This window comes from Microtus oregoni, unplaced genomic scaffold, assembly GCF_018167655.1.
Source record: "Microtus oregoni isolate MIOR12 unplaced genomic scaffold, Mior012 000013F_ref0000133, whole genome shotgun sequence".
Taxonomy (NCBI): domain Eukaryota; kingdom Metazoa; phylum Chordata; class Mammalia; order Rodentia; family Cricetidae; genus Microtus; species Microtus oregoni.
The window spans coordinates 8,166,044-8,238,132 of NW_024543072.1; positions in this window are offsets into that span (position 1 = coordinate 8,166,044).

Sequence of the window (72,089 nt, forward strand, 5' to 3'; positions counted from 1 at the left end):
CAAAAACCAAACAATAATAACAGTAATAACAGTAATTAATTAAAAGTTTAAAGACCAAGCTCAATTTATATTAGAAGCATGAATGTAATGAAAATTATGTTGGTGTAAAAGCCTGTCTTGGGATGTATGTGGCATAACTACGTGTTTATAATCTTTGTAAACTAACATTTAGCATTTATGAAGAAAGGTTCCAGAAACAGGAGGCAGACTAGTGGTTGTTTGACATGAGAGAAAGAGGTCAGAGGTTATTGGAGCAGTGGACCCATGGCTCACAGTGCGGTGAAGAACTGTGAACGTCAGTCGAAGCAGCTACACGCACACATGTGTGAGAAAATTACCTAGAGCTCGGCACATCGCAAGTGTGCACACACAGCAGAGAAATGGAAGTTATCCCTGGAGGCAATGATTTCAGCTTCTGGATTTTTATTCCATACCATGATGATTCTAGATCATCAGGAGAAGGCTGGGGGGCAGGGTGCAAGGAATCTCCTCATATGTTTCTTTTGAAACTCCCTGCAGTCATAAGATTATCTAAATTATTTTAATTAAAGAAAATAATAATAAGGGAATTGAGACCAAGAACAGATGGAATGGGTGAAGTACAAATAACAAGATGGTTGATTCAAATATAACATAATCATGCTACATACGGTCCTGCATTTGTGTCTATGCTGAAGCCCGCGGGTCTCATACACTCCAGGACAGCTGTAAATGTGGCTCAACAGAAAACATAAACATACTTATGAGGTTTGTTTTAGGTTTTTCTTATAACTCAGTTGTGCAATACTGGATAATGAACTTTGTAAATGACCCTGAAATGCTGCAAAGACAAAAAGGTCCTGAGGTCCTATACACACAGATATCATTATACTGACTGAGTAGATTGTATTAGTGTATTTAGAATTATATATGTGTATATATGTGATAACAATGAAAGGAAAACAAGCCATGAATTTGAGAAAGAGCAAAGGGGTGTGTGGGAAGGACTGCAGAGAGGAAAATGGAGGAAGAAATGATGTGATTATATTGTAATTTTTAAAAAACCTAAAAGAAAACATTATTATTTAACAACCAAAAAAAGCTCTTTGGACATGCCTCTCGACTCCAAGAGAGAAATGCATCGCCTGGCCACTCACTACTAACAAGAAACTGCAAATCTAAAGACACAACTATGTTAAAAGCAAAGAATTAAAAAAAAAAAAATACAGTACACAAACCCTAATTCCAGAACAAAAAAGAAAAGAAAGAAGGAGAATAAAATAAAATCACTTTATTGGTGTCAGACACGGCAGATTTCGGGCGAGGGGGATGCTACCAGAGTAAAGAAAGGTCCTGTAACAAAGACAATGACAGCGGTTTCTCAGAAGGACACGAGAATGGCACCAAGTTTGTATGCATGATACCAGAACTTCAGGACAATCAAAACATGACTGATGGATTGCAAAGAAAATAAAGGAACATATAGCAATAGTTAAAAACTTCAAACCTAGTTTAAAGTGGACACTTTCTGAACCAATGCAAGAGAGCCTAAATTTGTATTTTAAAAGATCTAAAGTATGTTCCCAGTATCAACACAACTAAGTAACAAGCAGTAAATAAGAAAAATCTTTGGACCAGAGAGATGGCTCAGTGGTCAAGAGCACTAAGTGCTCTTTCAGAGGGCCAGGGTGTGACTCCTACTCCCAGCACTGATACAGTGGCCTATAATGATCAGTAATTGTAGTTCCAGGAGATCCAGTGACCTCTTCTGCCCTTCACATGCACCAAGAATTCACATGGTGCACAGACAAACATACAGACCACACTCATATGCATAAAATAAATAATGTTTAAAGAATAATCTTAGAATTCCTTGACATACGGACATTAAATAAGGCACTATCAAACACATGATTGATTAAAAAAAGCAAAAGAAAAATTAGGAGGTATCTTCAGTGAAAAAAGAGTAAAAGGGAAGCATTATCACAATGTATAGAAGCTCCTAATACTGTACTTAGGGGAATCATGTGTTGCACAGAGGGCCCACACTAGAAAAGAGGAGCCCCAAGTCCTCAGTGAGTGCAGCTTTCAAACCAAGAAATCGGAAAAACAAGAACAAGTTCGAAAACAAAGTATAAGAGATAAATATGTAGAACAAATTAACAAAAGTAGGAGAGAAAGACAAAAAGCAACTAATTCAAAAGCCAGATCCTAAAGAAGATCAACACAGCAAACTTATCCAGACCGAAGAAGAGGAAGTGAGAACAGCTGCCCACAATGGACCCAGGGATATGACGTCACTACCCATTCAACAGATGTGGAAAGGGCTGTGTGTGGAACCTACTTATGCCAATAATTTTAACTACTCAGGTGATTTGGGCACAACCTTTAACAAACAAGTACCTCCAAACCCACTCAAGAGGAAATCAATATCCTGAATAGTCCTTTATTGATTTTCAAAGTTGTATCTGTGGTTTAAAACCTTCCCACAAGAAAAACTCTGACAGTGGCAGACACCAGAAGTAGACACTACTTCCTTCTGAGATCTGTATCCTCTTTGGTATAACCTATTTTTCTAGTTGGTTTTCTATTGCTTACATCTTGCCATCAGTCCATCAAAAAGGGAAGGCAGGGCAGGAACTCAAGACAGGAGCCTGGAGCAGAGACCCATGGATGAACACTACTTACTGGCTTGTTCCCCATAGCTTGCTCAGCCTGATGTCTTACACCACTGAGAACCACCTGCCCAAAGTGACAGTATCCCTAATTAGCTGGGTCCCCCATGCCAATCATTTGTCAAGAAAATGTCCAACAGACTTGCCTAACGGCAATCTGGTGCAGATATTTTCTCAACTAAGGTTCCTCTTCCCAGATAAGTTAGAAAGAAAGAAAGAAAGAAAGAAAGAAAGAAAGAAAGAAAGAAAGAAAGGAGAAGAGAAGAAGGGAGGAAAGAAATAAAGGAAAAAAGAACACAAAAATGAACCCATCAACTGGGCTGAGGAAATGGCTCAGTTGGCAAAAAGTGTGTGCCACATTCACCTGAAGACCCGAGTTCAGATCCCCAGAACCCAATTAAAAGTCACTTAGATCAATCGTCTGTAACCCCGGCACTCCTACAGAGAAATAAGGTTGAGCTGGGGAACCCTTAGAAGCTCACAGGCCATCTAGTGTGGCATACACAGCAGAAAAGCAACAACAACAATAAAACCTGTCTCAAACAAGGTGAAAGGTGAGGGCCAACACTAGCGATTGTCCTCTGACAGGCTCACAGATGAATGTGCATCATAAACACATTGTACACACACGTGCACACACAAACTTTGTAAAAAGAAGCCAGCAACTTCTTTGGATGCATTACATACCATTGCCATGGGAGTACTGTTGCCAGCTCCCTTTGCAGCAAGGTGGGGTGAACTGTGGCACTTCAGCTCACGGTGCTGGGAGTCGCTCACTTTCCTAGCCTGCTGACACCAGGCTTACTTTATGCCAGAAAAAAAAGAAATGCTAGGGGCTAGAGAGTTGATTCAGCTGTGCAGAGTGGTTGGTTGCTGCTCTTGTAGAGAACCCAAGTTCAGTTCCCAGAACCCATGTCAGGTGTGTCCCAGATGCCGTGACTACAGCTCCATGGGATCCGACCCCTTCTTCTGGCCTCCACAATCAGACACACACACACACACACACACACAGAGAGAGGAAGAGAGAGAGAGAGAGAGAAAAATATGGTGCTTGCCTTTAATCCCAGCACTCAGGAGGCAGAGGCAGACAAATCTCTGTGGGTTTGAGGCCAGCCTGGTCTACAGAGCAAGTTACAGGGCAGCCAGGGCTGTTGCACAGAGGACCCCTGTCTCAAAAACCCAAAACCAGTCTCCAGTTAAGCCAGATTCTGAGCAGCACAAAAGTCAATCAGTCAATGTGTCAAAAGAGCACACCTGGAATCTGCCTAGTATAACACAAGACCTGGGGTTCACACCTTTGCCCACAAATAAATAAAAGTGGATGACTTGGGTCTGCTGGCAAATCTGTGGGTGAAAGTACTATTTTTATGTGAGGTCCATTAAATTTCTCCCTATGACTTAAAACTGATGTCATGCCCTTCAGAATATAAGTCATAGGATTTAAACTACAAAGATAGTATGTAACTGAGATCAGGCAGTGAAAGGAAGACTGTGGGGCACTGTGAGAGCGCCGGTGTCCTCACTTCCCAGAACAGGAGCTTGGCCAGTACTGGGTAAACACAAAGCATACCCCTTTAAGGGCTGGAGAGCTGGCTCAGCAACTGAGAGCACTGACTGCTCTTCCAGAGGACTCAAGTTCGATTTCCAGTACCTATAGGGCAGCTCACAACCATGTGCAATCCAGTCCCAGCAGATCCAACACCCTCTCTGGTCTCTGTGGACACCAGGGGCCCACATGTGATGCGCAGACATACACGCAGGCAAAACATCCATACACATAAAATAGTAAAAATGTGGGGTTTTAAATTTAAATATATCCTTTAAAACTGGCTCCCACTTCCAATCTAATTCCTTAGAGGGAATCTCTTGTGCTGAAGAAGTTTCTAAACCTCTAAAGTCCTTTCTTCCCTTTTCCTTTGCTTTTTCTTTCCTCATTCAAACTTAACTGCATTTTAGTCTAGCCTTTCTTTATTAACATATGGCCTATGTCTCATGGCTCTGTATTTCTCTGTAGCCATCTCCCAAAAAACCTGTGTCTGCTGAAAATTCTTGAAATTATATTTTGTGGAGATTATCTTTTATTGGTTTTCTTAGTTTCCAGAATTCTTTGGGTGGGCAGCAGTCATTGCTTGGTATTGTTTGCTTGTTTGCTTCTGTTTTTATGAGCCAGGGTCTCATGCATCCCAGGCTGGTTTCAAACTCACTATGCAGCCGAGGTTAACCTTGACCCTCCGGATCCTCTTACTTCAGCCTCCCCAGTGCTAGGATTACAGGCAGGCGTCACCATGCACAACCAATTTCATGAGTTCTATGCATGAGCATAGCCGTCGTTGCTCCCCAGCATGTCCCTCTAGGTCACTGGATAGTATATGACAGCAGGAGAGAACATTTTAATCTACCTAAGTGTTTCCTCATATGTGAACATGGAGGAATCTAAAATGGCCTACATCACATCCCTGCATCATGGTTGTTTCATGTGTAACCTTGGTTTTCCCAATAGGGTTAAAATCACATGCACATATTAACCATTAGTAATTAAATGATTGTGTCCTAATTATACTTCAGTCTCCAGTAGCTGTTCTTCCCCACTCCAGTGATGAAGGCTGCCTACATTTTCAGATTTGGCCCAATTTGTTTTAAAAGCTGGTATTTTGTCATTTTAATTGATCTGGACTAGTCTTTCCCCCTAACTTACAGCCCAGTGTGGTTTCCCGTCCATTTATCTCTTCTAGTGTTTGTCGTTTTCTTATCAATCTGTTAAAAGCTTTATTTAGATAAGAGCTATCCATTTTTATGAATCTTTTTTCGCTGTCTATCCTGTGTCTTTCAGCTTTGTTTATGGTATTTATCTCCACACATAAGCGCTTAATTTTTATTGGGCAAATATCACTTTGACCCTAACACTGAGATAATTCAAGAGGAAGAAAGGGATAGGGAAAGGGTAGGAGACAGACCCAACGACGGACACAGAAGAGATGCACCTGCTCCGCTACATCAATCCAAACCAAGTCCGGGCTCTACAGTGCATCTGTGGAAGTGCTCTAAGGTGGCCTGCACACTGTTTCAGGAGGCTGCCCCCTCCTCCTCAGGCACTGCATCCTCTCCAGTGGAAACTTTTTACCATGTCCACGCTGTCTCCACATATCCAGTTACCTGTGATCACTGAGCCTTGCCACAACTGTACCCTGCTCTTGAATAAGCTCCAACTCTTTCTCTCAGTCACTTGGAGGACTCTTTGAGGGATCCTATGATGCTCTGAGCTGTGCTGATACCCTCCTGCCATGCTGTCTGTTCAGGGTCTGTCATTTATATATTTGGTTTGTTGTTGTTGTTGTTGCTGCTGCTGCTGCTGCTGCCACTGTCTGAGACAGGGCTTCACATAGCCCAAGCTATTCTCAAACAATCATATAGCTGAGGATGACCTTGAACTTCTTATCTTTCCGCTTCCACCTTCAGAGTGCTGGGATTACAGGTAGGAACTACCACCCATTACCCTCCCTTACCCTTCTCCAGCTCCCTCTGAACTGCCTTTTCCTCCCAAGAAAGTCTCCCTCCAATATTCCTGTGGGGTTTTATTTAAATGACTGAGTTTAATTAGGGTCACCTACATAACATGGGCATGGGGGTTATTAACAGAAACCAAAGCAACGCACTGCTCCCCCATCACCCTACTCTCCATCCTGCACAGGTAGTTAACATTTTTCAAAGCTACCCCTGGAGATCACCATGAGCAACAGGGGTCACAGAACCATTTTACAGAAGAAAAGACTATCCCTGGGAGAAGCGAATGGTGAACTTGTAATCAGAGTTCAGTCAGAGGCGAGCTCTCAGGAGGCAGGTCTCATGAAGGTGTCTATCCAAGCTAGGAGATTGCTATGGTATTGTCTCTCCAAGGACTACCCCAGAATAGCCCCTCATTTTCTGATTGGATATCTCAAGTGCCTTTGGGATCAAGGATGCCAGCAGTCAGAACGGCTTCACTCACCAACAACAAATCCTTCTCTCAGTGAACTTTTAGCAGTTTGGTAAATACTTCCTATTCTGACCACCTTACTCTAAAGGTGGTCACAATTGCTCTAAAATGTTATTTTATGAATATACAGTATCCAATAACAAATAGTGTCTTTTTTGTGAAATTAATTTCAATTTAGCTTTAACTAATACTCAATTGCGCTGGAATTACATATTACATACACATTACCACAGAAAGAAGTTCATCGTGATTAATGTTATTACAGCGAACACCAAAGGAATTAATAATGATCTGCAGTTATTATAAAGCGGGGCTGGTGTAGGAAAAAAGGTTAAGTCTAATTAAATTCTGGCAACCACTTTAGGGCTCTGCAGCAACCAGGATGCTGGGTTTCATGTTAATTAATTCTATATGGAAGGCTGCTGAAGTATTTTAGCATTGTTCAAAGATCCACGTTTTTACTACCAGTATATGTTTTGATTTTCTTTTCAGTGACCTACCAGCATACGTGAGGTGTTGAATTCATGGGGACCACCTGATGTTAAAAACTGTTTTCTTATTCTGTTATCAGAGTGAGGTCAGAGTCTCCCTGTTCCCTCCAGTTGAGGGACATCATGACTTCCCTTTGGAAATGAATCTCGGGTTTCTAGAATTTGCTTTCTGGATTGGACATGGCTCCACATTTATCCTTTCATGTGAGTGCTGTATGCAGCCTGGATATTCTGGCAGGACCTCATCTTGCCCCAGACAGAACCCAGGTAATAATGTACCCAAACATCCAATATTGCAAATAGAAGTCACTATGGCTGAGCACAGCATCTGGGGGACCTAGGATTTGGGTTCCCTCGTGTCCCTAATGTTTATTTCCTTCGTACCTTGGAAGAAATCATTTACCTTCTGAATCTGAATTTCCTCAGCCTTCACAGTATTGTTTTCAAAATTAAATCAGAAACTTTCTGGAGAGTTGGCTCAGCAGTGGAGAGCACTGGCTGTTCTTCCAGAAGACTGGCTGTTCAGTTCCCAGCACCCACAAGTCAGCCTACACCTGTCTGTAACCCCACCTCTAGGAGATTTGGCACCCTCACACAGACATACATGCAGGCACAACAACAATGCATATAAAAAATGAATACATCATTGAGGAATTTCATAAGAAAGAGAGGTGGGGGCACGGTAGGGACTGAACAAACAAGATCCTCCTCCTTTGTGGGCCTCCTGCTTGCTTGGCTCAAGTTCTACTCTGAACACATCTAGCTCACACTTCCCTGAGAAATTCAAGTTATATATTGGTCTTACTCCATGACACCCAAAAATATTCTACCTAGGATTAGACAGTGATGGTAAGCTGCCCCATAGAAAACTCTATGTAGATTTTTCAATGACTCATGTATCTGAGTATACAAGTTGGTATCTCTACCTACTTCAGTCTCTGCAAAGGAAGGTCATAGCTAAATGTCTGAAGTTGATGAAGGCTTATTTGACTGAAAATGAAGTCAGGGGTAGTATTTCACACCTGTAAGTCTGGTGTTTGAGGCACAAAAGAAATAGTTTCAGGAGTTCAAGGTCAGGCTCAGCTATAGCAGATTCTGTCTCAGAAAAAGAAAAGAAAGGAATGGATAGGATGCAGGATGCATGCATGGATGGGTGGTTGGATAGATGAATGATTTCGTGCATGGATGTGTGGACAGGCAGGTAAATGGGTGGGCAAATGGATGGGGGATTGATGAATTACATATATATAAATGGATGGATAGGCATTTGACCCAAATTAGACCTCTATAAGTAAATATTTGTGTAACATCTATAACCAATAGTAACGCAGTCAAGGTCAATTCTGCATTCCAACCCTGACCTTGGTGGTCATTCTAGGTTCTGATGTTGGCGGATACCAGATAAGATTTGAAAGATATGCCTTCATCGTGGCCCATCCTGCTCACTGCTTCTCACATCCACATTTGGCTGTCACCCCTACCAGTCCCCCAAAAGTCCATTCTCGTTCAATCAACTTGGAAAAGCTTTTTCCAGCCACATATCTCAGTTCACAATGGTCTCCCCAACCCTGGGCTCATAAAAGGAGATCCAATTCAGAGTATCTCAAAGGTAGGGGGCGTGAGAGTCACCTGGAGGGCCTGTTAAGACACGTATTGTTGCTTCCAGAGTATGGAAAGGGACTTAAGAATTGGAATATTAACACCTTCTTAGGTCAGCGCTTCTTAACCTTACTAATCCTGCAACCCTTTAAAACAATGACCCTCAACCACAAGATTATTTTCTTTGGTACTTCATAATTGTAATTTTGCTACTGTTATGAATTGTAATATAAATATCTGCGTTTTCCGATGGTTTCAGATGACCCCTATGAAAGGGTCATTCAACCCCCGAAAGAGATTGTGACCCACAGGTTGAGAATCTCTGTCCTAGATGCTGCTAGTGGTGTGGGAACCATAGATTAAGAACCTGGGGTCTGGGACTGGAGAGAGAGTTCTGGACTTAAAAACACTCTCTTCTCTTCTGGGGGACCTGGGTTTGATTCCAAGACCCACATGGTGTCTTACTGTAACTACTGTTCCATGGGATCCAATACCGTCTTTAGCGTCTGTGGGTACGAGACACACGCGTGAAGCACATGGACACATGCAAGCAAACATCCATACACATAATGAAGAAAAATGTTTTGTTTTGTTTTTAAGAACAAAGAGTCTAAGGTCTAGCCAATCAGACTGCAGACCAAGAGGACTCAGATACAGAAGTAACTTAGAGGAGGGCTTTTTTCCAGGAAGGAGTTTGTTAACGCCCCCCCCCCATTCTCTCTCAGTCTTCTCTCTCTTTCTCTGTCTTTCATTCTCTCTCTCTCTCTCTCTCTCTCTCTTCTCTCTCTCTCTTTTTCTGAAAAGCTTCTAAAAGGGGACCATTTGCCACCCAAGGTTTTCAGAAGAAGCAATGCTGAAAGGTGGGTAGCTCACTGGAAGCCACAGGAGGCCAGATCTCCCTCCCTGACCTGACCCTTGCCCTTCATCCCCAATAACCTGTGTTTGCAGCCTGGCTGAAAGATAACTCTCATACAGGAGGAAAATGATCAGCTGGGAACAGCAGCTGGGGTGGTGAAACCCAGCATCTGTGAATGAATGTCACAGGGTCTCAGAGAAGGGTGAGCAGTGGTAGGTGAACTGGTGTGCAGAAGATCGAGTGTAGCGAGGACTCAGAGAAAGATTCAACCAGCCTCTTGACCTTTGGGGAGTTTATTTAACCTCTCTGAACTTCTGAGGTCATCCGACCCAAACTCTCATGCTCACTGAGCAGGTGCATCTGGAGGACTGGGGCCTCCCACAGGCGGAGCATTTGAAAGCCCAGGGAAGCCAGCTTTATTGCCCTCCACACTATCCAATGCAACAGGGAGGCAGCACACAGCCACCTCTGGCTCTTTTCCATCCCTCAGCACCAGGGACATCTAATTGATCCTCTTGTGGCCTTTATAGGGTCAGAGAGGAAGTTACCAGAAGCCAGAAAAGCAGACAGCCAGTTCCTGATTAAAAGGAAACCTATTGTGTGGAAGTCATAAAAAAAAAAAAAAAAAAAAAAAAAAAGAGCCGCTGTAGGTTTTCCAGTGAACTCTCCATTGCTGGGCCCAAATCCATTCTGAGGCCATTAGCGGCCTGAGTGCTGGCGCAGAGGCACCCAGACTCATTGGAACCTCGAGAGTGAATCCCCAGAGAGCTGACTCAGCCCTTTGTCCTCAGTGAGAAAGAGAAATTAGACTCCAAGGCTCAGGGGATGGTGAGAGAATGTTCAAGGTCTAAGAGACAAAGGGGCAGGCAGACCAGAGAAGCCTAGCAGAGGGGAGCAAGCCAGAGAAGGCAGGGAGGGAGGGGGGCTGGATTTATTGCCCATGACTCCAAGGCGGGCACTGTGCAAATATCATTAATCCCAACAACAAGCTCTCAAGATAGACATTATTAGTTCCCCACTGGACAGTTGTCATTACCGTGGCTCAGACGGTGGAGTGACTTGCTACAGAGCTAGGACTTGTGTCTAAATTCACATTCAGATGTAGCTAACCTACAGATTAACCCGCTCCCTGCTGTTATATGCCATCCCTCGGTTGCTACCTTGGATGATTTATTAGGAGAGAAAGCAGGGTCAACCACTGTTACTTGGGCAGCCCTGTGACTGGAGATGGATCTTCCATACCCAGATAAAACTGGCCAGACCCAGAACCCAGGAGCATCTCGTCCCTGCAGAGAAGTAGAAGCCAGACACTGACGTGGGCTGCAGGTGTCTGTACGCAAAGTTCCAAGTCATATATTTGTTGTGGTCCTGCTGAAAAGAGATCTAAGTGACACCAAATGGTACATGGCCTGCTTGCACGCCTGTGAAGTTGGGAGGTGGTGTTTTGTGAATAAAATGGCTCAGCCACCTTCCCCAACGATTGGCTAGAAGCCCAAGACACCATCTTTGGACTTGATGCCACGCCTCCTCCTCTCCTGGCACAGGTCTGGAGGATGGGAGCAGTGGTCCCAGAAACTGTTTCTCATCTGCAAGCCCTCTGCACAAAACGGAGCGGTCTGCATCCCCTGAGGTCACCGTGGTTGAGCTCCACAAGGCCCAGTTTGCCAGGCCTCTGCCACTGCTATGCAGTTTACATAGCCCCACGCGTTTAATCCAGAGTGTCTCTGTAAATGAGTCTAATGCACACAAGCCAAAGCCAACGCAAGATCTTGCTGTTAGAAAGTCCTCCCTCGGGGTCTGAGTCTATGTCCTTGTCCTCTGCAGTCTCAGACCTCCGCTGGGCCATTATTACCTCCTTTTCTACTGTTCCTCTGCAGGTGGATAGTAAGCCCCTGCTCCCATTTGCTCCATCTCTTTGGGCTCTGCCACCATCTACCCTGGGCATCCAATCCAGAGCAGATTCTAGCCCTGCCCATTTGTCTGTGGTCTCCTCTCTCCTGTGGTAGTACAGAGCATTGCCCCGACATCATTCCTCATAGACTCTGTGCCTGGAGTTCCAGAGATCATCCTGTTGACATCTCCTCTCACGGGAGCTGTGACTGAATGGACCATTGCAAGCTGTAGCCTATGCTTAGAATCAGCTGGGATGGGAAGCCTGGTCTGGTGCTGGAGTCAAAGAAGACCTCCCTAGTGGGTGGGGACATGGTGGGGAAAGGCTATTCCAGGCAGGGAAGCAGAATGTGTAGAGGCCAGAAGCAGAAGACAACACAAATCTCCAAAGCTAAAGGCAGTCAGGATAGTTGAGGATGGTGGTTCCTGACTATCACCCCAATATACTGAAGCTGAGACAGGAGGATTGTCTCAACTATGAAGCTAGCTTGGGCTACAGAATGAGACTTTATCTTAAAATTTAAAATAATAATAATAATAATAATAATAATAATAATAATAATAATAATACATTGAAGGTAGCCAAGGTGCACAGAACTGTTTGGGATGAGAGAAAAGACGTAGGTGGGAACAAGTGTCTAGACTGCGGATTGGCGGTACACTGAAGCCTTCTAGCAGTGAGCTGTGGCCAGGACTGTGACTCCAAAGAATGTCTCTGGCTTTATGAATAGCAATCCAAAATGGTGTCTTTATCTGAACTCAGCAGTGGGGGGTTGTGCATTGGGGATCAGTCTAATCCTCAAACATGCACCGCCCCAGTGCAGACAGACGTCCTGATGCAGAGTGCCTGCTCAGCAGGATGATGTGCTGGCTCTCTCCAGCCACTAGGCTGGCTCAGAGGCTCACTTGCCAGGTAGCTGCAGGGGTGCCTGTCATCTGGCGCTTGCCCCCAGCTAGTCTCCCACTCAGCTGAGTACAAGCACTGTGAAGTGAGGCTCCCTCTCAGCTGAGTACGAGCACTGTGAAGTGAGGCTCCCTCTCAGCTGAGTACAAGCACTGTGAAGTGAGGCTCCCTCTCGGCTGAGTATGAGCACTGTGAAGTGAGGCTCCCTCTCAGCTGAGTATGAGCACTGTGAAGTGAGGCTTCCCTTCTCCTCACTTCTCCGTTCTGACAACCCCTCACTTCTATACTGATTAGCAACCCCGTCAAACCGTAAGGCACTAGCTGTCCAGGGGAACGTTGTACACTCTCCATTTAGCATCCCCAGCCAAGGACAGCTGTTAAGGTACCTTGCATATGACTAGTCAGCTGGGAAAGGGACTTTTCAGTTGGTTCATTTTGTCATCATGTTTGTTCAGAGTTCTAGGAATTGAACCTGGGTCCTTATCCATGCTGAGCGCAGGTTCTATCACTGAACTAAAACCCCAGCTATGAATTCACTTTGTATTTTTGAAACAAGGCCTCATGAGGTTTCCAAGAATGGCCTGGAACTCCCTCTGCAGCCTAAGAAGACCTCGAACTTGTTATCCTCCTGAGTAGCTGGGATTACAGGTCTGAGCCACCATATCTGGCTTAGTTTCATTTCAATTAATTTAAATTTAAATAATTACCAGACTAAATATTCCATAAATGGGAAAAAGGGGGGCAGGGAGGGAGGGAGGGAGGGAAGGAAGGAGGGAGGGACCAGGAGAGAAAGGAAAATTAGTTGATTAAATGACTCTTTATTTGTGATGAACCCACAAGAATCATACATTGTTTACAGGGTATCGTTTATTTTGACGCATTCTCAAATCAGGATAACCTTCATCATCTTAACTACTCATCCGTATTGTTGCCTCCCTTTACTCTGTTGTACATAAAACCTCAGAACTTCCTTCTCCTGTCTAAACATTCCATTGCCCACTTTGAGCAAAGTTCTGCCTATTCTTTGTCACGCTCCAGTTCCTGGTGGCAACCATTCTACAGTCACTTTCTAACCCATCAACCCTATTAGACTCCACTCAGGAGATAGCCCACACGGCGCTTGTCATTCGACCAGACAACTGCACGACAAGACTTCAAGCATGGCCTCCAAAGGATCAGAGCTGAAGACAGTGAGCACAGCAAGCCGTCTTGGTCCTCCAAGGCCTCAACACTCAGAACCAGTCCACGTACATCAAAAAGAGGCCAGCAATTAGCCACCCTCGCTGATCCACCAGGAGACACTAAGGCCAGACAAGGGAAGGGATGGCTCAGGAAAGCCACACGAGACATAGCCTCTGAGTGTTGAGTCTCTGAGCTCTGCCTTCATCATCTGCCTCTCCTCAGGCAAGCTGAAGAGGCATCTACGAAGCAGAGTGAGAGATGAGGAGTCCATGGTTTCAGATGCGGGTGTGGTGCCTTCCGTCCATCCTGCGCACCCCTTGTGCTCCTGTCCCCCACCTCCATCTCTGTATTAGCAATGCATCTCCAGGACACTCTGATGAAGTATGTCTTGAGTCCCCTTTTCACGGCTAATGAGGAGACAACAAGAACTTGACTAATACCACTACAATTACTGGAGCAGCGAAGCGAGGGCCTCTGATTAGATGTGATAATTTGCAAGGCTGGGCTCTTCGCATTAAGTTTGCAAACAGTTTAAAAATCACTTCCTCTATTTATCCAGCTAATCCCTGCTTAATGACTCCAGACCCAATGAAAGAAAGGGGAAATGTCTCTTTAAAAATTAATAAATAAAAAATTAAAACACTAACAACCTCGACCCTTATTTGCTGAAAACGGGAAAATGGCAGAAGTGTAAGAGACTGCCATCTCTTCAGAGAAATCCCACCAACAATGCACAGACCTGAAGGAACCTTACTGTCCCCAACAATGGGCATCTCGTCCACTGCAGCCTCTCACCTGTCTGGCTATTCTCTCCCTGCCAGGACTTCTTGTCTGGCATGAAAAGACTTGATCACTTCCTGCTGGTATATTTGATGGCCTAATTCAGAAACAACTGTAGGTGGTCACCTGCCTCCAAATGCTGCAGCTGGGAGCATATGAGCAGAAAGTTGTTGTCACCGAGGGTTCTTTATCACCTCACTATGCAAAGTGTGATCCCTGGACCAGCACCGACAAAAACAGGACCCCATTCCACCCAGACCTGCCCATTCAGAATCTGCCTTTTCCCAAGCACCGGAGACGCTGCAGCACCAGCGCTGTCACTGTGCCTGAACAGCGCAGCTTTATGGCAGATCATTTTCCTGTCCCCAAGGGTAACCCACAGACACACAGCTTTGTTGATTTCCATACCTACCGTTGATGCACCTGACCTGTGCTTGTCCTTGGGATTCTACAGAGCCTTGTAGAAGGGGTTACACCAAAGATGAGAGTGTGCGGGGGAACTCTGTGCCACACCAAGTCAGAGGCATCTACTTCCGGCAGGCTCTGTAGTCATAATAACACACATTTTGTGTCCACACGGAAAGGGCTGTCAGAGATGGTCCCCAGACTGACTTGACTGCCAGCAACTCAGGAAGCACCAGCTAGGAAAATGTGGGCACACAACAAGGAGTGCCCCGAGATGAATGCAGTTCTGCAGTCCTAGCCTGAGGAGTTCAACACCAGTCCATCCAGACCACCGAAATCCCTTCCACTACTTTACTACAGCGCGGCTGCCCACCCAAGCACCAAGTTCTCAGCCAACGTCATTAAACCAAACAAGGGGGAAAAGGAAAGAATGGGGAAGATGGGAAGACAGAAGGCTGGGGATAGCTGTGGCTTTCTCAGGGGAATTCCTGTGGCAGGTGATAGGACCAGACCGTTCCTCTTCTGGGCTAACACAAGAACCAGGAGCTGCTTCAGTGAGGCTTGTGTGGGAGAATTTAGGTAGAAGTCTCCACAACTGCCTGGAGGCAGGAACAATGGTGAATTGATTACACAGATGAGGAGCCACCAGTACAGCTGGATTTGAACCCAGGCAGGACAATCAAGCCCTGCTCTGCCCCTCAAGAGGTATAGGAGGTAATTAAAACCTAATTAACATATATAAGTACTGCATACTCAACTATATCACTCTAGTTTCCAAAATAAATTCAGATTTACACATGTATATAAATAGGCATGTCCATAGCCATAAACAGCCAGGTTTGATTTGTCTGAAAAGTTTAGAGTGCTCAGACCCGGAAATGGCACCCTCTGACCTTCAGGATGAGTTCATTTCAGCTCTCAGTGATCCAGGGAGTAAGCAACAGAGTCTTGTCCCCACTTCATAGGAGGGAATATTGAACTCACAGAGAGAAAGATTCCCAAGGTCTCCTGCTCACCAAAGGTGGCCCAGAGCAGATGGAGTGTGGGTCTCACAGTCCCCTGGAGCCTAGGGATGATTGGGCCACCTCAGGTCATTCCTCGACATTTTTCCTCAAGAGAATTGGCAGTCCAACAGGGCATGTGGAATTCTTGACATATAACCCTGAAATAACATGGGTGATATGCCACCAAGATCATGGTGCAAAGGCTTTACATGTTTGAGCTACATCTAACACACACACACACACACACACACACACACACACACACACACTGGAGGCTGACAGTAGCCATTGAACACTAAGAAAAGGAACCAGCCAATAAGCAAAGCTGAGAGAAGTTAAAGCAGACAGAGAAGCCTGCAGGTGCAAAGCAGCAAGTGATCTTGTGAGGAAATACCAGGTAAGGAGAGTGGGTGCTGAGTGGGGACATGTAAGTTCTGAGGCCTGGAACCCACCTTGATGTCACCCATGCCTTGAGTCATTGCTTGCTTTCTCTCCGCTGCCTCAACATACCCGTCTGTAAAATACATCTGTTCAATGGTTCAGTGGTGCTCTTCCGTGAGTATGTCTGACTCTGGAGGCTTGAAGCCCTCTTCCAGGGGTGCAGGGAATAAGAGAATCCCTCACACACAGGACAAGTGGGAAACTGATGCTGGACTTCAGGAAGCTGCTGCAGGGCAACTGTGAAATCTTCACCCACTTGTTGGCCCTCCCCAGGTTTAGAGGCCATAGCTCTAAAGTCTCCAGTAGCACAGCAGTGAGAGAGGGGGGGGAGGGAGGAAGGGAGGGAGGGAGAGAGACAGAGACAGAGAGACAGAGAGAGAGAGAGAGAGAGAGAGAGAGAGAGAGAGAGGGAGAGAGAGAGCGCTAAAACTCAGTGCACCTGGGCTGAAGTCCTGAAGTCCTAGACTTAGACACTTATACTTTTCCCTTGGGCATGTTTTCTGGTATCTTAATTCCTGGGGGTCTTCTCCTGTCCGTGTGGCTCCATGAGAAGGTAGGAGGAACAAGTTAGCGTGTGGAAGGACTGGCTCCTAAGAGACTCACTACACAAAGGGAGGAGCCTTGCACTTACAGATATCTTTCTCCAAAGAAAATACTGACAGTCCTGGCTGACGGATTCACATAGTGTTTGAAGATGGTGGATGGCAAGCCCCCACCCCTGCTGGAGTCCTGTGCAGATAGCCACGTAGTCCTGTGGAGAACAAAGCTCAAAGCATCCGCACATAGCGTGATTCCTCCTGGGTAGGAAGAGACGTGGAAAGGCAGAAGCATGGCCACTTCTGTTTGCAAACAAAACACTAGACAACAAGCAACAAAAATGGCTGAAGGGAGTTTACTCCAGGGGCCCAGAAGCCTGGGCAGGGGCAGTGGGGCTGGAAGTGAGCTACCTTTTCCTTTAGTAATTGCTTTTGAGTCATATTCAAAAATATTCAAAGATAAAACAAACCAAAAGCAAGGCTAAAGCTGCCCTGCAGTTGGGAACCCTTTGGGGAACCAACGTGAGCAAGCCAGCCCCTCTAATCCAGATGGACAGGCAGACAGACAGATAAACAGCTTAGAGGCCAAGGTCCCCTGAGGCCCTGAGAAATGGGCTGTCCCAGAGCTGCCTTGCTCCCAGCCCAGCCCAGCAGGCAGTGACTGCCCTCTCACCCAGACCCCTGCTGGCAAGCACAGTCCACTCCCTCATCTTCCCGGAATGGATGCTCTCCCCGGGCTCATTGCAAAACATCCTGGCTGGAGCTGCAGCTGGGAATCCAGAAGCAAAGCTCCCTCTGTAGAGAGGTACTGTTTCCTGAGGACATTCCGGCCTGGTGAGGGCCTGCAGCAGGAGAGGGCAGGAAAGGCCAAACAGTCATTTGCAGCCAAACTGGGGCCACGGCAGGGCCACATGCTCACTGGAGCTATCTCTGGCTGGAACCATAGCTCAGGTTCAGACACTATTGCTGTCTGGAACCTCTCCAGGCGACCCTCCACACTCTCTGCTGGAGACCCCCTCCCCCAACCAGACCCTCTGCAGACTGGGCTGGTTAAAGAAGAAGGAAGGGTCGTTGTGAGCAATCCCCATCCGCAGTCTGCCTCCCCAAGAGTAAGGGCCACAGCACAATACCTTCTCAGAGCACCAAACTGATTTCAGGCTGAGTCTGCTACCAACCACAATGGCTCACCTAGGCGGGTCTCTTATCCCCAGAGGACCTCAGTTCCTTCAGCTGTGTTAAGAGAGATTTTTGAGCACAGAGCCCTTTCTCCAAATGTCACCCTACCTAGAACCTGGAGAGGAATGAAAACAGAAGCCTGGCTGTGGCCTGCCCCAGCCCCTGGGAGCAGCCTGGGAATCTTGGAGTTCCTCAGAATCCTGGTTTCTGCCTCCCTCTGAGTGCCAGGACCCTAAATCTGGTTCATCTCCTCTGTCCCCTCTTCCTAAGATTTTCATACTCGAGGTATACGGATTCTCTACCTCAATGCCCCAGTATTCACTGTTCATGGGACAGCACCCAAATATCCTACCAGTTATAGTAACAACCAAAGCAGAGACTCTGGTCAAACCTGTACCTCACACCTCCCCTAATACAAATCGGCCCTGTCATCGAATACCATTATGTCAGTCCTCCTGCATCTTGTATATGCTATCCTGGTTAGGACTCACTACTACTACCATCACCACAACTATTACCATCACTACCACTACCTTCAGCAGCCACCACCAATACCACCACCACCATCACCATCATCACCATAATCATCGCCAATAAAAAAAAAAATCACTATCATCACTGTCACTACCAAGACCATAAACATCACCACTAACATCCAAACATTACTACCTTGACCCATTATCGTTATCACCACCAAAACCACTACCATCACCATAATCATCATCAACAGCATCGCCATCATCACCACCATCATCACCACGATCACACAGTCAACAAACAGCATTATTACCACCATCATTGTCATCATCCATTTTGTCATCATCCAGAGACTCTCACCATCTCTGTGCGCCCTTATGGGTCAGTCCCTACCTGGCAGAGACATTCTTTCTTTCTTTCTTTCTTTCTTTCTTTATTTATTTATTTATTTATTTAAGATTTCTGCTTCCTCCCCGCCACTGCCTCCCATTTCCCTCCCCCTCCCCCCCAATCAAGTCCTCCTCCCCCGATCAAGTCTCCCTCCCTCATCAGCCCAAAGAGCAATCAGGGTTCCCTGACCTGTGGGAAGTCCAAGGACCACCCAACTCTATCCAGGTCTAGGAAGGTGAGCATTCAAACTGCCTAGGCTCCCACAAAGCCAGTACATGCAGTAGGATCAAAAACCCATTGCCATTGTTCTTGAGTTCTCAGTAGTCCTCACTGTCCACTATGTTCAGCAAGTTCGGTTTTATCCCATGCCTTTTCAGACCCAGGCCAGCTGGCCTTGGTGAGTTCCTGATAGAACATCCCCATTGTCTCATTGTGTGGGTGTACCCCTCGCGGTCCTGAGTTCCTTGCTCATGCTCCCTCTCCTTCTGCTCCTGATTTGTACCTTGAGATTTCTGTCCGGTGCTCCAATGTGGGTCTCTGTCTCTGTCTCCTTTCATCGCCTGATGAAGGTTAATATTCAGGAGGATGCCTATATGTTTGTCTTTGGATTCACCTTCTTATTTAGCTTCTCTAGGATCGCGAATTATAAGCTCAATGTCCTTTATTTATGGCTAGAAACCAAATATGAGTGAGTACATCCCATGTTCCTCTTTTTGAGTCTGGCTTACCTCACTCAGGATAGTGTTTTCTATTTCTGTCCATTTGCATGCAAAATTCAAGAAGTCCTTGCTTTTTACTGCTGAGTAGTACTCTAATATGTATATATTCCATACTTTCTTCATCCATTCTTCCATTGAAGGGCATCTAGGTTGTTTCCAGGTTCTGGCTATTACAAACAATGCTGCTATGAACATAGTTGAGTATATACTTTTGTTGTATGATAAGGCCTCTCTTGGGTATATTCCCAAGAGTGGTATTGCTGGGTCCAGGGGTAGGTTGATTCCGAATTTCCTGAGAAACCGCCACACTGCTTTCCAAAGTGGTTGCACAAGTTTGCATTCCCACCAGCAATGGATGAGTGTACCCCTTTCTCCACAACCCCTGGCAGAGACATTCTTAAATTGCAGCTATAACCATGCTTTTAACTTCACACTACCCTCAGAACAAAATTCAAATGCCTTCTTTACATTTGACAGTTTGCAAATCTAGTCTATGTTTCAGGCCCACATCCCAAGCCCCAGCCTTCAGTGGAAAGGCACCTACTTCCACTACCCCATAGAGTCCCCGAGCCTTTCCATAATTCCTCCATCTAAGGGTCTAGATAGGTCCACAGATCCTGATGGTCCACAGGCCACAGTGAGCCCTGCAGTCGATAATGAGTTCTGGTGATCCAAGTCTACATTTGTCTCCTTGATACCAGTCTTGCCACCTTCCTACTCGGTGCTGACCTGGCTCAGAGCAGGAGCCTACGGAGATTGTGAGAGGATTTGGGGAAGTGAGTTCACAACAATGAAGGCAGGCAGAAGAACTGAAAAAGTATCTCCTCCTTCACTCTGTCGAGAAGAGCTCAACCCTTGGCCTCATCAACCACCCCCTAACAGCAGACTCCAGGAGGTAGATGCCCAGGCCTGAAGAGAGGCAGCACATCCATCTCCCTGGATCCTCCATAAGCTCTGTTCTGAACTGACCTTCAAATAGGAGAAGATGCTGCAAAGAACTCTCCATCCTGGGAATGCAAGCCATGGTGCTGGACTCACAGCCTGAGAGCCCTCCTTTGCTGCCATGTCCAGACTCAGTACAGAAGGTGAACCCATCCATGTCTCCACAGCATTCTCTGTAGTGCTAACCTCTGCAGCACTGAGTGCCTGTGCCTGCTCAGCTGCTCAGTCTCAGTGCTTTACCCAGAGGGAAATCTGGACATGCTTCAGTAAAGCTCAGGCGACTTCTGTTCGGGGAAAGGCATCCCTTCTTATTCTGACTCACAAAGGAGGCCTTTGTCCCCAACACTCACAAGTCACAGACCAACATTTCTGTCTTGGCTATAGAAGACACTGTCTTACTCCATGACCTGGGGGGTGGGGTGGAGGCCAATGACTACACTCTGCTAAGAAACGTAAGGCTGGACCTTCTTTTCCCCAGAACTCTCAGGAAGCAGGACTTCACCTCACAGCCAGAGGTGTTGCTGGTGCCACATCTGGAGGGGAAGGCTTTGCCACTTTCACCCATGGCCACTCTCCAGCCTTGGCGAGCATGCCAGTCACTGCATTGTGATGGAGCTCTTTGTTGGGCTAACCTTTACTTTAAAATGAAGGCAACCTCTGCCTAGAACTGCAGGGCCACAAAACAATGATTTAATCGTCCTAGGGACCAGAGTTCAGTTTCTTACATGGCACTGGTCCTCAGGGGTTACCAAAGGTGACAACACCCAGACAGAACGCTCTCAGCTTTAGCCCTGAACACCTCCTATCAGTTCCCCAAAAGCCTGACTCTACAGAGCAAGGACGGACTCACAATTGGGTGTGACCACAGGAACCACAACAGGCTGAGAGACTTGGACTCCACTGGACTCTATTGAAGGTACCCTGTAGTTGCTGGCTCCTTAGACAGAGCACAGCCAACCAGAGAGATCTCAGACCAGAGGTTGCTGCTGACTCCATTCCTCCATGGGCCAATCTCAGTGCCAATGCTGTCCTTTCCTCTCCCTGCCCCCCACTGTCTCATTCGCCCCATCTTGCCCACCCCACCTCTGCTCCTTTTCTCCCCACTTTTCCTCCCTTTTCACTGCCCCTACTTCTCCAGTTTGCCCTGCACCTCTTTCTGGCCGCAGACTCTGCTATGGGTCACAGTGGCACTCTGTCCATGTAAGTCCTCTGTGTAAGGCTCCTTTCTCAACCCTTCCCACTCCTCTCTCTGTGTACGGCTGTCTTCTTCCACCCACTCCCACCCTCAGTTCTTTCTCTCTCTTTCTCTCTCCCTCTCTCTCCATCCCTCCTCTTTTTCTCTCTCCCCCACCTCATCTTTCTCTCTTTCACAGGCTCTCTTTCCCCCTCTTCCTTTCTCCATGCAGCCAAGGGCTCTGTGAACAAGGCAGAGGAGAAAAGGGCAGGAAATGTACAGTTATGAGTTAGTCCCTGTCTGTGCCCAGGGAGGAAAAGCAGAGGCTGGGATGCTTAAGAGACCCTGTCTAGGTCACTCAGCTCCTTGGTCATCTTCCCCAGGAGTCTGACCAGGGCTTCTCCCTGCCATGTGCGCCTTCCTCAGCTGGTACCTGAGCAGCTTCACAATCTCTTGACTCACCTGCAGTGAGCAGCCCCAGCCATGAACTTCCCATGATTCCTTGAACCCATATTTTCCAAATCTGTCAGTCTCACCCCAGAGGGACAGCCCTACCATACCCAGATGTATCTGTAAGGCAAGACTCACATCTTTAGGAAATTGTGTCTGACCCTGTTAGCTAGCATGAGGTTGCAGGTCCCTATGAGGACAAAAGCCTCTTGACTGTTCTGAGCTATCCACTCCTCTACCCAAAGCCTCCTACTTCTGAGTGCCCTGGATCCTTTGTCTGGAACCTGGAACACAGCCAGCTTCAGAATGCTTTGGAAGGCTCTACACTCCAAGGACGCTGGGGAGGCAAAGTTGCTGAGCCTGAGCCACTTTATGCTGGGGGCTCTTGAGAGGGGTGTTCCGAAGAAACCTCTACACCCCTAACCTGACACTTGAGTAGAGCAGCTCTTCCTGCCCTCACCTCTGACCCATTCTCCCTCCTGGGCACTGTTTAGAGAATAAAGAACGTGGCCCTTGAATAAATAATCCTGTCAGCCCCCCTGTGGTATCCAGGCTCTTAGTCAAGTTTCAGGAGAGCTATCCCCTTGGGCTCCTCCCTGGGAGCTCATCTCCCACCTGGGTCTGTCAGCTTGCCTTCCACAAGGCTAATGCCTTCCATTCACCCTGCCCATCTATCTAGCATGAGAAGTAAGACAAACATGACGCTTGGATCCACCAATCAGGAAGACCTGGCCTGCGACTCTGGCTGATGGATGTGTAACTTGGTACAAACAACTTCCTTCCTGAGCATATTGGCATGGGTGAGAATCCTTTCTTGACTGCTCTCATGCCTGCTGATATACCCTCTATAATCTAACTTCTTCCTGGGACAGGGTCTCTGGAGTTGAGGAAGGTAGTTGCCCTTGTGAATATGTTATTTGTTGTTTCTATTAACCAAAATAAAGAAGGAAAAAGCTCTCAAACCAGAAATCTGAGAAGACCCACATGAGGCCAGGAGGAACGACAAACATGGACACAGAGAGAAGCTGTACCTGCCCAAACTGTCCTAGACTTCCAGAACACTTTTCTTTATCTGCTTGTTCTGATGCCTGAAGCCTGCAGGCCTACCCAGAAATGCTCTAAAATGAAGCCAGTGTGAAGAGAGTCTCCGAAATCCTTGGGTCCATCTAGGGGCACGGTACTGTTGGTAAACACTCATAGTCTCAGATTCTGGGGAAACTGAGACAGGAGAAGTATTTGAGTCCAGGAGTTCTGGGCTAAATGACTCTTGGGTATCCATACTAAGTTCAGCAACAATATGATGACCTCCTGGGATGGGGACCATGGTTGCCTAAGGAGGGGTGAATGGGCCCAGGTTAAAGTCCTTGGGACCAGAAGTGCGTCTGATTTTGGACTGTTTGTGTATACATAATGAAATAAATGCCTTGAAAATGTCATCCAAACCTAAACACAAAATTCATTTATTTTGTGTTATATCCCTGTAATATCTCATAGCTTGAAGGTAAGTGTGTATAACACTTCCTTGCAATTACATTCTGACTGTGACCTGATAAGCCAGATTGAGTGAGTTTTCTCCTTGAAGTACCATGCAGCCTTCAAGAAGTTTTGGATTTAAGAACATCTCAAAATCAGAATTTCCAAAGTGGGGATATTCAATCCATACTGTCTTAATAAACAGCTAATGCGTTCCCTGTCTCTGGGAGTATGCAAGAATAGCTCCTCAACGCACGGCAGAAATGTCAACCAAGGATTTTCCTTGAGCCTTCTGTCTTCCTTTCCATTACTGATAAGTTTATTCACTAACAAGGAGCTGAATGTTCCATTCATTTCTTTTTCATTGTGAAGGGTGAAGAGTGGGGTTTCACTATGTAGCTCAGACTAAATTCAAACTTATGGTCTTCCTTCCTTGGTTTCCGGGGTTACAAGCCTGTGCTACCAAACCTGACTAATTGACGTTAGTTTATCTGCCCCCTCCAGCCACACAGCCACGGTCTCCTCTTCTAGATGATGACAGTAGCTCCTCGCCTTCTTTTCTTCCCATACAGCATTTAGGAAAACTTCCAGAAGCAGGACTGAGCCCAGGGTAGACCAGACCCTGGAATAGAGCTACCGGAGGGCCCTTCTTCACTGTCTGTCTCTCCAGTGTCTTCACCACCCATACCTGCCCTGGATGACCAGTCAAGATAGAAGAAGCAACCACTGCCTGCCATTTCTCCTCTCTGTCCACCCACCTCTCTCCCTTCTCCTTCTTTGTTCCTCTCCTCTGGCTTGCAAATCTCTCTCCCTGCAATCACAGTCTCCATTTCCCTGCATGTGCGCTGACTCCCATCTATTCCTCAAGCTCAAGCTTCTGCCTCGCTGCCAGTGATACCCTCTCCCCATCCTGGGGGAGCCCGCACCTTCCTAACAGCCTGAAACCCTTTGTGTGAGACATAGCTCATATTCTCCTCCCAAGATCTAGAGGTCAGCGAGGGTACTAACATCATCACAGGGGCCCTACCCATGTCAGCAGTTCACAGTGTCTGGGGAAGCCCAGTTAAAGGCAGGGCAGCAGAGCAAGGGAGGCTCTGAGGGCCAGACACAGGCTGGGTGGAGGCTACTTAACCTCCCTTGAAGTTCAGGGGACAGTGAGAAGGTGAGAGAGAGCTTGCCACACAAGGCCAGGACCTCCCGAATAAAATCGATACTGTCCCTTGGCCCCAGGTACAGCATTTACGTGTTCCGGGGCCAGGAGTAACAGGAACAAGAACCAGAAGACTGTTCCTGCTTTCTGGGCATTTTCTCCTGGCTGGAGTAACAGGCATATGTGTCTCCACTGTCTCCAAACCCCAAAACCTCTGTGCCCCATTTGGAATTAATCCCAGCCAGAACTTCCTTAAGTACCAGCCTGGCTAATATTAGCTCACAGTTTCCGGGGCCTGGCATAAGTTCTTCACTGGTTCTCAGGAATCAGGGACACACAAAAAAGGGTCCCCTTCACTCTGCTTAAATCTGTCAGGGACAACCATGTAGGGGTATCAGGCAGGGCTAGGGGAACAGTCAGAGCTGCAGGGCACAGCTGGCTGTCTGAGCCCCTGTTCTGGACATGGAAGCAGGAGCAATCATGAAGATCAGAAGAATCTCTCAGCCCTGCCTCAGAAATAGTGTTCCCCCACTGTGCCTGCTGCTAATTACTGCCTCCAGGCACCAGAAGTGGGCTAGTGCCTCTAACACCCACAGATCATGGAACCCGGTCAGGCCTGGCTGCTATTACAGCTGTTTGGTTGATATCAAAGAAAAGAAAGTCAAACTCAGAGAGCCACACAAGGCCCCTTAGCTACGTGTACAGGGACTGACTTCACGTTGCACTTGGACTATACAGATTCGAGAATATTCCTTGAAGACAACAGCCACACTTAAAGATCCACCCAGCACTGGATTGTTCAGACTGGACAGCCTGCTTTTGTAATACCACAGGAAGTGATTTTCTCCACACTCCTACTGGGAGATTGTCCTCCTCACAGTTCAGGGAACTGAGAGAGGATATTTCAGAGCTGAGTGGTGGAAGAGGTTGAGAGCCCAGCATATGACCTGGCAGCTTTCCCAGCCCCTCATGTTGGATTGTGGGAATGTAAAGGGGGGACAGATAAAGAGACAGTAGTCTACTCCGGGCCCCAGAATAATCTAACACCAGTTCATAGCCCTGGCACCGTCCTGTCACTCACTGAGTTCCATATGTCTGTCTATGAAATGGAATGGCAAACCCAACCTCATGGTGGAAGAAAAGCTATAAAAGGAGCAAGATTTCTTTTAAGGGCAGGAGAAAGCATAAAAGGTCTTGGCTCAAGGCCTGGCACACAGTAGGCCTTCAAACACAGAGCTTTGAATGGAGCGGGAGGCTCCAACTCTGCTGGCCGACTGAGACAGGGGTCAGTAGTGTAACTGAGAGGAAAGGGGGCAGCCCTTGAGAGACAAAAGCCAGCTTGACTGAGGGCCCTCAGGTTGCCTCTTGACAGAAAGCCACCTCTGAAGAGAAGCATCTGAGGAGAGTCATTCACGTGGTTACACCTTGTGACAGCAGTGGGAAGCGTCCACTCCATTATCCTCCCTCAACTCTTGGTTCACAAAGAAAATACAATTTCTCTGCATTGTAAACCTGGGGGAGGGGGATTTGGGATGGAAGCCTGGGTCACAGTTCCCAAGGAGCAGTTCACAGAACCACCGAGAGCGAGTGGTTTTTTTGTAGCTATAGATGGAGGATTTTGGACAGGGTGTCCAGAGCTGACAGTGACTGTCACCAGTATAAAATGGCATATAATCATGTTCTCCTCCCCATGAGAACAAGGAATTACAGATTCCTTGGTAACACAATGACAGAAGCGAGTCTTGGGTGGGGCGTCCAGGCTCAAGAAGAAGAACTCTGCCAAGAAGTGGGTGAAGTAAGTCCACGAGAGAACAGACTCCCGAGAAACCCTTCTCAGTAGTCTTCCTGAAGTCAGGTGTTGCAGAACCAGGAAGGACAGACATCCTGCACCCCCAAGAGGCTGTAGGCAGAGTGACCCTCAGATTTGCTGTGTTCTTAGACAGTGTTGAACAGCTAAGGAAGAAAGTGAGGGCCAGCCCACTGAGTTGCACCCTGCTGGTACTCCAGCACGGGCAGAGATGAGCATGGAGCCCAACACTTCCAGCTACTGTTTCCGCATCCAACAAAGAAAAGACAGAATTGAACCTAGGACCTCATACACGATCGGCAAGTACTCTGCCACTGAGCTACATCCCAGTCCCTCGTTTTACTTTTGGATTATTGTATTAGAGCCTCGCTAGTTGTCCAAGCCAGTCTTCAACCACTCTGTAGCTCAGACAGGCTTGAATTTGCAACCCTCTTGCCTCAGCTTCCTAAGCAGCTGTGATTACGGGCCTAGGCCACAAGATACGGCTAAAAGAGGGGTGCCCTTTTACTCTTTAAAGTACTGGATAACTTATACAAGAACACACCCCATGCCAGCCTCCAGGACCTATTCTTGGGGAGAACAACAGATCTTGAAGCAATACCTTAGAGAGGCTAAAATATTCTACCAAGGGCTGGGACAAGTTGGAACATCTGGGCCTGGCATTCTTTCTCCTCATAATCAGAAATCCATAGACACCAGGATGTCACCTCTAAGAAGCATCAACACAGATCTCCTCTGTGTGAGCCTGCATGTATATCAGCTCCTCTCTGGAGCCATCTTCATCATATTTTTTTTTTTTTGAGTTTTGTGTCATCTCTGCTCCAACGACAGGTAAATTAGAATGCTTCTCCCTCCTGAACCTCTTGGACCTGGGACAATAGTATGTCCCTCTCAAGGCAGCTGTGCCTCCAGAATGTTCTAGAGTCACCTGGTCAGGGTTGGTGATGGTGCTGGCACCTTGTATCTTTCCTCTCAGATGCTCTTAGACAAGTCCTCAAAGATCCTAGAAGGGGAGTAAGCCACGGAAGGTGAGGCTACTAAGAAAACGAGGCACCAGACCCAGCGACTCAGAAGCCATAAATGTGCCCCCCATGCCCCTAATCCCGCTGATCCAGATACCAGTGTAGCTGGCAGACCACTACTGTGAGGATGGGAAACAGGGACAGCAGAAGCAGAGTTCACACCCTGTGAAGGGTACAGGAGGCTTAACCCACAGCCCACTGCCGTCTCGTACACTGAAGCAAAAGAGTCAATACCAGCACAGACCCTCCAAGGCTACCATAGTCCATTCCAACCTCCCAGAGGGTGTCACTTTCTACCAGTGCCATGGGCAGCCCACTCTTAGCTCAGGGAACAGCCTGTTTCTCCACCATCTGTCCACATGGACTTCTATGTTCCCATTTGAGGACTTGACGGTCAATACTAGTCCCTTCCTCGCATGTACCTCCTCCACTAATTGCCAGGTGAACTAGTTGCCAGGGGGATCGACTCTGAGCCCTAGGGTCTCTTTATCTCTGCCTCTCCTTTCCCACTCAGACCTCATGCCATCACATCATACATGGCTCCAGCCCATCTTCAGGAGGGGGAGTGCTTGAGAGATGTGCAGCTCCTCTCCTGGACCGTTTCAGTGTCCAGTAGATAGACACTTACTAGATCCCTCTTGACCAGAATGAATTAGAGTCCTCACAATTGCGGGAATTTGTAAACTTGAAAAGTTAGTCCTATAGACCCAGAAGGAAGGGATGCTGACCTGGTACCCTGCCTGTTATGATGCTTGCGGAGCCTGGGAGGTGTGACAGGATAGCAAAGCAGTGAGGTCAAGGTAGGGCACACTGGAAAGGCCGTGGAGACCAGATCCAGCAGAGCCTTGAATGTCATACAAAAAAATTTAGTTGGAGGGGAATTGCTGTACTTACGCTTCTTCCTCATTTGTCTTTTCAGCAGAGAGTGTTCCGAAAGCACTTGAGGAAGACAAATTGTGAGTCAGAGCAGCCCTTGGCTCTCTAAAAACCTTGCACCAGCCTCTCATGAGATCACATTTCCATGCTTTGGGCCAAACTCATTAAAGCGGTTGGCATCAAGTGAAAGATTATCAGGGCCAGAGGGCTGGAGAAGGGAGGGACACCTTGGATGGTATATGGGGTCACGCTGGGGCTTTGTGCCACTCCTGACATGAGGTCTCCTCCTGGTAGAGCAAGGACATGAGGCAGAGATGGATGGGGGTTTGTGTAAGAAGTAGGATGAGGATCGGGGTACCACCCTACCTAAGCCCTCTTCTGCTGTAGCTACAGGCTGGTTAGCTTCTAGCAACGGGATGCCCCTTTGCTGCAACCTCTGTCTGAAACATGTTCCTGACGGCTCTCACTTCATAGGCTGTGAACCCTATCTCCAGGATGTTTCAGCAGTCCCTCAGCCTGAGTCCTGGGAGCCTCTTTCTACGTACAAAGTAGGCAGACGACGCTCTACTGAAGCATGAGTGTTTAGAGAGTGTCATGAGACATCTGGGCCACTCTGGTGACCTCGGCATGGCTTCTCCTTCCCCACCATAGCTAGACTTGCCTACAGTACACAGATGTGCAGCAGAGCCCTCCCTGAGGTCTTAAGGCAGGAGACAGAAGCTTTGCCTTCTGAGATTATTAGAGTGATCCCTTGCTCTTCCCTTAAGACAGTGTAAGAATTATCCTTCCCAGGACTGCTTCCTGTCCCCTGCCACCTGCCCCCAAACTGTGCTAGATACCCCTTCTCTATGTATTATCTTCAACACCACCGTGGCTTCTCTCCATCAAAGCAGTTGAGATGGTCAAATTGAAGAACCAAGTGTTCCCTTCCCCGCCCCCCACCCCCACCCCGGGACACACCCTTGTTCTAAAGCAGGCCTCATTCACCTGGGTGCCCTAAACCTGGGAACAGCAGGAAGTCAGTAAAGCTCAGGTAAGGAGGTACTGGTGGCCCAGGGAGGAAAGTTGGGCTATGAAGAAGGAAAAGGTGTCAGCCCAAGCTTAGTGGAGAAGGAGACCCAGAGTGTTGCTTAGGAGCTAGTGGTCTTCACATCTGTCTGTGCATCAGACTACATGGAAACTCAAGACAGACCTGGAGACCAGCCATCTCAGCCTTTGGTTCAGCAGGTCTGCACTGGGGACCATGGTCGGGCATGTCAGCAGGAGCCAGGATATGCTGTTCTGGCTTTGAAAGCGGGTCCAAGGTGGAGGATGCTATTTGCAGGACACAGAAATTGCATTCATGCCTCAGGTGGACCTACAGAGAGACTAAAATGGGGTGAAAGCCTCGCATCTCTGCCCTCCCCCTTTGTGCTTCCTCTGCTTTGGGGGCAGTTGCATGCCTTTGCATATGGAGAAATCAATCCCTCTGGAGAGGCTATCTAGAACCAGGGCTAATTAGCTTGCCCCATCCCAGTCCCGGATAGAAGGCACAGAGATACGAGAAACTGAGGCATCTTACTGTCAGCTTTTAACAATGTCCTGTTCAGATCCCAAAAGGCACCTGACACAAGTCAGTGACTGAATTCCAGGGACAGCAGAACCTAGCAGGACAGGCAACCCCAAAATGGGTGATTATCCAGGAGAGTGAGGCAGCATCTTAAAGCAGGACAGCATCTGACAAGAACAAACTTGCCTCTTTGCCTAATAAGGACTTGTTTGGACCATTCGCCAACACCAGAGCTGAGACAATAATGGACAGAACCATGCTTTGATCAAAACAGCACAATTATGCATATCCCTTTGTCTTCTTATTTGTCTTCCTTAGTTTCAACCTTAAACTCAGGCCGGTATGCCAGAGACGGGGCTTGGAGGCCACTGGACCCCCTCTATCTGTTCTATCCAGCTGTACCACGTTGATCTCTGCCTTTCCTTACCCATGCCTCTTTAATTGGTATAGTGGGACAGGTAGCAGAGCCTCGTTTGTTGTGGCTGCCGGCATAACCTAAAATTCCACTTGCAGTAGTAAAGCCAGGAGTCCCGAAGAGGAGAAAGGAAGACCGCTGAGGCAGTGTCGTGCAGGGTGTTACACCCTGGGGCAGAGGAGTCAACCATGATGCTAAAGGAGAGGCGGGTGGGATGAAGGAGAGACGCAAAACTTTACACCCAAGTCTGGGAGGCAGAGGCGTCCACAGTCCTGGGTTTTGGCCCCCTCCCCACTATGTGACCTCAGCCAGCTCCCTCCAGGGGACCAAAATCCCCACTCCCCACCCCAAAGGCACAATCCAGGCCTCTTGGAGAGGCAGGTGTGCCTGCAGGGAGACCAGCCCTGAGAGGGCTTTGCGACGGGTAGGCCCTCAGCAGATGTGAGAGCGATTATTATAATCTCTCCGCCCCCAGATGGCATGGTCCGGGTTGCCCCCTCCTCCGCCTGCCAGGCCCCTCTCCTTGGTCCCCTGGGACAGGATGCTAAGGGCCCCAGCCTGTGAGCTGCCTGCCTCCTCTCCTCGGGGGCCTCTGGCCCAGCCTCAGCGTGGGGCTGGCCTCTAGCTTGAGCAGTCTTTCTTCAGGTGCAAGGACCCAAGTGGCTGTCAGCGGGCGGCTCCTCGGCAGGGCACCTCAGGCGGGAGGAGGCGGTGGCGGGGGTGGCTCAGCACAGCTAGTGAACAAAGGCCGGCTGGGAGCTGGCAGGGCGCCATCAGGGTTCAATGCACAATGGCCCGAGGGGCTGGCGGCTTCGCTCCTGGCCGACATTTGCATAGCGTCTGGGGCAGGAACAGGTGCCCGGTCAATAGGCGATTGTGAAGCTGCTGTGTCAAAAAAAGAAGAGGCCTGTATTGAAGGCCAGGCTGGCCTATTGCGATGCAAATAGCATTCAAAGCAGACCAGCCCGGGCTGGGCTCCCCCGGAGCCCCTGCCTCACGAAAGCCACCGAGCCAGGCCGGCGGCGGCTGCTGCTGCTGGTGCCCGCTTTGTCTGAGGCCAAAGGGTGGCACTGGCAATGGGGGCGGGGAGCCCGCAGCAGGGGGTTGAGCCCCGCACCTAACCATCTTGGAAGGCTTCCTGGAAGAGGAGCAGCTGAGCAAGGATGTCGCTGAACTTAAGTCAGATACTAGAATGAAGCTACATGACTTCTCTAAAGAGTGAAGCGGTCCCTGTGAGTGCCACACTATCTTCTAGGACAGTGTCACATGCCTGGACCTCTGGCTAAGATTTAGAATACTTCCTGTTGCCTCTGATTTTGCTTCACCCTCATCCTACCGGAAGCTACTCTCTGTGTATTCATGGGATTAATTCTTCACCATCTGAAGCAAGTGTACGCAATTCTCATTGAACTGATGTGGAAACTGAGGTACAAAGGGGTCGTACTAGGTGGCAACGCTGAGAAAGACCCTGGACAGGCTGGCTCTCGAAGCATCCCCCACTCCATGCCATGTCGATGCTCTGCCACCAAGTCACATGCTCATCTCGTGACGGAACTGAAGTCCAATGAGTCACAGACACTTACAGCAAGACCAGAATCCCGGGAACTGGCTGCCTGCTTAACCCACAGCTCTTTAGCTGATAAGCCTGCTGGAGCGAGTTCCCATCTGACCCAGGGATGGACGCTGGGGTAGTGACAGGCTTGACAGAACTGAGTATTTTTCTCCGGACACGTCGTCTTTATAGAAATATTTCAAACTTCAGGGACTGCTGACAGGTTGCGTGGGCTGCTCAAGAAAGCAGAAACCCCGAGTACGGATCCAGGGCCTGGCTTTAATCATCAACAGATCCTGATGGCCTGGTACCACTGACCCTTGACCTTGTGCTCTCAAATTTGCCCATCTGTAAAATGGAAGCCTGAGCTAATTCCAGGGGTGCAAGAGAGCCATGATGATAAACGCCCAGCGCAAGCAGCCTCCATTGTCTCCCTGCTGCTCAGAAATGTCCAGCTCCGCCCAGTCTCATGTTGAGATGAAAGAGCCTACACATGCCTGTGGAGGTGATACATGAAGAAGTCATTCTCACATTCCAGGGAGCTTCTTTTCGGTTTCTAGTCCGCCGAAGTTGTCTGGAACTCCCCTGTGGAAGCCAGGCTCCGCCAGCCCAGATAAAAGGGAACTGCCTATGGTACCAGATCGAGTTCAGGGACTCTCCACGCTCCTCCACAGTTTCTGGCCTTGGCATCTCCGCAGCAAGATCTGGGAAACCAGCTCTCACAGGTCCTTTACACAGGGATCAGCAGGGGCTGACTAGAAGCTGTGTGGAGGACTCTGAAGCAGCCTGCAGGCATGGCAGGACAGATTACTGCCACCCCCAGAGATGTCCCTGGATGGAATAGAAGCGGTGAAGCTGGCAGGGGTTTATCAACTGAATTTACTGGCTATGAGGGGATGGAGGGAACCAAAGGCACAAGGAAAATAGAGTCCTTAAAATTTCTTGGTGACAATATCAAAATTATAACTATCAATTATATTGGGTTTTTTTTCATCTATTTTGGTGGGTAGGGGAGGGGTACACATGTATGTGCGTGCCTGTGCATGTAGAAACCAGAGGACAACCTCAGGTGGTTTGTTCTTTGAGCACTGTCCACCTTTCCATTGAGATGGGCCACTCACTAGTCTTGAGCTCACTAAGGGTAGGCTGGCTGACCTCATGCATGAGAGGCAATCACTTTCTGACGGAGGCATTGCCCAGTCGCTTTTCCTTTTTAATCAAAATATTTTTTGAGTGTGTTACACTAAACCTGGGTTGCTTTTAGAATCAGAAAAATAGTTAAGATTATAGACCTTAATGGTAGAACAATGGTTCAGTATGGACAAGGGCCTGGGTCCAATCCCCCACACTGCAAGATTAATTCATTGAAATTAGAAAAAGCAATAAGATGTTTTAAACGTTAAGAAATTTAAGAGTTGACCTTACTGTTTCCCAGAGAAAGGAAGGACAGGTTTCAGGGGAAAGTTTAGCACTGAAGGCTGTGTTAGCTGAGGGTGGCTACTCTCGTGGGTGTCATGGCCCACATGTGCTTGGTACCCTACAACTTCAAGTCCACTCAGCCAGTTAATCCTCCCCAAATGCTGTGGGCATAGAAACCCATACACATTATGTGCTCGTATTTGCATGTGAAAGAAAAGTAAGACTCGGAAAGTTCACATGTAATTTACCCAAAGTTATGAAGTCAGAAGGGAGCCTAGAGGAACCCTGAAGACCTCCTCCCCTGGAGAGGAAAAGCCAGGAGGATATTTGAAGGCATAACCCACCTGGGAGTGAGTACTGCTGTATCTTGACCCGGCCAGCATTCTCCACAGAATCGTATGCAATAGAATACTGGGCCTTCTCCAGAAGGAGACAGGGTGGCCTCGGGTTCCCAGGCCCAACTCCCTTGGCTGACTTCAACAGCTCCCTGTAACACAATGCACCCTTCTTCTCCTGGCACACCCGCCCCAGCTCTTAATTAAGCTAGCCAATGGTTGTCCTTCACGGCAAAGGCCCCGGCTTATGAGCTGCCCATTGTTCCACCCTGGCTACCAGAATCCAGCCTCCAGTAGGCACCCATGATGCCCCAGATCCCAGCATCTAAAGACCCAACACTTGATCACAAAGGGCACAAATCCCTATGTCATCAGAGAGACAGCTATTATTGTTTCTTTTTATTAATGCCTATAAAAGAAATCACAAAGCATTTGAGTGTTTATTTCATAGAAACCAAATGTGTCCACACTCACAGTAATAGAGAATAAGCCACGAGAGAAAAGATCTGGAGCCCGAGGCATGGGTGGGTTCCAGTCGAGACCCAATTCCACTTCTGACAAGCTAGGTAGCCCTAGGTGAACTGTTGCCTGCTGGATTCTCCACTGTCACGATTTCAGAATGGCTGTCATCTGAGAGATACGTATGTGGAGAAATTCTGGGGAAAATGCAAACCAAATGACAAGGAAATTTAGAAAGCTGGGTGTAATTGGAGCCAAATGTGTCTCCCTGACCCCATCCTAAGGAAGCTTCCTAACCTTTCCTGTTGCTGCCCATGAAAGATCAGCCTCTGGCTTATGATGTCATAAGAGAAAAGCCAGTCTCCAAGACCTTTGCAGCCTTTCTCCCTGTGAAAGAGATGGTGTTTAGATAGCCATGATACTAGCCCCCTGAATGATGGGAGGGAGTAGGCAGAAGTTCTCGAGAGACCTCCCCATTGCGTCCCCGGGCCAGAACTGGCTGTGTATCTGCAGTATAAAGACACAGCACTTAGCCATCAGAACCAGAATTCCCTGCCTATGAACACCATGGGGCACACAGAGCCTGTAACAGAGAAGCCAGCAGTCGTAGCATTAACTTCAGAATTCAGGCTTGGGCAGAGCCAAGACTCACTGGGCAAAGGTGCTTGACACTGAGCCTGACAATGCGAGCTTGACCTAGAGGATCCACAGTGTGAAAGGAGAGAACTGACTCTCCTTTCTGTCCTTCACGCTCACACACACACACACACACACACACACACACACACACACACACATTTAAAAACAAAAAAAGAACTCAGCCTTGTAGACACATAGACCTGAACTCAAATTTTGATCTCCAGCTCTAAGGGGTCAAGCCAGATGCTTCTTTCTGAAGCCTCTGTTTCCCCATTGATCACAAAGTTCCAACTAGCTATTAGAATTACTGACAATGAAATAAAACCGTGGCGAAGGCTGGGGGTGGGGGGGATCAGGCACCTCTTCTCTCCCACACCACTCTCCATGTAGTTAGTCTACAGAAGGCTCCTCCTAAAATATAGCCCATCTATGCCGTGTCCATGCTTAAACCCCAGATGGCCCCTCACTGCCACAAAACCCAAAGTCTTTCACATGGATGAATCCACGCCCTGTGTTTCTCACCAGCCATCTTCTTCCCCCAAACACCCCAAACTATGCTCCAACTGGTTTCCTGTCTCGGGTCCCCAGGTCCTGCTCCCAATTCCAAGTGTATGATCCCGGCCTCTATCCCTTCTGTGCAGACCTTTCCTCCATCCCTCGGTTCCCAGTTCTTAACCTCCCTGCTTGAACAGCCTTTTTAAAATGGGAATGATATTATCATTTTGAATATAGGATATGTTCAGACAATTCAAAATCCAAAAGAGAGTAAGTGCTTTAGAGCAGAAGTCTCTCCTCCTGCTCATCTGTCCAGCTTCCTGGATCTTAGTTCCGCTCCCCAGAGCAGCCTTTGTTCAATAACTTGGTTCTTCCAGAAGGAAATAAACAGTGTGTGTGTGTGTGTGTGTGTGTGTGTGTGTCTGTGTGTGTGTGTGTATGTGTGTGTGTACCTCCTTCAGTAAGGCTGGCATTCATCCCATTATATGCTCTACCCATTTTCATCAAAGTGCATCCTGAATCTCTAGACATATCCACACATAACGGTTCTGTGTGTGTATGTGATACAGTTATACCTATGTAGACTGTATCACACTCAATTGTATAAATCCACCATTTAGTTGATCCCCTGGAGACAGATTTACATTTAGGCTAGCTCCAACCTTTGCTGATAAAGAAGACACTTTCTTGAATAATCATCTTCATAAACAGTCATCTTGCACACACAGATAGATGCGAGGTCCATTTCTAAAGACAATTTGCTGGACACACACCAGGAGCTGAGATCCTGCCGGGTCACCCCAGAGGAGCCCAAACAACTTGATCTTCGAGTGTCTGTGGCAGGGCACACTCGCAGAAACAACGCATGTATCTGTGCCACTCTTACTAATCCAGTCTTGGGCAACCAGGCAGGGGAGGGGGCTCATGGCATCTTGGCACCGTTTTGACTGCAGCCGCCATGATCGTGAGTGCTCGAGAGACTGCATTTGTGTGTAATCGGTGTTGGAGCTGTTTATAGCTCTTCTCTCCTGTGAGGTATTTGTTCTTAGCCTGGGCCCCAATTCCTATTAGGCTGTTTATTTTTCTTAATGATTTGTAGGAGCTCTTTATTTACCAGGGAAATCAATCTTCCCCTATGACTGGAATTGCAAGTACTCTTGGTCCTTGCATGAAGGCTCCTTATAAAGAAGGCGATCTTTGAAGGAATTAAGCACCTCTCCTCTGTGCAAGATAATTACTGGATGGATGGACAGACGGATGGACAGACGGATAGATGGAGTATATCCTGACCAGCTTCTCAGTTAACCAGATAATCAAACCAGAAGACCTGTTGTTGGTGAAAAATCCTAGGCTTGGCAGCTGGGTGAGCTCAGCTGTCTGCCCCAGCCTTTTCTCCTTCCCCCTATGTGGTCCCTCTTCCCTGGACAGATCTTGACACGAGCCAGAGCTCCACAGGGCACAAGAGTAGAGAGGCAGCCCCATTACAAAATTTTCTCTCTTACTGGCCTGTCAGAAAACCAGAATTTATGACCTCATTCACTTTACACAAAACCTGTTTCTGGAGACATTTACGATGACCAAGTGAGGAAAGGGGTAATGTAAGAACCATGGCACGAGGATGGAGCTGGAATACAGGATCTCACAGAAGCCTTGGGCAGGAGGCTCAGGACCTCACTGTGTTCTCTGGCAACAGTGCTCGTGGAGGGTCACAACTAAGTGTGCAGAGTAAAGACTGGGCTTCACCTCACAGGGAAGAGAGCTTCCTGAGCTGGAGCCACTAGCACCCTCCTACCGTCTCCATCTCCTTTCCATGGAGCCACAAGCACCCCCCACCATCTTCATCTCCTCTCCATGGGGCCCAGTCTGCTACTACTCAGCTCTACCTTGTCCTAGGACCACTCAGCGCAGCTGCCATCCAGCTTTCTCCATGTGCCCCCAGTGACAAGTGAGCCATTCCTGCATGGCCAGCTCTGAGCTGGCATACCACATGTGATGGCTCCTTCAGGGCCCTCAGTACCAGACGGGGTCAGGATTATTGGCACCCTAATTTAGAGATTTGTTGACGAGAACGGCACGAAAACAAGAAAGATAGCCCTTGCCCTGTCACAGCCAGCACTCGGACTCAGGCAGTCTGCCCATCATCTCACTCATTGCTTCTACTGTGTCAGACATGGAAGACCTGGACATGCTGGGAGGGCTGGGGGAGTATTCGTTCTAGGATAGGTTCCTCTCTCTAGCATACAGGAGAGTCATCCCCAAAGGAGGCTCTGGGATAACTAGCAGGAAGCCAGGAGAGAGATGGGGCAGGAGCCTTTGAAACAGGAGGAACAAAAACCTCAGTGTGGCTGGAAAACAGGAAGTGATCCTGAATGACATAGGAGCGGGGTGGAGCTTTGACAGGCGTGTTCATGGACACATGAAGGCAGGTGTGATGTGAGCAGGCATAGGCAGGTGTGAGCAGATATGGGGATGGACAGGTGAGGTCAGGTATGAGCAGGCATGGGCAGGTATGGGCTTGAGCTGGTGAGGGCAGGTGTGGTGTGAGCAGGCATGGGCAGGTGTAGGTGTGGACAGGTTGGGGCAGAGATGAGTGGGCATGGGCTGGCGTGCACATGCATAGGAGAGGGCAGGTATAAGCAGGCATCAACAGGTGAGGACAGGTGTGGGCATTTGAAGACACAAACAGGCCAGACACAGAAAGGCATGGATCGGTGAACAGCCAGCAGGCATGCTGAGTTAAGACAAACATAGGCAAGCCTGGCTAGGCAGGAACAGGTGTAGGCACCCTGGGCCTCTCTCCCTTGGGTGAAGGTCTCTTACCCCCACTTACCCTCTTCCTGAAGCTGTCACCTTTCTGCGCCACCATTTAACATCCCTTCTCCTGCTCTCACTCACCAGAGCTTCCCTGAGCCGAGCTGCATGCCAGACACTGCACAGCCACTGGGAAGAGACCCATTAATAAGGCACATGAATAAACCTCGGCAGCCGCTGAAGAGCAGAACAGCTCTGAGGGTTGTGATAAAGTGGCATGTGGGTGCAGAGGAGGGAACAATGAAAACTGCCAGCCAGAGAGCTGGGTACCGCTTACTCCAGCTGGGTCTGAAGGGCCACAGACAATGACACAGGGCTGAATCGCTGAGTCCACAGCCTGGCACCGGCAGCAGGCTATTCTGGAAGCCCTAGATCCTCCTGAAGGACAGAGCTGAGTGGGCCGGTACCTGAAGGGCCTTAGGTACTCAGAGGGGAGTCAGGGCTGCATCTGAGGTAAGGGCTAGGGTGTGGTCAGAAGAGCTTGTTAGAGAGACCCTTATAGTCCTGAGCTGCTAAAACCTCTTCCCCTGATGGCTGTGGTTTTCTCTATCGTGAAGTCACATCTGGATGCTTCACTTACAGAAGTGACTGTATGGCATGGCTGTTTCTATGTATCAGTGGTGAGATATTGTTCGCATGTTCATATAGAGCATGCATAACTCATCTACCCCGCCCCCTTCTCTCCTAGGGAATGAACAGGGAGAAGAAGATCCTGCTCAGCTTCTCTCCCCAAAACCCCCAGAACACAGCATTTTCAGTCCAGCTACAGAAACTGCAGAAAAGTACAAGGTTGTCCTTGTTTTCTAGGCAACTCTGGGAAAGTAGCTCACATTTTGCGAACCCTTGTTCTTCAGCAGCTAATAAATACCATTGTTTGTAAATAGGATGATATCACAATGAAGCAACACCACCATCTGTGTCATTTCCTCTCCTTCTCCACATGCTGGCCCTTCTTGGTCCACAGAGGTTTTTAATGTGAACATTGTCGCAGCTTGATGAGAGAGGATGGTCCCACAGCAGAAATACTATGGTGGTCCCTCGGCGACTGGACTCCTGTCTAACACTGAGAGGGAAACAGGCAGCCCCTCCAGGAGGTGTTAGGCCTAGGGAAATTTCCCTCTGTGCTCTAGATATGAGCTTCCATCCCATCCTGCTAGTTGGTGAAATGTGACCACTGGAGAGGGGTGGGATAACTCAAGAAGCAGGATTTGGCATGTGCCTGGCCTGCTCATGGAACTTCTGTTATGGCCAGGTATAGCAGCAGGAAGTAGTCTCCTAGATGCCCACTGGGCTCCTTTGGGATTCTTTTCTTTCAGGTCAGGTAGCACAATCTCTGTTGAAGCAGCATTTATGTCCCCGTGTGCCCTGTAAGTCTGTCATTATGACTTGATTATTGCTGTTGTTGGTACGATCTATTTACTTTTGCCAGGCAAAAATGCCTGCCTTCAGGATGCAGAGACAGGAGGATCTCTGAGTTTGAGGACAGCCTGGTCTACAAAACAAGTTCTAGGACAGCCAGGGCTACAGAGAGAAACCCTGTCTCAAACAAACAAACAAAAAGATTTTTTTATTTTTAATTTATGTGCATGAGAATTTTGCCTGCATGTATGTCTGTGTATCATATGTGTCCCTAGGGTGTATTAGATCACCTGGAACTGTAGTTACAGATGGTTGTGAGAGTCTATGTGGGTGCTGTAAACAGGGCCTGGGTCCTCTGGAAGAGCAGCAAGTGCCCATAACCACTGAGCCATCCCTCCAGCCCTACTGTGACTGGTTGTGATTCCACGTTGCGGCAGAGCCACATGGATGCTGAGATCCCTGTCTAAAAAGCAACCACTGCCCCTCTAATTGTGTGCACAATCACTAATTCCTCCTTCCAGTCCTATATCGCATGTAGAGACCCTTGTAAAGGGGTGAGAGTTGAATTGGAGGTTAAGGAAGGGTGCTTAGAAGTGAGTAAGATTTGGGGGTGAATTGTGGAGACATCTATTGAGGACATTACCTAAAAATAAAGGTAAACAATCTTTGCTTCATCCAAATGTGGGTACAGCTGAGTCAAAATGTCACCTTATGAAAATTCCTTTTTCTGTGTCATCTGGAAGACTGATCCCAGATACAGTTGTCACCTAGTGCCCAGTAATGGGCAGTAAAGCGAGGGGGTCTCTCACTTATCCAGAACATGCTTGCCAGTGTTGTCCAGTTTACAGAGTAGGGGCAATGAGGCTACAGTGGGAACTGGCTCAGCAAGCAGAGCCTTTGGTGACCATGGACAGCCCCCATCTGACCAGGTTAACATGCCCTGGTAATCACAGAGGCTGCTGAGGGACCAGAACTCCACCTAAGTCCCAAGAGCCAGACTTCATCAAGGTCCCCTGCTCCCCTGGCCATCAGGCAAATTTATTAAGAGCACCAGGAGCCTAGCAGAGTCTGGCTCACCTAGCAAAGCACAGTCCAGCGACCCCATCAATACCACAGGGAGGAGGGCAGGAGATAGAATATATGTAAGGTCATTTGGAGATGGAAAAAAAATTTATTCACAGCACTCCCAAAATAGCCAATCTCCACTTTGCAGCGATTGTCACCTTCTTGGCCCTAAATCAAATTCTGCTGTGAGAAGAAAACTCAATCTTCCCCGTACCAAGTTTTGCTTTTTATGAGATTGACAGTAAGTTGGGGTGTATTCAGAGAAAAGTGGGAATTCCCAGGCAGTCCAGAGGGGACAGAGAGGCAAGGCCATGAGAGGTAGGAGGACAATGTCAGGGTTGAAGCTGGCTGATGGCATTCTTATGGCATAATCAGAATGCAGTGAGCGAAGCCATGGTCATGCGTGCAAGGCATGGTCCATGATCCTTCACTTAGCCTACAGGGCACTTTCAGCAGCCTTGTCCTGTGTGAACAATGGCAGGCATCATGCCACATACTTGTAGTCATGACAGCTAGGGGACAATGGCCCTCTCCAGGATGTCAGAAAAGCTCCTTGGATAGAAGACAAATGGCCTCTTTTTTAGAGATTTTTCTCTGGTTCCCTCTTTGAAAATCCCCTCTGTCTTCTGCAACATCTGGGGCTGAGGGATCCTCTGAAGACCTGTCTTGTGTGTGCTCAGATGTGTAGGAAAAGAACTGGCCTCTCCACTCTAGATACCAGAGGCATCCACTAGTCATGACACTCAAAATCATCTTGAGAGCTGGGAACGTAGCTCAGTGGTGGGGTGCTTGCTTAGCACATGTGAGGTGCTGCCTTCTATCCCCAGCAACGGGACAAGAAAAGGCATTTTCCAAAATGTCCTAGAGAGACAAAATGACCCCTACTAAGAAACACGTCCTGTAAATTCTACTGAGGTCTCAAGCATCTGAAGAGTCTCTCCCTCTCTAGCCTCAAGCATTGCTGCCAAGTTCTTTAGTGTCCCATAGTGCCGTCTGCCTGGCTAGCATTGCTCCTCAAATGCACTGACTCTATAACTAAAAGGCCTCATCTTCCCCATACACACACAGAGGCACTACCTCTCTCTAACCATGCAGCGCAGTGTCTTTAGCAATAGGTTCACTTCCATCATTGCTGGCTTGTTTGACCCGGAGCAAAATTCATGTAAGAATGTCATTGAGAAAATGGTTATAGTAATAACAATCTTCCTAGGGCTGTAGTAGCAAGAGACTGTTCTGACACAGGGAAGGCATCTATAGTCTCATTTGTCTGTGAGGCAATGAGAATTCAGTAGACACTTTAGATAAAAATCTTCAGAAACAACTCAAATCAAGGTCTTAGAGCATGGCCTTATGAAGTAAGCAGGCAAATGTTGTTTTGCTAAATGTTCACACTGTCAAATTGACTTCTAAATATTTATGTTTCTAACCACAGACCTGGGCTGCTCTCAGCCTTGGTCAGGGAAGCTTCTTTGTGCAGTGGGGGCAGCCAATGTTGAGAGGGTTCAGAGGAGGAGGCAGAGTAGTCAGCCCTAAATAGGACATCTTTCCCACCCCACCCCCACCACCTCCACCAAGCTCGGTGAGCACTGCAGAAGAGGATGAAGAAGGAATGTAAGATGGGGAGGACAGTTGTGAAAGGAAAACTGAAGGACTTGACATGGCTTTTGTACCCATGACCTCACTTCAACTGTGGTTACACGCAACAAGACCTGCATGAGATCAAGCCAGCAAAAATCCAAGCATAAATGAGGCCAAGGACCATTAAGCCTCATCTCCTACTGAGGAGCTATCAGAGGCAACTGGTAGCTGCTTGGGGATGGAGAACCTTTTGTTTTCTTTCTTTCTTTCTTTCTTTCTTTCTTTCTTTCTTTTCTAATGTGTGACCACTGATTGATTTGCAAGCTTCAGCGGATAGCGAGTGGCACCCTATACACATATAAGCAGTGTTAGTTGGACTCTGGGTTATTTTTAAAAGTGTGTGTTGGCAATAGAACCAACCCCATTGGCAGAGGCGTGGGTGAGGCAGCCCCGAAGTTGTGAGCACGGGAACGCTGTCCCCACTGCTCATCTCTTGTGTGGCAGCATGGGCAGAGGAGAGCTGCCCTCCCCATCTCCTATACCTCCACCTCTCCCTCCCATCAATGCCCGAGTCTCTGAGATGGCTCTGAGGTCACTAGAACAGGAAAGCTGGCCATGCCCCTCATCAGCTGAGGCACTTAGGAGAGCGGCCCCTACTCCATGCCCTGAGGTTAATGGTGTGGGAGAAGAGACCCCGAGGACATGAAAATAGAACTGGCCTTGGCCCTTGCTCACAGCTCCAAGGAGGGAGCTAGCCAGGGCAATGTAGGAGAGCTCACCCTAGTGGTGAGGACAAGGGAGAGCTGGCTGATCTCCAACCCTACAACTATCCAGGCCCAGAACCTGGGTTAACAGTTGGCCCACCCCAACATCCACCCCATCTGTGATCTGCTGGAGCAAGACAAGAGAAGGGACCTGTCTTGCAGACTCAAACTTGCAGGATTTTTACAACATAGGACAACTGCAAGATAACCAATAGGTGTTCCAGTGAGGTCCCGGCATTAATAGTGTAGCAGAAACCAGAGGTCTCAATCTCTGCAATGAACACTTGGAGGTAAAGATATACGGTTAATGTGGGCTCACTGTGTCACACCACAGCTTCCAGGAGAAAATTGATTTTTTTTTCTCTTAAATTTTATTTTATTTTATTTTGGGGGGAGGTTGCAAAGGCAGAAGGCAGTTATGAAGGGGCGGAGACACATGATGTGAAAAGACATAAAGAATAAAGAAAAATTTAAAAAGTGTGTTGGGGGTAAAATTGGAAGGATGTCATGTTGGGGGTGAAAACTGGAGGGACTTAAAATAAATAAATAAATATGTCATGTTTCATTGTATACATGGACAAAAGTCTCAAGAATAAAGAGAAATTATTTTAGAATATTGAAATGATCACTCAAAAAAAAGATGCAAACATACATCAATGATTCAGTTAATACAAGTCAGTATGCAGACACAGGGGGTGTGTCAGGTGAACATCCACACCTCCCCCACACAAACACACACACAAACACACACACACAAACACATATGCGTTTGCACACCATTCCCAGCAAGTCCTTGCACGTGCAGCAGTCACTCGACCCCGTGACATCCTTGCCAGGTTAAGCACCAGCAGAGAATCCAGACACTTCCTCTCCTACTATCTGAGAAAGACTGAAGTAAGAGAAGGGGCATGCTTAAGATTACAACGAGAACGAATTTCCAGAGGTCCAAACTTCAAATTAGATCCTGCATCCCAGGGGCTTTTATAGTGTTTTGCTAAATCCAAGAAACAGGGTGTGGGGAATGGAACTGCCCTATTAAACAAACAAACAAAGAAACAATTGTTTATTTTGAGGTTGTGTCCTTCTCCTTTGACAAAACCTGAATTACGTCCCAGCTGAAGTTGCCAAGAGTGGCTATTCTCGGCTCAGAATGGGCATATTACTCATGTGGCAGCATGGGTGGAGGAGAGGTGCCCTCCCCACCCTGCCCTACCCTACCCCTACCCATCAGTGCAGGTGGGAGGGCAGGAGAGCCCTCCCTGCCCCTCGGCAGCAGCGACACTGTCAAGAGTAACCCTCCGCCATGCCTGGGCACCACAGTAGAGCTGGCCCTGAAGATGGAGGTGTGGGAAAACCAACCCTGAAATGACCATATCTATTAGTGAGGGTCCACTAGAGAAACAGAACCAGCAGATGACTACATATTAAAAGGGGACCTATTAGAATGGCTCACGTGTTAGGATCTGGTAAGTCAAGAATGGCTGTCTTCCCACTAGAGAGGCAGAGAAGCTAGTAGCTGCTCACCCAGACTCAAGGCCTCAGGAGTCCCAGTCTGGCTCTGAAGGCTGAGAGAAACACTGAGCTTCAGCCCATGTTGGAAGCCCCAAATAGCTGGGTTCTGACAACAGCAAAGCAATGTGGCTGAGCAGCAGTAGCCGCAAGCTAAATGAGCTCACCAAAGAGATATAAAAGCCACGAGGCAAAAAGGTCCACATTCTTCCCAGACTTCTTTTTATTTGGGCTTTTGCTGGGAGGAGCTGCCCACATTTGGGGTAGGTCAGACCATGTCAGACCACGTCAAACCACGCAGTCAAGAAAATCTCTCACGGGTGTGCCCAGCAGCTTATCTTAGTTGATTTCTGCTCTGCCACACTAACCAGCCCTCCATCCATCCACTATATGGAATTCTAAGGGTTTAGTAACTGGTGAGTTCAAATCCCCCTGTATCCTCCCATTTGCTGAGTAACTGTAGACCTGTCCTTTCCCCTGGGGGCTGCAGTGAGTCACTTTATCACAAATATGAGGGGCTTGCCCTCGATGACGTTAGAATTTTTTCCAGCAATAATATCGTACAGGTCCAAGCAATAGTCTGTGGTGTAGGGCCAGGCCATGGCTTGTGTGCCCTTGCACACGTACGCATATGAGCATGCGTGTACGGGCCTGCCTGTCTGTCTGTCTGCAGGATCCTCAGCCAGCTGGTAATCCTCGCATCATATGCCAGCCAACCACAGACCATCAACACATCAGATCTAACATCCCCTTCTTTCCAAAGTCGTCAGCAGTATAAGAGAAGCATGCCATCCCCAGTACGTACAAAGATGCCTGGAGAACTTCAGCGCCCTGAGCTGAGTTCAGCGTGTGAGTATTGTGGTATGCCAAATATCGGATGTGGCTTTGCCTTGCAGAAAACACACACCTTATTCACCCAGGAAATCTGATGTGCCACGAATAAATGAGGTCAGGAGACCAACTCTTGGGGAGAATTATTATCTTCTGGGTGGTCATATAGATTGTAGTAAAACCAGGATATTTTGTTAAAGCCAAAAGAATTGTCAAGTAAAATATTCAAGAGTGTTTGTTACTAGAATCACAGGAAGGGTATACTGGGAAAACAATCTCTTTGATTCTTGATAAGTAACATAATAATTGGAAAACATTAATTGTTCTCCCCAGTGAATTATGATGGATTTTATTGGTTGGTTGGTAGGTCTTTAGGCTTGTTTCTTTACTTGCTTGCTGGCATCATCACTATTCCTTGCATCATGTTTTATTAAATACATTTTTATTTTATTTGTATGCATTCATATGGTGCACACATGTGTGTAGTGTGTGCATGTGAATATGGGAGCAGACATCAACCAAGGGTCTACTCCTTAGGAACTAGGGTTTCTCATTGGCTAGGCTGGATAGCCAATGAGACCTAGGGACATGTCAGTCTCTGCTTCCTCCTTGGCCTGTAGTTCAGCAATCAGGCTAGGTTGGATAACCAATGAGACCTAGGGACATGACAGTTTCTGCCTCCTCAGCTCTATATGTGTTCTGGGGATCTGAACTCATATGTTTGTGCTTGCACAAGAATTAAACTGATAAAGCTATCTTCTCAGAGGGGTGTGTGTGTGTGTGTGTGTGTGTGTGTGTGTGTGTGTGTGTCTGTAAAGAGGCTATAGGGTAGAGGAGTCATCACACACACACACACACACACACACACACATTACTATTGCATATGCCTTCTGGCTACTCAGAGATTCTCTGGTCTCTCTCATTCTTCCCTTAAATTGAATGTCTTCTATTGGCCTCCATGGAAATTGACCTAAGAAATAAATAAAATACTATTACTCACTTTCTGAAAACTCCTCGATGGCCCCTGTCAAGTTCAAGTCCAAATCTCCTAGTGTGACCTTCACAGCTGTCTAGGTTCTCCATGGGGCCCATCCTTCACCATTGATCTCACCTGTACCTTGGCTCCCAGCCTGTTCTCTGGGTCCTTGTCACCCTGTGGGACATTTTTCCATTCCCAACAACTAAATCATATCCTTTTTCCCCTCCCAGGCCTTTGCGCATGCTCTTTTCACTGCCAACTCTTCAGGAAAGCAAATGTCCCCCAGGTAGCTAGCCTGGAGCACAGGGCCTGGCACACTGCACAGGTGCCCCATCGTTGGGATTGAGAGGAGTGGAGGTTATTGGGATGACGGTGATGGGCTAGGACACAGAGAAGTCACTAACCACCCCAAAGCTGGTAAAGCAGCTGCAGGCAGGATCCTCTGTGGTACCACCAGGAATGCCACTCAAACCTGGAATACTGGTCTAGCTGCTGCCACTGCCAAGGTGTGGGAGGACAGGATGGAGAATGGGCCTGTGGGTACCTGAGGAGGTTGCCAAACCTCACCCTGGAGACCAGAGGGGATTCCCACAGAGTACGAGTTAGCAGGTAGAGTGGAGTACCATAAAATGCTGTGATTGTGATTCCCAGTAGCTATAGTTACCTGCACAAGGCCTACTCGAGATCCAGTCAGTCAAGATTCCAGCATATATGGGAAAGACACTCATGAACCCCCATCACTAGCTGAAGAGTTATTGGTTGCTGCTGGAGACGGTGAAATCATTTTTCTTCAGTGTTAGAGCTGCTGATGTGTTGCCCAGGCTCAGGGAAGCAGCACTATTTGGACTCATTGAATTGAGGGGAGCAGGAGGAAAGAAGGAAGAGGAGATATGGGATAGGGAAACATTAGGAGGCACAGCGAGTGGACAGGACTTGGGTTGGATGTGATCAAGCTGTATTATATAAGTGTATGAAATTGTTCAGGTACAAATCAGAAATATTTTCCAAGAAAGGAGAATGTGGGTTGTGCTCCCAACCCCATCACAGCGTGCAAAGGAAGCTGAGCACTAAACAGTGGAACATTGTTGGTTCTTCTGACTGTGGGTGTTATGTGATGAGCTGCTCATACTTCCCCACCATGGTGTTCTGTGCATTGAACAATAGGAAAAAAACTAAGACACTCAAATTGTTCTTCTAAAAGGTTCCTATGGATGGTCCTCAAGAGCAAAAGAGCAAAAAATAGGCGAAAAGAAGTTGGGTCACTCAAGGAAACAAACCAGGAGCTGCCTTCTTCTTTGATCTATCCAACAAAAAGACATGGCATCTCAGGGCGCTTTACAAGTCTTGAAGAGTAAGGGCTGAGCCAGGCACCTATAGTATTATTCCATAACCTGGTGTGATATGTCCTCTACCAGGCTTTCACTTCTGCAGTTATGAGCATGGCCAATCCCCTGCCCACCGTAGCTCACACTATGGCTGTCTGACCCAACCCCATCAAGCTTCTTGTGTTCCTTGTGTTCACCACACCACTGCTGTCTCAGTAACACGCATGGACACAGTGCAGTCATGGCCAACACTATTCCTCTGGCTCTTGAAGGATGCTCAGAAATCTCACGTCCTGCTGGACATTATTAGGTCCTTCCCTTCCATCCACACAGCTAGGAGAAGTCACACAGAGGGTGGTACACTCTCATGCACAGAACGGGTTTCTCGACTCCAGTGAGAGTCCACACAGACCTCACAATACAGGATGGAGGCCCTCAAATGCCCAATACCAAGAGTATTTCATTCCCTGCTGTCCTACCAGGTAGAACCACAGTGACCCCAGGGTCTGTATGATATTTGTCCATACAGACAAAAGAAGATAAGGCTGTTAGGTTGGGATGGCTTGGGACAAAGACCAGGATGGCTCAGACTAGAAAGAACCACGCTCCCACTTGCTATAGCCATGACTTCATTGTAAAGCCCCCCCCCCCTTACACAAATGGTGCCAAAACTGAACTCCTGGTCAGCCCCTTCTGATCAGCTACCAGGCACTGGAACCAAGACCTAATGTGGAAAAAGGCCAGCCCCTGATATGTCACCCTCCCCCTTGCTAGGGACTGTAAGGACCGTCTACCTTGCATGACACTCGTGACTTCTCTGGGATTCTGTAACCTGAACTTCCACCAAGAGCTGCACCAATCAACCTGAGCTTCTTTGCTCAATTCATCTGATTTGATCACGTCAAATTGCACAAGACGCCCTCAGAGACATGATGTGTGACAGCTTCTTCTGAGGTTAAAACCTTCTACCTTGGAGGAGAACATAAGACACAGGATGTAAAGGGGAGTGAAAGAACAAGATAATTAAGACATGTTTACATGGTGAAACAACAGGGTGTTGGTGGAGAAAGGATGGGATATTCCATCCTTCAGAGATGTTCCTTAAGACAGGAAGTAAACAATTCAAAGTAGCTTCAGGATATCCCTGAAACTGCACAGTTTTATTTGGCTCCTCCCTCCCTGAGAGTATGTAAACACTAAGGACTACTGAAACAAACTAAGTTTTTTAGTAGAGACTCAGACCCAACCTGGAAAAAGCAGGACCAGCCAAACTGCCTAGAAGAAGCAAAAGGCAAAAGAAGCTGCTTAGAACATGCTCAGACCGATTGAGCTACCAGGAACCGACACTGTTCAGCCTGTTGAGCTGCCTGCTGGTTGTGTGCTGTGCTCCAGGTTTCCAGATTCTGTGAGCTATCAACTGTGATGGGATGCGCTTTGGTGATGCAGCTGTCTTTGAAACATTTCTGCTTCTGTAAGCAGCCCCTCATCCCTGGTCCTCTAAGCATCTATAATAAAACTCATTGGTTCACCAAGTTGGATTTAGTGGTATACATACTTTGGTCTGTTGTTGGTTACTTATCTAGGGTAACTAGACTTTTGTTCACATCTCCCCAGGAATAGTGTCACACAACAAAGTGATAGGGCATGCTGAGGAGAATCATAACCCCAACTGAGAAACCTACCAAATTCACAGGACTGGGGACTGGGGAGGAGGAGCTGGTAAGAGGGCTTCAGAGCCTCACAGAGGCTTGTGTCCAGTATCCTGAGAGAAAGTTTATAGACATGTTACTACATTGTGTCTTGAGAGAGAGATCTGAAAGCAGCCCGTCAAGGCTCTTGGCTTATCTCAAGAAAAGCTTGTCTTCACAGATCCAGCAACTATAGACAACACAAGAAGCATTCACCTTGAAGGTCAACAGTCTGGAGTTGAAGTGTCTTTAGAGTCAGCCTAGACTGGGGGCTATAGGAGAGGATGAACTTGGTGCAAAGCCCCAGTGTAAAGTCTAACAAAATGCTTGTCTGAGACGGGGATTATAAATGACATTACAGGGCAGGGTCTCCTCTATCTCTCTGAGCCTTGGTCCTCTCTCCTTTAAATTCTTCCCCTTTAGGGATATTTGTAGGACATAGTGGGAGTGCCACAAATGTCTTCATGATTAATTATCCTTTGTGGATAAAAGAAATTAGTAGAAACCAAACACCGAAAGGAAATTAACACATAATCAAAACATCTAGACCAAAATTTCCCAGTTTTGTGGCGCCTTGCTCTCAAACGCCACCCATGTCAATAATTTCTTCATCCAGGACCAGAACACTTGGGGTCCATATTGCAGTCATCCCTAGGAGAGGGCTGGTCATTTGCCTTGACTGACAGAGCAGGTCAGAGGTGGGCCAGGCAAGAGAAAGATCCTTGTCTCCCAGCCCAAGACCCACCAGCTTCTGTAGTGAAGAGCCCCAAAACATGGGACCAGAGGGGTGTCTTCTCTCGGACTACTCCTCTGGAAAGTCCAGAAGCTTGGAAGCTGGTAACCAGGTATGTTCTAGGAGACAGGTTAAGTGTTAAAGCTTGGAGGGAAAAGACTTCCTCAATAGAAGTGTAGCCCTGAGGGGGAGGTTCCCCTATGCGAGTGTTATAGCTCTGCAGGGAAAGGTATTCTGGCAGTCAGGAGCCAAGGAATACCACAAAGTCACAACACACAACAAACCTCATACAAGAGATTTATGCAGAGGGACACAAGAGGATGGTTGCCTCTGCTTGGGCAAGAAGCAACAACAAACAGAGCAGGAAGCAGGCTTTATATACGGTTTGGGGGCAGCGCTTTCCAGAGTGGGACCGATGGGATTTCATACCAAACCCAGGGATTGGTGGGATTTCAAACTCAGAGATAGGTGGGATTTCATCATCAGGGATTTGTGGGATTTCAAGCCCAGGGATTGGTAGGATTTCATGCTCAGGGATTGGTGGAATTTCTAACCCAGGGATTGGTAGGATTTCAAGATCAGAGATTCGGGGGATTTCATGCTCAGGGATTCGGGGGATTTCAGTTCATGGATTCGTTGTTTTTTTTAACTCAGAATTTGACTAACTTGGATCTTTTACCCTACAGACAATACAAAGCTAAAAAGCATATGCCAGGTTGGTTATAGTCAAGATTTCTTCCTATCTCTAAGATAATGAGGTAGCCACTGGTGACTCACTCCAGGCCCCTGTGGGGTAATGACACTGCACTGTGGGAGTTGGGGGGCAGGTCCCTCCTCCAAGTTATATCTCTAATAAGATGGAGAGGGTAGCACAACTCAGCAAGTCAGGTTAGGACTGAGAGCCAGTTTCTGGTTTCAGCAGGACCTGCAATGATATGAAAGGAAATACAGACAGAATCTCTCCATCATGTGATCTGAATCAAGGCAGTTCACCCCAGCCAATAACTGTTTTAAGAACTTTGAAACTTGTGCTTGTAGTGCTGGCATTCCTGAGCCATCCCTGCCCTGCTCAATCTAGAAAGGATCATGCAGTCTGGATCCAGCCAGGATTTCAGAGAAATCATCCATTGAGAAGCCACAGCTTGCCCAAGCTCAACACAAACTCCCCAGGTAGGGGGACCTTGGTGGGTTCAAATGACTTTGGTCTCTTTTGATATTTTCCTCTGATTCCTCAATGCCCCTTGCAGCCACCACCGTCCTGTAACTGCTGGGACATCCAGAGTGAGGCCTTAGCTCCACAAGTTCCCAATAACCTAAAACAGATTAGAATGAGAAGACACAGGAAATGGTCTCCAAACTGACCCAGCATCTAATATCACCAACTCAGGGATCCTTTTATTTTCCTATGGAAAGACAATGGCCTAGGATATGACACACATTGGCTGTGTTTCCCCTAGAGGAGTACTGTGGGAACTTAGACCAAGTTGACATGTCCTTGGCCCCTTCTGGATGTCTGGCCCATTGGAAGTGTTGGATGGATGATTCTGGAATGTATTTGTTGCTGGGGGAAACTCATTCCTTACTGAAGAGAATCAACATTTGGGTCCCTGAAGAACTGTGCAATTGTTTTTGAAAAGCAGGAATGGAAATTACTGACCTTCAAAGCAAATTTGAGCTGAGGGTGTGCCCGAAACAAAACACAAAAAAAGGAGGTGGGGACTGTGAAGAGACAGGAAGGCCTTCCAGATTTTGGGGTTGCACCCAGGAGAATCTCTCCCAGAGCCAAGAGGAGGTGGAGTCTAGACAGGCTTGGTGGGAGTAACACCCGCTCTACCCCCTCATGGCCTCTTGGGGTGCTGCTGGGTAGTCAATCATCTCCCTGTGGCCAGCTTCCTCTAAGCTGATTTCTCTGCACAGACAGCCCTGGGGTCCCACAGGGACAGAATGTGAGCAGGGCTCCAGGGAGCCAGGCCAGCAAAACGGTGCATGGTGGGTGGCTGGACAGCCACATTGATCCGTGAGGGAAGAGGAGGAGGACGTGGGCCAGCCTGCTGTGCTCAGCAGGTACTTCTCTCCCCAGGCCCGCAGGCCAAGCTGCCTATGCAGCCTTCAGAGGGTCTGTTTGCAATTACAGCTTGTTTTGATTATTAGGTCAGAATTTCATCTCCATGGGCTTGTGATAAAAGGCCAGAGCACAAGTGTGAGGGTGTTTGTCATTCCAGGCTTAACTCTACCTCCCCTCTTCGTGTGTGTGTGTGTGTGTGTGTGTGTTTATGTGTTCTCTATGTGTGCATGCTCTGTGTGTATGTGTGTGTGTCTGTGTACGGTATGTATGTGTGTGTGCATGTTTTCTCTCTCCCTCTGAGTGTGTGTATGTGTGTGTACGCGTGTGTCCTTGTATGCTCTGTGTGTTTGTGTGTTCTCTCTATGTGTGCATGCTCTGTGTGTATGTGTGTGTATCTGTGTACGGTATATGTGTGTGTCTGTGTATGTTTTCTCTCTCCCTCTGAGTGTGTCTGTGGGTTGTCTTTTCTTTGTCAGCTCTTGGCTCCTGAAGGGCGGTGGCTACAAGGAGCAGCCCAGAGACTGTGAATGTGGTGACCTTGTGCCACTGAGGGAGTGGGAGACCTTGGCAGGTTCTTAGAGTCCCACCTGGGGAGGAGGTCACAGCAGGTTATCTTTTGAGTGCAAGGGAATTAACTGCCAAAGTAGAGGGATGGGAGAGGGGGCAATCCTGCAAGCCCAGGCCGCAGAGGGAACTTGGAAGTCAATGGTCCCACCCATAGAATGTGCTTTATTGCCTCCACAGCAACCTCAGCAGTAGTCAGGCAATTTCTGCTCTCATTCCTCCCAGGATGGTGAGATCACCATCTTCCCATGCCACTTGGTTCACTGGATATTAATTAATTCTAGAAGAGAACACATCTCCCAAACAGCAGAGAGAGTCTCTAAGCCTCTGCTAGGCCAAAACACCCCTGCTTCCCAGACACAGTGAACACACTAGGGACTCATACTCTCCTGAGGCACCATGGTGATCCCTGTGCAGTCCCCAGAGTGGGCTGGACTCCCACTCTCTCCTCCCCCCCCCACACCTCTTTTCATGGAGGCTTCACAACTTCTGGGAAGCCCCAACTCCAGACCTTCTTCAAGATCTGAAAAAGACACACTCTCACAGGGCATGGGTCCCCCTGAGCCACCTTCCTTTCCTTACTATCAGCAAAGTTCCATTGACATTCCTAGGAACCCAAAGAATCTCAAGAGAAAGAAGAAAGGAGGGAGACAGAGCAGCCACCTCGGCCTTCCTTGCTGCAAGAACAAAGCAAGGGGCTTACCCTCTGCAGAGTGGGAGAACAGAGAGATAGGAGGACAGACAGTGAACACATAACAAGCGACAGAGGGGGTCCAAGAGTGACAGTGATAGTCAGAAAGTGAGAGAAGAGCAAGAGAGACAGATGGAGATGGTGAGAATAATGGAGACAGAGAGAGCTTGAGAAGAGAAAGAGACAGACACTGGATGAGGTCCAGATCTCCTGGAGACCCCTTGAGGGTTCATCCATATCTTCCTTACCTACATCTGTACCACATCGGTTCTGGAAGACACACTCTGTTCTCACTGGTAAGATGGATGATCCTTTTGTAACACCAAGGGACCACCAAGCCAATTAGAGCTAATGGCAGCTTTTTGGATGTCCAGCCTTGCAGTGTCCTAACCCAGGGAATATGGCAATGCAGACAATATCATTGCTGTACCAACTGGGCCACTGAAAGAGGTGCTATTTTTATTCACAGCAGCCACAGGTTCAAGGACCATCGCTGACAAATGGGGTGTGCACTTCTGCCCTGCGGATTTCCAAGCTCCAGGTCCCCAGGTAGTCTCAGGGAATCCCAAAGTCCCCACTGACACTGAGCAGCTCCGAGGATGACACGGAGGTTATCTTTCTATTTGTTACCTAACCCTTCTCTCTAGATGAAGATTGCTTTGTTTCTTCCCTCTTCACCTGATCAGGCCCACCATGAGCATATTGGAGTGGCCACTGGGGACGATTCTCAGAGACACAAGCAGGGCCTCAGGTCTCTCCCTTATGCCAGCTGCATCCGCTCTGGTTGCTCTCATCTTACCTGCCTGGGCCTTGAGTCTGTTCTCCAGTTGAAGACCTTGTTTTCTTCTCTCCTTCAGTTTGGTGCAGAACTATGATCTCAGCTTTACATCCCCGAATTCCTGAGTAACCAGACTCCTCGCCAGCCACCAGCCACTGACCCGTACCTCAGTTTGCCTATGCTAGTTCTCACTTGTGGTGGCTTAAAAGAAAATGGACCCCAAAGGGAGTGACTCTATTAGGAATTGTGACTCTGTTGGAGGAGGCGTGTCCTTGTTGGAGAAAGTGTGTCACTGGAGGTAGGCTTTTGGTCTCCTTTGCTCAAGTTACACTGAGTGTTGGAGACAGTTCACTTCCTGTTGTCTGCAAGTCAAGATGTAGGAGTCTCAGCTCCTTCCCCCGCACCATGTCTGCCTGCATGCTGCTGTGTCTGCCTTCATGAGAATGGACTAAAGCTCTGAAACTGTAAATGAGGCCTTGCCAATTAAATGTTTCCCATTATAAGCGTTGCTGTGGTCATGTACTCTTTGCAGCAATAGAAACTCTAAGACAATGCCCTGTACTGAACTTCTACCCAAGTACACTAGACTCACAAGGCAGGTGCACCAAGCTACCTCTTCTCTCTCCCAGAGCTCAGGCCTTCTCTAGGATTCCTGATCTCACCAGAAGACCAGAAAGTACCTATCCACACAGTGAGCTTCGTAGATTCAGAATCACAGCTTCCTCTCCTCAAGGAATACACCCGTTCCCTGTTCCTCATAGTAACACCACAGCTAGGCTCACCCAGGTCATTCCTGGCCACTGCCCTCACCCACCACAGGCCTAGCATGGAGCTGGCTGCAGTCTGTTCAGAGGCTGAAGGAAGAAACAACTCCCCAGAAGCCAGTCTGACAATTTGGCTTCATTCTCTCCCAGTTGTTCTGAAAGATTGGATTGATTTAGCAGGAATGTTTCCTAACGCGCGAACAATTATTATTGTTTTATAAATTAGGAAGAATAAAATTCCACTATCTTTCTCCCTAAAACTACTTAAAGAGAGGCCATGCTGTAAATTCACAGTGCCCGTGAGGAGCTAGACAAACAGCCAAAGCTACAGTAAAGGCAAAAAAAAAAAAACTCCTTTCCATATTTTTTTCCTTAAGGGGGAAGGAGAGAACTAAGAGCAGGGAGGGATTTTTTTTTTCTTTTAAGACAGAATCTTATAATCCTTTCCGGCCCCTCTTTCTAGCTGCACAAGAGATGCTTGCGGTGGAACATGTTAAGCTGAGAGAAGGAAACAGGAGGTAAATCTAATGCATGTGCTCCTGCAAGGCGAAAAGCACTGTGAGGTTTTTCAACCTGGACCCCACTCCTTCTTTGGTCCCTCCACCTTGGCAAGCTAACTCTGCTGTTTCTCGCTATTTCAAACTACAGTTGGGGAGCGGCCAAAAAGTTCCAACCATATCCTATCTACTCCGTGAGCATGGCAGCCCTGTTCCTGCTGTGGCCCTCACTCTTTTATAAGCTGTGCCATGAACCTGGCTGTGAGGTTCTCAGGGGATTATGGTCCCGCTCTGTGACTTCATGTCCTTTAGCTGCCTCCCTCCAAATTCCCAGAGCTCACTGAGACAGAACAAAGCCCAATAAATGCCCTCTAGCCAAGCTAATGTCATCGTCCCCAGAAGTCTTGCTTGCTTACATACTCCTGGATCCCGGGCCTAACAGAGCAAGTGGATGGCCCTGATGGACAGCTGGACCTGGGACTCTGAGGGATGCTGAGAAGGAGCTCTACTGAGGCTTACTCCCTGGTTGTGGTGGCAGGTCCCCTCCTCACAGTGTATGTCATCCATTCCCAGGTGACCAGACTCCATCTGTCACATTTATGCATTAGATTCTACAGGATGCTTTCCAAGGCTGAGCCAGAACGTCCCAGGTAACAAAGCCTATCCCTGTATGTGAGAAGCAAGTGACAGGCATAGGCATGTGACCCAGCCCCTGGAAGACATGGTGATAGAAGCTAGTATGGAGGTAGCTTCAAGGAATGAGCAAAGAGGGGTGGTTCCTACATGAGTCTGACCCTCATCTCATCCTAGGTGTACAGCCTTTGCCTTGAGGCTGGGGGAGGGGGAGACGGGGTTCTCAGCTTCTAGAACTGAAGGATCGCTGGTCTTGATGAAGGGAATTGGAGTCAGGCTGGGTGAGGATTTTATTCCATGAAAAAGGCGGGAACCACAGAACGACTGTAGTGGAGGTGCTACATAAGAGACAACGGGCAAGGATTTACCTGAGGCCTTTGCTCCTCGCACATTACGTAGGAATAGGCAGAGCTTGTGCCTTGAAGAGGGACTGATGCAAAGGGATGCTGATCATTGACTGCCAGTGTTTCCTGAATTGAAACTCTCCCTGACTTCCCACCTCTAAGAATGTGTGTGTGTGTGTGTGTGTGTGTGTACATGTGCGTGTGTTTGTTATGTGTGCACATGTGCACAGACACACATGGCAGTAGTCCCATGTCCTCAGCAGGGCCACTCCTACAATGTTTTCCCCTGCCAGCATTCCTAGCTTAGGAAAGGGTCTCAGTGCTGTGACACCCCCCTGCTCCAGCCTGGCCACACCCTTCTTCCCTGGCCAGGACATTGGAAACTCTGCCTTGGATTGAGGTGGTGGTCTGCCTGGACACGTGTTGGGCTAAACAGACAATGTTTCCGTGTTTTTTTTTCCACTGGAGATCCACAAGAATAAGAGGTGGGCACTGAGCATCTGAAGCCATTGGGCCAGACAGAATGGCAAAGGAAATCCTTTGGCATAAGACATATCTGGTTTATGACACAGTTTCTGTGGGGAATGAGGATGGAGGCCAAGAAAGATTCCCCAAATCAAGGAAGAGTTTAGGAAGGGCCCAGCCAGGAACCGAGGAGGCCTCCTGCAGGGGAAGAGAGGCAAAGTTCTGCTAGTCCTTGGTGCCTCTTCTGCCTACTGTCCTCCAAGGCCAGGAGTAAATCTACAAAACTCTCCAGGTCAGCATGCCCTCAAAGGTTGTGGTGGGGGGTGGTGCTTTCCTCAAGACCTGCCCTTGCTGAAAGGGCCCTACATTCATCGCCTGGTTCCAGTTTCTATGAAATCAGCTCCTCCTACTACAACAATGTGCAGGGCTTCAGACTCACACCTTCTGTTGCCCAGAGGCAGAAGGCAGCCATGACGCCTTGTAAACGCGGTGGGAAGCAGTGGTAAGAGATGATAACAGAGCAGGATGGGAAACAGAGAAGACTGATGATGAGCGGCTTCTGCACTGAAAGCAAAGAGCTTAGAAGAAAGGAGGAGAGGGGCCTGGGAGGGAGACCTAGAACCCCCCATAGGTCTCTGAGAAATACAGGAAGTAAATATCATCTCTGCTGTATAGGGAGGGGCTCGAGGCTCAGAGACAGACAATAAAAGGCTCAAAACTCCAGATTTAGAAAGCAGTGGGCTCAGCTCTTTTCCCTTCTGTCTACCCATTAATTTTTCAGACCCAGAGAGTCCTATCCAGAATACGGAAGAGCTCCTTGACCCACAACTGCTACCACATCACAGCTTTGGTATGGAGAAGCCTCTGAAGAAAACCAATGGAATCCCAGGCCCTGGATATGTCTTTTTACAGCTGGCCTCTGCTAGCCAAGACATGGGCACAGTGAACCCAGGAGTTTAGCAAATGTTTATCAAACCTTTCCGAACATAGTTAATGATCCTGATTAGGACCCAAGAAAGCAGTCGTGTGTGTCCCGTCCCAGCTCTAAGGAGCGTTTTATTATTACAGTCCACTCCACAAGTTAATGAGAGGAGCTGCAGTCCATTTATCAGCGGAGCCAACACCCGCCTGGGGAGGCCAGCAGTGGGGCCTTTGCCCTGGGCTGTGGAGTCTAATTTCCTTGCTCCACCTGTCTGCCCTGCTGCCCCCACACTCCCATCACCAGCTGCCACCCTGAAAGACATCACCTTGAGGGTCTCAAGATTCCAGATCACTGTGCCTGACTAAGGGAGGGGAGGGGCCAGGGAGGGAGACCTAGAATCCCCCAAAGTCAGACCAGGTTGGGCTGTCTGCTCTTAAAAGGCTAGTGAGGTCCTGTGACTGGGTTGCTTTGGGAGCTGGATGCCTGGGTTGACTCCTCACCAGTGCCCAACTGGTCTGAAGAAGCATCTTTGGAAGCCAGAAGGTCCTGAGACATTAGCCTGCATGCCGATCTTATTTCTGCTCCGGCCATGTGATCTTGGTCATATCGCATCAGTTTTGTTCCATGTCCCGTCTGTGCCACCTCCAAGAGAGTTTGTGTGCACACGGCACCAGCTGTGAGCAGTGTGTCCTGTCGTGACACACAGGGCACCTTTCATGTGAGGAATGTGGCTTGGGGACTTTAGACCAGGAAACCTCAGATCCCTGTAGAAAACAGGCAACAAGGCTAGACAGAGCAGAATCGTACACGAGTGTGCTCATGTAGAACACTGCTGATCTGTATGCCTGAATGGCTTGCTTCCCTTTATGTGAATTTAACCTCTATTTTAAGAAATCAGGGGAAAGGCTCCAAGGATAAACATTTTCTATGCAAGTTTGAGGACCTGAGTTTGGCTCCCTGACACTCATATAAAAGCCTGGCATGTATGGTGACCAATCTCAAACACCAGAGCTCTGGATGCAGAAATAGGAGCTACTGGGAATAGACTGGCCAGCTAACGATCAGGATGAGAAAGTTACATGAGCATGTACATCCCATATCTACATACATGGCACCCATATGTGCATGCAAACATGCATAGGCACATAAATGCTACATACATATATATGTAAAAATAAAATTTAAACTAAATCTTTTTTTTTTTCAAAAATCAAGTTCTTTTCCACAGTAAATGTGACTGCTTACACCAGGTGGTGGTGGCGCACACCTTTAATCCCAGCACTTGGGAGGCAGAGGCACGCAGATCTTGGAGTTTGATGTCAGCCTGGTCGATGGAGAGAGTTCCAGGACAGTCAGGGCTACACAGAGAATCCCTGTCTTGAAAACCCGAAGGAAAACAAGTGACTGTTTACCTACCTCTAGCCTTTGCCAGCGCTATTCCCCCGCCTGGCTAACAGCTGCTCACTTGTCCTGGGAAGCGTGACTCCTCCATGGCTCCTCAGACACACCTCCAGGGAAGGTCCAAATTTGCTGTTTCCTCTCTCCAGGAAGGGACAGGTAACACAGACTGTCCAGTGTCTGCTTGCCAGCGTCTTCACTAAAGGCTAGGCTGGCTGAAGGCAGGTCCTGGCCACAGCTGAGCACACAGTAGGTATTCAATATCCATTCACTGAATAGAGATTTGATTCTGAGCCAGCCTTAGTTTGGGAGTCATAGCTGCAGACCTGGGGAATACAGTTGGTCAGGAAGTAGAGGAGCTAGGACTGGGCCTGCCCAGCCTTCGAAGAGGCCCCCCACTGACCCTTCGCCTATAAGCAGCTCCCCCAGACTTCGCAGTCCAGCAAGGAGCCTCCCCTTCCCAACCGTCACCTAATCTGATCTCAGCCCGCGTGCCAGGGCCTCTGTCTGCCCTTCTCTTTTCCCCAGAACTCTGCTATTTGTGCTGTCAAGGACCTGTCACAAACAGCTGACAAAGTGGCCCCAGAACTACCTAATAGAGTTTCAGCTCCTTGGATCTTTGATTTCCAGTTCTTTTTGCTAGAAGCTGCTCACATACAAGGCCTCAGTTTCCCTCTCTCTGGATAAGCAAATGAACAACTGTCTAATGACAGAATACAGCTGTCATGGGAGGAAGTACCTAAGTAGACTTCTTGGTGTAAAACACTAAGTATTCTCCTTGGAGATCTGACTCCAGTTTTGGTCCTCACCACATACACCCTGCACCTCACCCTCTCTGTGTACTGTGAGGGGCCTCTACGCTATTATTTCCTTTCCTGACCTATGGTTGTTTACAGTACTTAGCCCCAGGCACTGTGAGTGCTGAGGAAGGTGAGCTCAATTTTTCTCATGCTCAGTGGCTTGGATCTTTCTGTGCCCTTCCTTGACACATGGAAGATAGAAACGTGTCATGTTCATTATGGTTGATGTCAGCCCCTGGCTGGCACTGGTCACCAGGGTGACATGACACCACAGAGCACATATAAGGAAGACCTTGAGCCCTGGCTGTGACATCTTTGGGCTGCACTGGTCTTGGCTACGTCATGAAAACAGAAAAGAAAGAAATAGATCCAGAGCAAGTTGGCATTGGCCCTGCTCCCATCTGCCCAGCAGTGCAATGGTGACCTGTGGGTAAAGAAGGCAGGCTGGAGCAGGGTGGGCTCCAGGCTCTGCCTGCGTGGTCTCGGTCAGCCTCTGTCCTGCTGGGCCTCCGTCTTTCCAACAGAAAAAAAATGGGCATGTTAAACCTTGCTCCACCTACCCCTCAGGAGACATGCAGCAAGCAGGCTACATGCTACACTATCACACAGGTTGTCATGACTCCTGGGACGGATGCCAGAGAGGTACTATCATGACCTCCCCTTGAACCCCTACAGGATTCATCTGATAGGTGGCTCCACTTGGCTCTCTCAAAGACAATTCAAAAATGAGTGGGGCCAGGGTCAACTCACCCTTCCACCTGGTCCTAAATCTGACTCTTCCTAATGAGTACCACGCCCCACCTGCCATTTCCAATCCTGGACTTCTCCACCACTCTCTCTCCAATATCCTACATCACTTCTTCCAACACACCTGTCAGCTCTGTCTAAGAGACACATCCCAGGCCACTTCACTCCATCCCTGCTGCCCACAACCAGAGCCAAACTGTAGCCACCTGGAAGGGAGCTGTGCAGAGCGCCCTGGCTTCCCTCCAACCTCAACTCAGGATCCCCTACTTTCAATTAATTTGGAAAGTAATTGGATCTCATCGGTTGTCTGTTTAAAACCCTCTGAAGTCTCCTCATCTGGTTGGAATAAAACTTGAACCCCTTTCCTGCCTCACAAAGCCATATGCAATCCGACTGCTGGCTCTGGGCCACCACTATCCGTCTGCCCTGAGCAAGAGCAGCCTTGAACAAGCCAAGTTCCTTCACTTTTGTCCATTTTCCCTCAACCTTAAATTCAGATCTCGAGGAGTAGTGTCCCCTCCTGCAATGGTTGGAGTGTGGTTTGTCCTCAAAGGTTTATATGTTAAAACATTGGTCCTCAGTATGCTGATATGGGGGGGGGTAGGCCTTTTTGAGGTGGGGTCTAGCAGAAGGTGGTTAGGTCCCTAGGACACTGCCTTAGGGTGGTGTTAAGGTAACTCTCGTGGGATCTCACTTAATTCCTGTAAGAGTCAGTTATCTTTAAAGGATCCGTCCAGCTAAAAAGCTGGCTTCCTGTTTTGACACATCACACTTCCACTCCGAACTATGATGTCATCTATACTGACATGATGTAATGAGGGTCCTTACCAGGGATATCAACGTGCTATTCAGACTTTCAGCCTCTGAAATTAAGCTAAATAAATCTCTTTGTTACTCAGCCTCTGGCTTTTCGTTGCAGCAATAGAATGCTAACTACTACATCTCCCTGGAGATACTATTTGAGTTCCTCACCTATGACTCAGTAACCCATCAAACTCCCTACACAGCCTTCGGAGAGACTGTCCAACATCTGACATTCTTTCTCATATCATTCCACAGTGAGGACAAGAAGTGTCTCCTCACGACTCTGCAGGTACAAGTACAGGGTCCAGCACATATTAGGTGTCCAGGAAATAATTTCTGGCTTTATGAAGGAAGAAGGCATGGGTGAATGAGAGATGGTTTCAAAAGCCAGCACTGGTATGAAGGTTTACCTACCAATGGAGACAGGATGCCTTGGGTGGAAACCATCTTGCTGGGGGTACCCTATGAGCAAGGCACCAGGAACAAATGGATCTCCACCACCAGTCTCAACTGTGAAGAGCTATGACTTAGTCTCTGTCCCTCCCAGATGCCCACCAGAGCCCTGAAGCTGGGACATTGCAGGCATGACAAAACTTTATTCATTATCTTCACAGCTGACTCTCAAAGACAGAAAGTTAGACACAGATGAACGTTCTGCCATTCAAGAACTGGTGACCCGAACGAAGAGACAAAGGATCACATGACACACAAATTGTACTTTTATGAAAATAGTTGTCTCCAGGTTTCTATTACTGTGATGAAACACCATGACCAAAGCAACTTGGGGAAGAAAGGGTTTGTTTGACTTAAACCAACACTGTAGTTCATCATCAAAAGAAATCAGGGCAGGAACTCAAACATGGCAGGAACCTGGAGGCAGGAGCTGATGCAGAGGCCATAGAGGGATGCTGCTTACTGGCTTGTTCTCCATGACTTGCTCAGCCTGCTTTCTTATAGAACATAGGACCACCACCCCAGGGATGGCACCACCCACAATGATCTGGGCCCTCCGTCATCAATTTCTTTTTTTTTTTTTAATTATTTATTTATTTATTATGTACGCAGTGTTCTGCCAGCATGTATCCCTGCAGCCCAGAAGAGGGCACCAGATCTCCTTACGGATGGTTGTGAGCCACCATGTGGTTGCTGGGAATTGAACTCAGGACCTCTGGAAGAGCAGCCAGTGCTCTTAACCTCTGAGCCATCTCTCCAGCCCCCCGTCATCAATTTCTAATTAAGAAAATGTCCTATGGACTTGCCTAAGCCTAATCTTATAAAGGCATTTTCTTAATTGAGTTTCTCTCCTCTCTGATGACTCTAGCTTTTGTTAAGTTGACATAAAACTAGCCAGCACAATTGATATAAAAAAATACAATGGAATCATAAGAATGAACAAAAACAAGCCACAGTGACAGATGCAGCAGGACAGCATTACATAAAAGCTTAAAACCTAAAAAAAAAGTCGTTGTTGCTTTTGAACACAAACATACATGATTTAAAAACATGAAGACATGTATGAGAATGAGAGAGAAAGACAGGGTGTTGGAACTACAGAGCCTACACATGGGGCCATAAAATTATTTCAAGAAGAAAAATTTTAAGTAAAGATGACATAATATTAATAAAATATATCGATCAGTCTGGTGTGGGAGGTCCTTCTGCCTGTGTTGCTTTTCTTGGTTAATGAATAAAGGAACTGTCTTGGCCTGTTGATTGGACAGAACTTAGGTAGGCGGGGAAGATGGAACTGAATGCTGGGAGAAAGAGAGGCGGAGGGAGACATCCATGGATCCATCTCTTGAGATAGATGTGCTGAAACTTTGCTGGTAGGCCACAAACTTGTGGTGATATACAGATTAATAGAAATGGGTTAAATTGAGATGTCAGAGTTAACCAATAAGAAGCTAGAGCTAAGGGGCCAAGCAGTGATTTAATTAATACAGTTTCTGTATGGTTATTTTGGTTCTGGCCAGCTGGGACAAACAAGTGGGCCCTCCTCCTAAATCAGTGGGTGGTCTATAACTGTTTGTTGCAATATGTCAATAGGCTCTATGTGTTTGCAATATCCCAAGATCCTTTGATACAAAATACAACCGGATTACAGTAAAGGTACCAAATCTGTATGTCTGATGAGCGAATGGACAAGTGAGGTACAAAGCAGGTAGAAGGACGGGCACATACATGGGTGGTGGATGGGTGGAAGGATGAGTGGTAGATGAAAGGATGGCTAGATGGATGGGTGGCGATGTAAAGATGAAGGGAAAGATGGATGGATGGATGGATAGATGGATGGATGGATGGATGGATAGACAGACAGGATATATACATGGTGGGTAGATGGATGGAAAGACAGATGTATAGGTTGGAGATGCTTGAGTGGGCAGATGGTTGGGTGGATAAGTGAGTGGATGAAATAGCGCTAGAGATTTTCACACAATTCCCTGTTGGTCTACGTGGCATCTGTTGGGCACCAAGCCACATGCCAAGCCTTATTAAGCTCAGTCCCAGCAGGTCCATATAGAGTTACAACAGACGTCTTTTCTCCTGCCCTGGGAGGTCAAGGCTGCTGACAGGATGCAGGTCCTGGTGAGGGGAGAACATGCAGAACACTGAACACACATGTGTGTCTACTTTACTCTAGGGTCACAGAGAGTGGAGAGACAAATTCCCATTGGGACCCCAAGGAAAAAAAGAGTGTAGTGACCCAGGCAGAAGGATGTTGAGGCTAGACAGGGAAGAATTCTGGGAAAAGCCACTCGCAGAAGAAAACTATGGCAGGAAAATGATATCAGCCAGCAGAACTGCAGCCTGCCATGAAGGTCTGAATTGCGACTTCACTGGGAGGCATCACTTTGCTCCCAAGACACAGATGCACAAATCTGGCCAGTTGTCAGGGTCATTTCACTGGCCTGAAAGGGGGTTAGGCCCAGGAATTGGATGGATCAGAACGTGTGCTCTTCGTCCACCAGTGACCCTCACTTCACCCCACTTAGGTTACTGGAACAACCAACCACAAATGATTTAGCTGCAGCCTGGTCCCTCGCGTGCACTCCCTCCATGTTGGGTTTTATGGCCCCAGTGCCGGGTGTGGACACAGGGCCTGGCTGGGGTGGGACTGGTGTGCCTGTCTGCACACTGGCCCTGATGGCAGCACGTTCTCGTCTCACCAAACAGTCCTCCCGCGAGTATCTTTACTGCTCAGTGCCGTCTCTCAGCTAACTAGGAAAGGGTTTTTCTAATTACATTTCCCTTGAAATCCACCCGGGTTTGAGTTAACACCTCTTTGCTCTGCCAAAACCTAAGTCATTTTAAAATTAGTTCTGGAGGTTTTGAAATACACACACACACACACACACACACACACAACCACTGGGATGCTGCATATTCCCCCATATAGTTGAATATTGAATAATCCCCCCCTCCCCGCAGAAGTCCAGGGTGGCTTTTCCCAGAGACCATGTGGAGAGGCCTGGAGGGGAGGAGGGGGGCCCACATCCTGGCTCAGTGGGCCTTGCTCCCCTGAAATCTGGAGTGCAGCCCTCCACAATGCTGCTGGATCGATGGAATCATAAATGCGTTTTGCCCTGAGCAGTCTCTCTGATACTTTTTAAAACTGTGTGGATGGGAGGGAAATGTGATCCATATGGTTTTGAGTCATTAACACTTAAATCATCAAAATAGAGGGATTTTTTTTCTTTTTTTTTTCCTGAAGAAATTTCATATCCAAGGCGCCTTGAGCGGCTCTTTAATAAACTATTTAAAATTCTGTTGTTCCTCCTAAAACATGCAAGCACATGCCTACATATGCAGCACACGTATGCACACCCAGTCTCGGCGAGGACACCATGTTCATGTGGTACTATCCAGTTCCAAGACAAAAAGCAGTGGAAAGACCTCACAAGGTATCCTGTGAGCACACTGGAGGTCAGGGACCTGTGCTCTGTCCAGTTGTCCAAGCTAAGACACCCAAAAGCTTCAAGCTCATCTGGAGGTGACTCTTGATGACACAATGAGAAAGCCAAGACCCAGGGGAATATTTCATGGTGAGCTAACAACTTAAACAAAAATGTTCACTGCTGGTGCACTGCAGGGCAGAATAGTGGGGCTTGAGATGAGGATCTAGGCAGGACACACAGGCTAACTTCTGACCCTGTAGCACAACAGTGGCTCCTCATAGCCTAGAGGCTTCAGGTCCCTGCTTCAGCCTGCACAAGCCAAGGCTGCTTAAGAAGGAACTAATTTCCAAGGCTAAGCCTTGAAACAGTAGAAGCTGTAGGGTGATTTGCTGAAATACCACTGCAAGCATTCTAGGAGGGTAGGGGGCAGGGAAGGATAACAATGGCATGGGCTTGACCATAGAAGAAGTAACCTGAAGGGCATTTGATATGGTTGGAGGTCAAATGAATACAGTGAGCATCCACGGAGCAGCGTGGGCACCGTATTCATTTCCTATGTAAGGGTGACACAGCATAGTGACTTAGAACACACATACCCTCTTTTAGTTCTTCAAGGGGTCAGGCTGAGGCTGAGTTGTTGGTAGAAACAGGTTTCTTCTGCATGGTCCAGAGGGGAGTTTTGTTCTTCCAGCCTTTGGTAGCTGCACCAGCTTCTTGACTTGAGGCCAGATCACTCCAAACTCTGGCTTCTAATATCATACTTCCCACTTCTCACTCCGACCTTCCTGCCTCCCTTCCTTTTGTAAGGACCCTTGTGATTTCCAGGCTCACCCAAATAATCCCCATCTCAGTATCCTAAATTTTATCCCATCAGCAATTCCCTTCTGTCACATAGGGTGCATTCATGGGTCCTGGGATTTTGAAGTCAATGTCTTGGGGGAAGTGTAAAATTGTCCAGCCTACCACAAGAAGGAAACTTAGATTTTTCTCTTTCTTCTTTCTGTTCTTTCTTTCTTCCTTCCTTCCTTCATTCCTTTCTTTTTAATTTTTACTACATATAAGTGTTTTATGTGTATGAATTCATGTGTGTGTACCATGGTGCATGTATGGATATCGGAGGCCATCTTATGGGCTTGAGTTCTCGCTACCATGTTATGCCCAGGGACTGAACGGTTCAGGTCTTCAGGTTTGATGTTAAGTCATCTCCTCGACAAAACTTAGATTTCTGACTTTGGTGGCCACATGGCACTTGAAAACAAGAGAGGAGACTGATAGATGGTTTAGTCTCGGTTTCCTTGCAGAAACAAACACCTGCAAGAAATAATGTAAAAGGAGGACAATTTATCATGGACACCACTTCAGACATTTCCAGTCTGTGATTGGCTGGTTTCCCTGCTATGAGCCCGTAATGAGGCAGAACAGTATAGTGGGAAGTGACATTTGTCTGAGGAGGACATTCAAGCCTAGAGACATGGCCAGAAGGTAGACAAGAGGGCCCTAGGACAAAATATACTCATGGGATGTCTTGACCAAGGACCAAGGATTGCTCACAGTGTCCTATTTCTTCCATCTAGCTTCTGCCTCCAAAAGTTCCCACTGCCACCCAGTGACAAGTTCTGAGTCTAACCAAGAATCCACAGGTTAAGTGCTTCCCAAAGTCTACCAACTAGCCAGCAAGCCCCAACACATGAGCCTTGGGAGACAGAGTATTCTGCATCTTAACCTTAACAACAATGCCCTTCAGGGGGAAATGTACTTCTAAGTAGAAGTTCGGGAGAGAAGCAGGAGGGGAGTCCTGAGAGAAGGTGGCTCTGAACAGCTGCACAGGGGACAGGTGTGACCTAAGAGTGTGATGCTCAGATCTCCAGTGACAGAGATCAAGGTAGCCATAGGAACAAATGAAGCTTCTGATTCCACACTCATTTCAAGGAGGGAAAAGAAAAGGACAGCAAGGCTGGGAAGAAGGGGAAAGCCCCATTTTGAATGAGGGATAAAGGCACAGGCATGGACAGAGCCCAAGGAGCCATTAACTCATGATCCAGGACAGGGAATGGAAGAAATAACAGGGTCAGAGAGGGGCTCGAGAAAAGGTCACAATGTTATGTATAGAACAAGAATCAAATGGAGGACGTAGGTTTGCCCACTCCCTGGTGATCCCAAAGCCATTCTGAATGGAGTGGAAGGAGAATAGCCAAATGCAGTGGCTAGGTGCAAAGTACTTGAGGAACCGTGTGCAGAGGTCAGGGGTGAGGGAATGGAGGGGTACTATGAAGAAAACACTCAGCACTGGAGCCTCACAGGGTGGGACTGCATAGGGAGCTTGTTTTGTTGTCCTCCCAGCAACCCACCCAAGCCTAGAGATGAGAAAGGGCGACACTAGGTATTGATGACATGGAACTGAGAAAATAGTTTTCCCGGGCCCTGTTCAGAAGCCATGCCAACAGCTTTACCTTCTCCGTTCATCCTGGCCAATGACCTCAGCTTCAAAACCAGCAGACGATTAGGCATGGAGAAGGAAAGAGAGGCAAGAACTGAGAACAGTCACACGTAAGGATGAACCTGAGCTTCAACAGGAGTCTCTTCCTCTTCCCCTTACCCATGAACATCAAACTTCAGCCTCCTTCCCCCACTCCCATGTGTCCTAAGCATGGTCTCAGTGCTCTGTGTGACCACATCCAATTCACTCCCATCTGTGGGCCTCTTGATGAAATGAGCCACTTGGATGTAATGACTGCCAGCAGACTTCCCAGCCCTCGTGGCCCCTGAAGCACAGCCTTGAATGCAGATGGGCTGTCTAAGTTGCCGAAGGAGCCCCAGCCTTTTTGGAGATGGGCCCAGGATTCTGTCACTTGGTAAACATGATGCAGGCCTGTTTGGGGCCTCATAGCTGTGGTTTTCTGTTTTCCCCAGCAGTAGCTACAAGGCCAGGGCTGCAGCCTAGCCCAGCCCAGAAGGGAGGGAGGGAGTAGAAGAAAGAATAGCTTCTCCACTCTGACTCCTGCTTAACTCAGAAAGTTTACAAAGGGAAGAAACTCGCACGTCTGATAGACCCTTTCCTCCAACTCACCCCACCCATCCCATGCTAGTTTCTAATTCCTCTTGCAAAAGAAAAAAAAAAACCCACTCCCAAGCTGTCCCGCCTCTGTTTTTGGAGCAGACACTCAGCTCACAGTTCTGGTGAACTTGGAAGGAGGAGGCAATGCCTAGAGCTGAGATGTGAGTGAGTATAGGGCCCTCACCCCCGGGCAGCAGCAGACCCTATGAGGCCAGTCTGTCATTTGGGTATAATTCAGTTTGCCTAGACCCTCCAGGACCTGGCACACAGAAGTCCTGTGCAATTCTGGTTTAATAAGCCAAGTAGAAATGAATCCAGGAAAATACAAGATTACTCTTGGAAAGAAACAACAACATTGACCATGGAGGGTGTGACTGATGTGATTGGCACCCCTTAAATTTCCTCGCCTATCTAAAAAACATCCCCCAGCTGCTAGGGACAGGGTAGCCTTGCAGCCTCTGCCCCTGTTGAAGCAAGCTGTCTTATCTGGAGATGCCTGGAGATTTGCCACACCTCCAAGATCAACCCCACCCACACCCATGCCAGGATTACTTCCAACTAGAACAAATCTCTGGTACAGTTCATACTCCCAAAGCAACCTATGTGGAGAGTCAAAAGTCATGTTGTTTCTCTCTTTGGCTTCTCTGGCTCCCTTAGCCTGCTCTCCAGCTGACTTGCTGGATACCCTAAGAACCCTCCACACCCTCCATAGCCCACTTGCGGAGAATCCTTGTTTTAGCTTCTATTTCTAGTGGAGCTGGCCCAACATGACAGAGAGCATTTTCCAGACAAGCTCAGCTCTAGACAGCCTCTGCTCTCCAAGCTAAGGAGCTGCAAAGCTACCTGCCTAGCAGCAGGGGAGAACAGAGGGCATAGTCAGCTGGCATTTTGCAAGGTCAGAGCTCATCAGTGAAGCTCTGCACATCCCTGGGGTCTGTGTGCTTGGACTACAGCAGCAGCAGAGAGGGCAGGTGCAGTTCAGCTCCTGGAAGCCTCTGAGGTCACTGAGGTTGCAAGAAGCCAAGACTCACCCCAGCTGAGCACTGCTGACCAGTTGGGCATGGTCAGCTGGAAGCAGAGAAAAGAGGTACGGCAGAGCCTGTGGACAGTGCAGAACAGGACACCACAAGGCAAAGGATCCAGGGCCCACGGCAGATTAAGAGAGTCCTGAACTTCTGCTGGCTGAGAATTTCACCAATATCAAAAAGTCCTTACCTAGGTGGAACCAGAGGTAACAAAAACATGAACCAATTTAAAAACTGAACAACAAAGGCAAGAGCAATCGTAGTAAAAGCTTAGGACCCAGAATACACTGAAGGCTAACAGGGTTCAGGTACACTGCTAGTCCATTGCATGTGACATTCATTTAGCCCCAATGGATCTGGCAGGCTTAATTTCGATGTGCTCATGCACATATGTATTTATATGTAACCAGGATAGCATGGTATCTGTCTCTCCTTACCACAAGAACACGTCCTAAGACTCTTTAGGTCTAAAGCCAGTTGTAGTGTCCAGTCTTATTCATACTGTTTCTTTTTCTTTTTTTTTTTTAGTTCATCTCTCTCTCTCCCCTTCCATAACCCACTAAATAAACTATATACAAACTCTCTCTGCATGGCATATCTGTCTCCCACCCATGGGACCACAGCCTCTTCCCTGCCACAGCTCCTCAAGGGACTGGCTGCATATCTACCCCGAACTGAGGTCTCTCACCTGCCACCTCCCACCTGCCTGGGACCCATAGAGGCCTGTGGTGGTAGGACCAGCTTCCCCTCATGGCCCACCACTGTCCCTTTGGTGGGGGGACTTTTTTTCTTTCTTCCTTTTTTTGGGAGGGTTCAGTCTATTTGGGATTCTGTAGGGTTTTTTGTGTCTTTATATGCATATTTTTCTTTAGGTTGGGAAGGTTTTCTTCTATGACTTTGTTAAATATTTTTTCTGTGCTTTTGAGCTGGACTTCTCTTTCTTCTATCCTTATTATTCTTAGGTTTGGTCTTTTCGTGGTTTCCCATATTTCTTGAATATTTTGTGTCAAGCTTTTGTTAGATTTAATGTTTTCTTTGACTGACGAGTCTACTTCCTCTATTGTGTCTTCAGCACCTGAGGTTCTCTCTTCCATCTCTTGTATTCTGCTATTCATGCTAGCGTTTGTGCTTCCTGATCGTTTTCCCATATTTTTCGTTTCCAAAATTCCCTCGGTTTGTGTTTTCTTTATTGTCTCTGTTTTAGTTTTCAAGTCTTGAATTGTTTCTTTCATCTGTTTGTTTTGCCTTTTCTTGGTTTTTTTCAAGGGAGTTGTTTAATTCTTCCAATTTTTTTTTTGTCTTTTCCTCCATTTCTTTGAGGAAACTTTTCATTTCTTCCTTAAAGGCCCTTAAACATTCTTCTAAAGTTATTTTTAGGTCATTTTATTCTGCTTCAACTATATTGCGGTGTTCAAGTCTTGCTGTTGTAGAATCACTAGTTTTTGTTGATGTCACATTGTTCTTCGTGGTGTTGAGTGCGTTTTTACGTTGTCTACCCATCTTTTCCTCTGATTGGTGTAATTGGGGCTGTCTGTGACTCTGGTGATCAACCTTCCAGGTGCCAGTGGATCCAAGGCTCAGATGGTTGCTCCTTGTGATGCATTCAGGGCCACAGTTCCAGTCACCCCAGAGGTCACTTGGTGTCCCTAAAGGTTGTTCAGCACTCCAAGGGGTCCCTCTGTAATTCTGGAGATTGTTCAGGCCTGGTCCCACAGAGGTGGCTGGCTGGGACCTGCTCCCACAAAGGTCCCTGGCTTGTCCTGGTCTCGCAGAGGTCCCTGGCCTGGGCCTGCTCCCGCACTGTGACTTTCTCGTACCCATTCTGGTGGAGGTTGCTAGCTTGGGCCTTCTCCAGCGGAGTTCCTATATTCTGTTTCTTTTGACACATAATCCACAATAAAATTTTTATTTATAAATTAGACATAGTAAGATATTCATAGATAGATAGACAGACAGACAGACAGACAGATAGATGCTGAGAAAAACAATGTTAAAAAGGAGAGCTTATTTGGGGCTTATGGTTTTGGAGGTGTCAGTCCATAGTCACTTGGCCTTCCCTCGGACACTATCAGTTGCCCCCAGTACCCAGAGAATAGACAGCCTTCTGCCCAGAGCTGTCACCCTCTGCACCAGCCGCATCTTCTGTTCCCATGAGGAGTTGAGTTGGGCTCTGAAGCTATGTCAGGGACCTGCCAGAAATCAGGCCTGTTTGTCTGCTCCTAATTCCTATCCTGTTGGGAGAAAATACAGCCTATGGCAGTAACTTCTGGCCTTCTATGAAGTCAGTGCTGGGAGGAATAGATTTGGGGTCTCAGATGTCTCTAAGAACAACAGACACATTCAGGATCCTCAAGTTTCCTCCAGGCTGTGACTGGATCCCAGTCCTCTAACATTATCCTCTTGTGTCAAAGGTCCTCAAAGGTCTTCACAGAACCTCTAGAGTACTGACCTTAACACGAAGCTCTCAGACTCAGGGCACACAGTTTCGAGGCTAGGGAGCACAATTCATGTAGTTCTAGTCTCTGTGAGAATCAAGCTGCAAGTCCCTGGCTCCCAATTTATAATTCTAGGAACAACTACACTGCCCCTCAAGAACAAGCCTCAGCATCTTGTAACAGTTAGTTTTTGTAGACTATGCTGAATAACAAATACTCCCCCCCAAAAAATCTCAGTGGCTTTCCTGGTACTATGATTTTATTATATTTCCCCAAAGTTCATGAATTGAAAATCATAATTCCTAAGTTTAGATGCTTATGATATTTGGA